Genomic DNA, 72,089 nt, shown 5'->3' on the forward strand with positions numbered 1-72,089 from the left:
TCTAGGGCGGAGCGCCTACGTATCCCGAGTGGTCGGGAATCAAAGTCTGTCGTAGTTCTTGCAATGCGGCACCTGTAATCCTAGCATGACTCGTAAATCACGTGAGAAATAATAATGCAAGATAGACACAGGTGACCATAAGAGGTCGTTGCAACACGCAGATCTTCAGTTTCGGGTCATCTAAGCGACCCGTGAAGAATTTTGCTTTAACAGTGCAGATGGATCCCGTTCTCGGAGGCCTAAATGTGAGGCCTCCAGGGACTCCCGTTAGATATGCATGGGCATATCGAGACTTCCCCGACAATGCCCTAGCAGTTCTATCGTTTGTTCGACACACCTATCGGCTTCGGACCCTTCTCAATAGGGTACCGTAGGGTGGCTGCATTTGTAACCCGCTTGAGGGATTTCTGTCCAGATTTGGTCAGACTCGGTCTGACCATTTCTAAAGCGATATGACTAAACCCCCGAAGAAGAATGTCTGGGATTTTGGCTCTGTGGTAGCCTGTTAAAGGGTGGTTGTGACCCATTTGGAGTTATGCAAAAACAAAGAGGAAAGAGAAAGCTTGGAAAGCACGTTGCCCCAGGCTAAAAGGATACACGGGTTCACGCCTGCAGCGAGATGTACCCCCATTTTCCTTCATCCTTCTGTTGTGTTGGCTGTACCGAACTGCTTGAACGGTGTATTCAGTTGCCCACTGTGCTTGAGAAAGGTTCCCTCTTGGACGGTTGAATGGTATTGAAGAGCCGATCGGGAATCATGCTGGAATAGATAAACTGGCCACTTCCCTTAGGGTTCCCTTGTCTGCACGATGTGTGAGAGACTAGGGGGCAATTTTATCCATCTCTTCTTTTGCTCTCCTTTTGCTACGGTCACCCACCTCGAGGCCGCACCTCACAACCTAAAGGGGAAGGGCTCTCCTTTTGCCACGGCCGCCCCAAAGAGTTTCCGGTTGTGCCTCTCTTTTACCCTAGCTTTTGTCTAGGTCGCCCAAAAAGGGGTTTTCGACCTAGCGGGCTCGATTCTTTTATCTCTCGAGTTTGCAATGGCGAAGGGTTCGAAGGATTCAACCTCCGAATGCATTATTTTCTGTCTCCGTCGAGGAGTTGTGTTTGCTGCTCCCCTTTTGTCGGGGTTTTGTTGATTTCTCAGGATTGGCGGCGCAGGAGTTTTAAATCTCGGCGGTGCCTTGTTTTGTTCATTGGCGGGTTTTTCCCATGTCTTTTCTCTCTCTCTCTCTTCATTGGCGGGTTTTTCCCGCTTCTTTTCGCTCTATTTTTTTCTTGCAGCTGGGGTTTCTGTTGTGTCTCGTGTCTTCGTTTGAAACTCCTCGACTTTGCATGGCCGAGGCCGCTTTGGTGTGCTTCGCCTCATGGAGACTTGTTGCATGTTGCTAGCCTATTTTGTAAAGGTCGGCTTTCTTGGAAGTTTGACTCTTGTGCACTTGGAAGTCGAACTTCGTGTCATTTGCCCTTGCAAGCTTTACAAGTAAACTTCCCCTAACGTCCAGGAAAAGAAACTGTCAAATTGCCCTCATGTGGAATAGGGAACCGAGGTTGCCTAGTGTGAATGTTGAACAAGGATGCCCCGGTCTTCATTTGTTGAAGTGGCCCGTGGTAGGCGCCTGGTGCGATGTCTCCGATCATCTCTCGTTGTTCTTTGCAATACGTGCCTCTCGGAGGGTGCACGCTGCTGAAGCCACTGGATGTTTAGGAAGACGGTTGCATCGATGCTCACTCAATTGTCCTTGTCTTTGGCTTCATAGGGGGTACCTCATCGTCGAATACCTCCCTCGTCAAAGTATAAGGAAAAGGTCCAAGACAAGTTCTCAAGGAAGCGTGAACTCGCGCATCGCTCTTCGCCTGTGGTCAATGTGCCCCTGTGAAGGATGACAAAGAAGACAATGCATTAAGCGATTATGCGAGGGAATATGTAGTAAGAAATATGGGGTGGTCTCATGGGAAAATCACTTTTTGTCACGCCCGCAACCCATGGGGTGTCGCGTGCAGACGACATTTGTTTTCAAGAATCTGGTCATCACCACTCTAGAGTGGTTAGACTGTGACTAGGGGTCACATAAGCATGTTTTCCCTCATTGCGAGTAGGCATGTGCAGTCGCCCCAGGGAAGGCTAGAGGAGTCGGGTCCCACGGGTACGAGTGAGTCGAATAGGTCCGACAGAACTAATAGGGTGTTTTCGAGACTGTCCTAATGCTCCATTGAAGGATTTGTTCATGTCGGGAGCCCATTTGTGGGAATGCATTTAAATTAAAGCAAAAGAGAGTTTAAAGAAGATTAAGCGTGTTGCCCCAGTGTTTAGTCGGCGGCGACGACGAAGGACGGGTGGGACCCATTCTTTGGTTGGAAGCGCGATGGTGCTAGTGCCTACTGTTGCAGGTGGGAGGGTTATGCTCTGTTTGTGGAGCTGTCACTTTCGGCCTTTGCAATGAAAGGATTAGACTTGCTCCTCGGAATATCGCTTGGATGAATTTAAATCCAAGTCGATTTTGAATTTCAGATGAGCCTGAAAGCAGTAAATGCTGGGCCAGGACCCAAAAGTAGTAAATGCAGGGGCGAACCCCGATGTAGGGCCTAAGCCCAATGCAGTAAATGCAGGGTCGGAGCTTAATGCAGTAAATGCAGGGCCTGAAGCCCGACAGGAAAGTGCAAGAAATAAAAAAGCAAAGGTCAATGCTGAGGAATAGCGCAGGGCGCTGCGAAGCGATGACTTTGATTTGCTGGCGATCTTGCTCTGAGGAGGGAGGGTGGGAACTCAGTGTTGAAATCCTAAGGAGCTGGATGAGAGACGTTTGTTGTTTCAATTGTGGTCGTTCAGTGTTCAGGCAACCTTCTTGTTGGATATTTCCTGCAATGGAAAAAGAAACAATGAAGGAGCATGAACTGTTCGCAATTTCAATATAAGGATGTAGGGAAGCGAACTAGTCTGGTAGACGTCGTGCAAGCACACCAAGAGACATGCATTGATACGTTGAGCATGCGTGCATGAGTTGGTGTGAACATGCTTGGACATGTGTGAGGCGCGCTTACTCGCTAGTAGATGCACAGGGTCTTGCGGAGAGATGTGCATTTGATCACGCGATGACGCTCTATGTTAGCAAGAAGTTAGAGTCGGTTAGTCTCGCCTGGGAAAGTGGGTCGGCCCTCGGTCCACAGCTCGCCTTGCCATGGAGGAAAGGTGAAGGCCGCAAGTGGCCTGCCCACGAAGGTTAGTATGACTCGCCGGTCATGCAAGGTGGGTGGCCGAGCTGGACGGCCTCTGGTCATAGCACGTCTCGCCATGGAGAGGTGAAGACTACGGGTGGTCTACCCGCGAAGGTTAGCACAACTCGCCTATCGTACGAGACATAGTAGTTGCTGTGCAAACATCGGATGCAGGCAATGTATGAGTTTTCAAAAGCTAATGCTGTTGCATTGATTTGATTCAAGTTCTCAGATTTACGAAGATAGTTCATTTGAAAAAGGGAACTTAAGCAATAAACCAATGCAATGCAGGTGCAGAAAGAATAAATTATAATTGTATCTATTACAATGTATATCGCTCTTTGTAAAACACAGTAAAAGGCCCGCCTAAAAAGAAAACTACGGGCCGACTCAAAGACTGAACTTTGGGTCGGTTGACGGCATGAAGGCTTATTTTGGTCCAGCATGACGGTCCCTGTTTATGCATGGTTTGAGTACTACAGGGATAACATCTAGCTAGAGATGGGGGCTCCCGACTCATGGGCGTCAATTCCTTGAAATCGAGTGAGGATCTTTTGGGGCCGGTTCGGTGGCAACGCCTACTCGATTCGTTCCCTTAGTCAGAACCTCTGACTAACCTAGCTTCCTAGATTGCAGCTCGTGGGATTTCAAGCGTGGTACCTAAATCCACCAGAATGATGCAATGCAAGTGCGGAAAAGTAAATGTGCGTAAAATAGATAAGCGGGAAAGTTGCAGAAAGCGGTAAATGAACTGTTGGGAATTGGTGTATGCCCTAGAGGCAATCTGTCATCAATTCTGTAATATGACATATATTTCATTATAATACGAGGCATTTGTGTTATTGTGTAAGTTGCGCTGAATATTAATTTTACACAATAACGTCCTTGGAATAGTAGGTTCAACAGGCATCAAGTGTAACTTGATTGTGAGATCCTATAATGACCGAACACTATTCCTAAATGTCCCTAGTCAAAGTATTATCGTTAATTAAGACAACGATAATGCGGTTAGACTAGTGTGGGTGTAGATTGATGACTAAGTCTCACAAGTCATGGATGTAGAGACATCGAGTCACACCGCAGGTATACATTAGGAGTAATGTGTACTGGATTGACCCGTCATGAGACTGCTACATGGGTCGTTACGTGACTATCATTAGCATATCTCATAGTGACTATGGTGCAGTGATCCTTTGACTTCAGGTCATCATAGTTTCCTACATGTAATGTCGTATACTTTAATACTGTCAAACGCCGCCGTAACAGGCTGATTATAAAGACAGTTATTGGGTATACCACAGAGCATGGAGAGGAATGTGAGTGACCAAGATAGGATTTGTCCCTCCTACGTAATGGGAGTGATATCTCACGGCCGCTTGGTGGGCAGAGTCTATAAGTGTATGCATACCCAAATGAGTCGATATAGGGATATCGATCTCATTTGTTCTGATAGACTTACCCGGTAAACCAAGAAAAAGAGATTGAGCCATACAAGGATGACAACGACCATGCCTTGGGCTCAATAGAGATATAGATGACAAAAGGATTATACTGCACGGTAACATAGGTTACAAGGTTCGTCGAGAAATTGACTTTCCGATTACTTGAGTAGCAGTGATGCATTGCTAGATGCCGCTCACTGTTTGTAATATTGAAATAGAGATTTCGATATTACTGTCAACGTAATTAGGAACCTACAGGGTCACACACTACGACCAAATCGACGAGATACTTTCGAAACACTATAATCGTCTAATAGAGATTAGATGATTTAAGGTATAATCGATTAATCGGATATTTAATGAGATTAATTTACCGATTAACTAGACCCGATTTACTAGATTAATTGGCTCGATTTATACACGAAATAGAGACGCACGGCGGCACGAAATAAAGCCATTTGGCTTTTGCATGGACGGCCATATAATGGCATGCATGCATGGCCACATGGAAGGCCATTTGATGGCCACGGTGCATGATCATGCAAATGGTCAACTCCATTGCATGTATATATATACTTACATGATGGAGAATGGCCGTGATTTGTTTTTGGTCAAAAATGCATATGATGCATTTGTAAGTCTCTTATGTAAGTGTGTATGCATATATGTGTATGAACGTTCAATCGAATTGTTCGATTCGAAGAAGTCAATTAATCTAATAAAGATCGGAGTCGCACCGGTGTTTCCTTCGAGCGTTGGCCGCTAGCACCGCCGATCTCGAAGTCCCGTCGAGGAAGTCGGTCTGGATACCAGTAGAGGCGTCACACGTGGGACGCTTGGTCGACGGTTTAAAGATTCCAGGTACACTTTATCTATTCCCATTCTACTAGTAGGTCTTGGGATCTAGTTTCACGGGTAGGAAATTTTGAATTTCTATTCCTTTTACGCTTCCGTAGGCCCCGTGAAACTAGCATGAACATGCAAGCAAGCAAACGGGATCGAGCCCGAACCCACTAAGTATGTCCCCAGTTGAGTCGCCAAGCTATACGGACTCAAATGTGGACTCTTGTCGGGGCCCGCCTGCGCACTTTTGGATTGCGCGGCTTGGGAGTTGCCACCTTTCCGTGGGATGCGTGACGGACACGCGTGAGAAGGAGTCGCCACTTATCATTTTACAACCCGAAAGTCGAGAGCGGATAGGGTATGGAACACCTAGTTGTTGTTAAGGCATTGATCTGTGAAGAACCAGAAAGTCCAAGTTCGAGGGTTCATGTTACGTGCGGGCCTATATCCCGCACACCCTTTCGGTACTCTAGTTTGCTAGGCTTGCATGTTTTATTATTTACCACATGAATTAAGTTGGGCTCGGCTCACACGTGTTGACACCGAAAATTCGATGAACTAAACGATGTCGATAGAGAAGCCGAGAGAGAAGTAAACCCGTGTGTCTGGGAATCGGTTCACAATCTTGCGTTACAATTCAACAAACCATGGACGTTGAATTCCTACGTGAACCAGGACCGTGAGATCTTGGATTTACTTTCCTTTGGGTGAGCAATAGACCGATTCGATTAATTCGACTCTCAGACCAATCGCTCACCGACTGGAATTTTTACAAAATGAATGTAAAAAATAAAATCCTTACAATACCCTCGAAAACAATAAATACAAATTACAAAGGGTCAAATTTCAGTCGACTCGCGTTCGGTTATTATTCCGCTCTAACTTACCGCGAGTTTAGGCAAAAATCGAAGAACTGAAACTCGATGCACACTCTCACTATATAGGGCGTTGGACCTTGTGAGTGATGATTAGGGCGTTGGACCCCGTGATTGGTGATTAGGGCGTTGAACCCTAATATTATTCGGCCTAGGGATTAGGTTTGACCCACATGACAAACAAGTGCTGAAAGATATCACGCAACATGTCAATAACAGACAAAGTATTTGTTATTGTCAAGTGTACGTGTTTTAACAAGTTGTTAGTCCGGAGTATTTTGGCATGCGAATTCTACCCTAGACAAACAAACGCGTGCTAATGTTTTAACATTCGGCTTTGGTTTGAGAACTTGGCATATCGGATGTCCGTAGTCAAGTCTCATGTGTGTGGATTACTTTTACAGTGATTCGGTGTTGTGACACTGAAGTTACACTGAATTCATCCAAACTCGTGTTTTGACTCTATATTTGGAACCTATAGTTCCACCTAACCATTTTCTAGTGTTTGGTTAGGTTGTGTGAAATAATTAGTCAGGTAATTGTATTTTGATACAAAATACCCGACTAGCACCCTAACTATGCTAGGATGGCGCCAAATCATAAAGTGATGTTCTTGCCCTTGATTTGAAGATTTGTTTTCAGAAAAGGGAAGCAACACAATATGGATGTGAAAGTATGAGGGTTTTGCAAAGGGCACTAACACCATTTTGTAATTTGTCGACGCGAGTTACAAATTGATGTCCAGTTCGTGCAAAGTTGCTTAAAGTGAATGAAATAACCTTGTAAGCGTTCCGATTAACCCATTCGTGAAATTAATGATTAAGGTTATTGCCAAATGCATTAATTATGAAAACGATTCGCGCATCAGTGACCAAGACGGGTCAAGAAAGATCGAGGATGATTCGGCCAACGATGGCTGAAACACCCTTGGGTCCTAATAGGCCCGATCGGGTCTCCGAATTGCGAATCCATGCATAGTGCTTAAAGGAGACGTTTTCAATGTGATATTTGCGATGTTATTGAAATTGCAAATAGCACGAAATCCGAGAATGGATTCAAAACGGGGAAAGGAAGCCTCGTACAACCCGTACGAGTCTATGAAGCTCTCGGCCACTTCTCCTTGGAGAAAGCTGAGAGGTCCCATGGCCCAAATAGGGTTCCGCGAGGTTTTCCCGTCTTGTTTCGAATCATTTCTTGCATGCTCAAGTAACAAACACGATAAATGATAAGATAAAACGAAAATCGGTATTGCCATGATTTGAATAACGCATTCGAACATGCAAACATGCACAAACAAGTTATTTAGGGAATCGATAAAACAATACCAACTTCATGCATGCGGGAAAACACGAGGAAACTCGGGAATCGAACTTAGATCGGGCCAAGAAGGTCGTTCTTAACCCGAAGAAAGCAAACCAAGTCTCGATTACCTCTTCTTGAGGTAAACCCGAGAGCTCTTTTGCTTGTTTCGAGTCAGGATGGTCTTCCAAGTGACGATCCAAACATTTCTCGACATTTTTGTACGATGTATGATAATAGGCATGCATAATATAACATGAAAACATATAAAAATTAAATCTTGTATATGAAATATATCATATACTCCATGTCACTCCATAGCCATGCAAAAATATAAAAATTCCTAACTCCTCTAAGATGAGAATGTTCTACCTAGCCTCGGGATGCAAGGAAAGAGTCGGGGAAGGGTTTGAGAGTGGGGTGACTCTGTGGAATCCTCGAAAGGACGTTCGGGTGGGAGGGCATGCACGTTCACACGAGTTGGGCACGCGGCTAGGTGTGCACGGGTGTGCGGACTCGTAGGCAGGCGTGCGGGCAGAGGCGTGGGACGCAGGCGAACGCGCGTGACCGCGCGAGGCGCAGTTGAGCGCGCAGGGCAAGCGCGCGAGCAGACGGGGCGCGACAGTGCGCGCAGGCGCTTGATGACGGGTGTCATTATTCACCTGAGAGCACAATCTTCACCCGAAATCACCTAATAGACCTGAAACAATAACTTAAAGACTTCAATTGGAAAAACCAAGTTCACCAATGAACTCCATGGGTCCAAAATGAGTGGGATTTGGAGTTTGAGAAATTTCGAACTTAAGTCGGGATGATGAACATCGGCTTTGGACTTAAGAACTAAAGGCTCTCTTTGGATTTTTCAGTTTTTCCTCTTGGCTTTGAAGTGTTGAAGTTTGCTGGTTCTGGCTATGGAGTTGAGAGCTTTTCTTGGAGTGAGAAAGCTAGTGAGAAGTGTGCAAGAGGAGAAGTGATTAGCTTAATGACAAATATGCAATATATAGATGAAGCTAATGACAAAATTAACAAAAGCAAGTGCCCTTAACCCATTGGATTAAGCTTGGGCGGTTTGATTAAGAAAATATCAAGCCTCATCTTCTTCCATGGCATTAATGAAGAAGAGATAATAGCATTGATGAAGAGTTAAATGTTGTCTTCAACTTCTTCTTGATATTTTGGGCTAAGAGTGAGCAAGAGAGGAAGAGGATGAGGCCGAAAATGTTGGGGCAAAGGGCGGCTCATCATGGGCAGCCCGTGGGTCCCACAGTCTAAGAGGAAAAATCGGGAGAAAGCTCGAGTCTCGATTGATTGCGTATTTGATGTTCGTGATTCGAATTGAACGTCGAATTATCGATGTACGCGAGAAAACGTATTTAATGAGCCAAAGATTGACATTTTTCGTGGAAAAATGCCTCGGATCCGTACGAGGTTCGAAAGCTAGTTTTGCTCATTTTAAGCATTCAGAGCGAAGTTAACCGCTTCTGACAGCATATCTTGTATCTGCATCCCACGTTGGTCATTTTGACATAAATTGTCAAATAACATGGACAACTGACCCTTAAGCCGATAATGCAAATGTGAAGCCGGAGATGTCCTAGGAGGCTGAAACTGGATTTCTCAAATTGCTTACTGAGTTGCTTGGGTGATCTGGAGATCATTGTGATCTCTGTTTGTCGAGATTGGACCTCTAAGGACTTGAAAAGTGTATCTGAGACCTTTAAAGCAAAGCTCGGGAGGTCTAAATGAGTTGTGTGATTCATTCTGACGATTCCACATTAAGCCTTGGGAAGGCTAGCACTGTGTAAGGTAAGCATCCGGCGTCAAGTTTCTCCAAAGAGGACCTCCGGATATGAATTTCCACTGAAAATGGCCTTTTACACTCCTCGGAGGTTACTCGGGAAATTAAAAAGGGTTTTGATGTCTATTTTGCCCAATTGCATCTATTCGCTGGAGTTTTTAGGGCAATACAGGGTCAACTTTGTTTGCCGTTACTCCATCAGACCAGTCTCCGGTTATGCTTTTCCGAAAATGGGTATACCCATTTTGTTACTCGGAAGTCATTTGCAGTGTCTGTATGGCTTCCAAAAGACAATCTGAAGCGTTGCTCGTGCTTTGTATGCTTGTATGGCTTGGTCGCATCTGATATTTGGAATTAACTTTCCTCTGAGAAACCGGTATTTTTGGACTTCCACTGAAAAGTTGTCTGTATACATAAAGTTGTTCTGTATAGAGCAGATGATTTGCAAAATGCGTTTGAAGACACTTTTCATCCGTTTGACACTGATGTGGATTTTTGGAGTTCAATATTGGCTATCTTCCGATAATTGAGCGAAGTATCGGAAAATAGGATTGTTCATGTGATATACTAAAAATGTCGGTTTTGGACGTTGTTGAGCTTTCTAGGCACCCTATTGCCTTATGGTGACCCATGAAGTCCTCCGGTCGTATGGACATGTCATCTGCTTGATTCTGGTGACTTGAGGATGACTAGTGATTTCTTGCTCTGTCGAGCCGTTTTCTGTATTCTTGCTTGAGTCATGGCTTGGATCATTGCTGATATGTATTGTTTGACTTGGTGAGCCAAAATGGGGTGCTGACAGATAGACAGAAAAGAGTGGGTCCCATTGAATGGAACGAGAGATCGAGCTATTCGGGTCTCGATTGATCATGTATTTGAATTATGTGACTTGAATGGATGTCACATTGTTGATGTTGGAGAGGAGAGGATTCCAACAAACCCAATATCGACATGTTCTGCTTAAACCGGCGATTTGATGGTCTGTAGGCTCAAGAGTCAGTTTTGCTCATTTCAGGCGATCAGAGCAAAGTTAACCGTTTCTGACGGCGCATCACGTGTCTGCATCCTGCATTGGGCGTATTGATATGCTCTGTCATTTATACAGAACAATCGATTCAGCTGCCTGTACTGCAAATGTGGAATCGAAGACGTCCTAGGAGTCTGCAATTGGATTTCTCTGACTGTTTCCTGAGTTGCGTGAGGTAGCTGGAGATCCTTACAATCTCCGTTTGTCGAAAACAGAGTTTGAAGGCTTGCCAAGGGGCACTTGAGACCTTTCTAGAACTGTTCTAGAGGGCTAGATGATTTGTACAGTCCGATCTGGGATTTCCTCCTTGACCATTGGGATTGTTAGAACTATATTAGCCAGTCCTCTGGTGTCAAGATTTCGCCAAACGGATCTTTGGTTATGGATTTCCATTGAAAAAGACATTTTCTCTTACTCGGGCATCACTCGAGAAATCTGAATGACCCATGCCGTCTGATCTGCCATGACCACTTTGACTAGTGGGGTTTCTAGGATGGTGTTGGCCTATTTTCGGTTATAAGCGTTTCGCCAAACAAGTCTCCAATTAATGATTTCTATTAAAGGGTCCTTTTTTGTTACATGGGGAGTGCTCTGTCTCGAGCAGATGATTTGCGAAATGTGCTCGGAGATGTTCTTCATTAGTTCCGCATCGTGAGGAATTTTTAGAGCCTAATATTGCATACCTTCTGATGCCCCATTGAACTGGCGATGAATAGTATTGTCGACGTCAATTTCTGTTAATTAGAAATTAGGAACTGTTTGGGTTATCTGTTTGCTCTGTTGGATCTTTGGATGACCTTAGAGGCTTCTCTGTTATCATGCCTCAGGGTCATATAACTGCCCCACTGACCCGGCTGTGAATAGTGACCTGATGGTTTGCCGAGCATCTTCTGTTAAAGCCCTAAGTCTTACAGTGGTGAGCACTGTCGATATCTTATGCCAGAGTTGGTGGACCAAAACGGGGTGCTGACATGAACCAATCAATTAAATCGTGAATCGAGATGAATGTTGCAGAAGTAAACTGAATGATCTATGGGCGAAAGCTAGTGGCCGTCGCCACTGCTAGCCTTGCCGGCGATCCTTGAAAATGATTAAACCTATGAATCATTCTACTAAATCATAAATCGGTTCTATCAAACCGAATGTTGCAAAAGTAAATCAACACGTATAAATCGATTTTTTCATCTAAACCGGTCCACTATAATACCGCCACATCATCTACACGTCATTTGCATGTCCATATCATCAACATTTCTTTTAACCCCAAAGCAGCCGTCCAAATTTATTTTACTATATACATGGGCGAAACTGTTACCATAGAAAATAAACAGATTGAAAAAAATAGCTTTCCATGATAAAATTTGCCTTTCTTTTATTAGATATTACCTTTCTAGAGGAAGGCACTTCCACAAAGAGTCAAAGTCACAGAGGCTGTAAGGGGCAAAAATGAAATTTACCCTCAACCTTCTTGTTTTAAATTGGACTCAGTCTCTTACAATCGGCTGAGGCATCAAGAAAACAATTTCTCAGACAACAAAATCAGCCAACTCTCGTTCAACCAGAAACGAAATGATACTGAATGAATATGTCAAATAATATAATTAAAATTTCCCCTTGGAACATACAACTGATTTCTTATTTGTGGACTGACTATATCTTTACATTTGTCATGCAAAACATTAATGAATCAATTGATAACATGCAAAATGTAGCAAAATCTTCTCGCCTAAGCTTTATTACATCCAAACATAAGGTTGTAAAATGTTCATAAAATTCCTAGCTTGTGAAGGTGCAACAAGTGTAAAATGAAGGCACTGGTTGCATCTTGAATTCATAACTGGTCATTTGAATGCACATGGTTCCCAAATAGTATTTCCTCATGTTTGACACACGGTAATAGAATCAAATGAAAAGGAATGGTTTTCTGCATACTTGTGAATGCATAAAATTCACGCTAGAAGAGTTTTATCCCTTAGTGGACCGATCTGGCTCGATTGAATTAGCCGGGATCCAATTGAGCTTCTGAATACCACGGTTTACACCGAAAAATAAAAAGAAATGGATTTAATAAAACAGAATATTATGATATTGTAAGAAAAATAGTGATTTTTGACTTGAACGTTAAAATTTGGAATATAATTAAAAAATATAACATTTTCACAAAAATATTATTCTATATATACGTGTAAATCAAAGAAATATAAACGAAATAAAAGAAAGATAAGCTATAGTTATGTTATAATTAAATAATTAAAACGGATTGATCGTTCCAAATTGAGGAAACAAAATTTTCTTGATATTAGAATACTATTTGTTCCACTCACAAAAATGACACCAGATAAAAAAAAAAAATAAAAGATAGAGTGGAATGTTGAGATATTCATTTCATTAACATATTGAATGTGCCAAAATGTGATATAGGAATTTGGAACAAAAATCGAGAACATTAAATAAAACAAATGGCATAAAGTCCAAGCATAGTGTAGAAGGCCGGCCATGGAACAGCTCACTGCTCACCCAATGCAGGACCTCGTCAATCCCTCCTCCTCAAGGAGCCTTTTGTCTCTTTTAGCTGCCCTTTTACGTATTATTCCTCAGCATTCCCTCTTCTCCACACGCTGCATTGCCCTTAACACCCTCTTTCTATCGTAGAAGAGATCGGAGCCGGTGAATATGGCGTGCAGTAGACTGAACGATTGGGCATTTCTCATGGCTTGCCTGACCATATGCTTTCCCGTGGTGTGGTCGAATCTGGATGAATCCCAAGTGCTCATCAAGTTCAAGAACTCTCTCTCCGATGCTGAGTCGGCTTTAAGTGGTTGGACCGAGTCGACTGACCCATGCAGTTGGGTGGGAGTTCGTTGCATGAAAGGGAATGTATCAGTGCTTCAACTTGAGAGCATGGGCCTCACAGGCACAATAGACATGGATTCACTCTCGGACTTATGTTCCTTGCGAAGTTTGAGCGTTGTGAATAATAGCTTTGATGGTCTGTTGCCTGATATCAAGAAGCTTGTGAATTTGAAAAATCTGTACCTGGCGCGGAACCAGTTCTCCGGTAAGATTTCAGACGATGCATTCGAAGGCATGCTGACATTGAAGGTAGTATACTTGGGGCAGAACCAGTTTACAGATGAGATCCCAAAGTCCCTTGTAAAATTGCCGAGATTGGTGAACTTGAGCCTCGAGGATAACCAATTCAAAGGCAGGATTCCGGAATTTCATCAGATGGAGCTGCAAATGGTGAATGTAGCCAACAACCAATTCGTGGGTCCAATTCCTAAGAGCCTCAGCAAGATGAGCCCAAGTTTCTTCGCTGGTACGGAGCATGAATATTCATGATTTCTGTCTGATCATCTATATATATATATATATATATATACATTTTTTTTTAATGGAAGTCTGATCATCTACATTGTCTTGCATGGCTTATGTCTGTGGATTCATGTAAAGCCTGTTTTCTCAGTTTACTGACAAAGTTAAACACGAATTGCCATTAAGCCAATGAAATTTGGTGGAGCAGGGAACAAAGGTTTATGTGGGAAGCCTCTCAACGCCTGCAAATCAAACAAGAAGCTAGTCATAATGATAGCTATCGCGGTCATCTTGGTAGTGGCATTAGGTGCTCTAATCGGTGTCTATTATTTGAAAAGATCAAAGGCGAACCAAGCACCTTCAAAGAGCACGTTCAGAAGTTCTTGCAATGATCGCACTCTAGCAGGTGTGGTAGAGGGTGAGGGGGAAGAAAGAGTGGTTGCTGCAAAAAGAGATAACCACGGGAAGCTGTGCTTCGTAAGGACGGACAGGGCGGGCAGGTTTGAGCTGCAGAAGCTGCTGAGGGCCTCTGCTGAACTCCTCAGAAGTGGTAGTTTCGGGTCATCGTACAAGGCAGTGCTCCAGGGTGGCCCGGCCATGGTGGTGAGGAGGTTTAGACACATGAACAATGTTGGCAAGGAGGAGTTTTACCAGCACATGAGAAGGCTTGGTGCTCTGTCTCACCCTAACTTGCTTCCTCTTGTGGCATTCTACTACCGGAAGGATGAGAAGCTCTTGCTCTCCGATTTCATCCCAAATGGCAGCTTAGCTAGCCATCTACATGGTACGTTACAAATCCGTACAGATCGTCCTCGTTATACCAGCATGACTGGACCGGCTCTAGGAAAGAGTAGCCTAGTCCTAAACGTCGAGAAGATGCTCATCATTGCACAAGAAGAGAAAGAAATCGAGAAATTCTATATTATGAAATTAACCAATCTGGTTTAGTGCGATTAATTAATACGTTTATTATGGTGTTCCAGCGAATCGTAGCCCGACGCAACCAGGACTCGACTGGCCCACTAGGGTGAAGATCATCAAAGGAGTTTGTAAGGGATTGTCTTACCTCTATAAAGAGCTCTCCAACCTCACCCTTCCCCACGGCCACCTCAAGTCATCAAACGTTCTGCTCGACCACCAGTTTAACCCCATACTGTCGGACTATGCACTCGTGCCGGTGGTTAACAAGGACCACGCTCATCAGTGCTTAGTGGCCTACAAGTCACCTGAGTTCGAGCAGAGGGACCGCACCACGAGGAAGACAGATGTGTGGAGCTTGGGGATACTGATACTCGAGCTCCTAACAGGGAAATTCCCAGCCAACTACCTGAGGCAGGAGAAGGTCAGGGGCAATGCTGACCTGGCCACATGGGTGAGCTCCGTGGTCAGGGAGGAGTGGACAGGCGAGGTATTCGACAAGGACATGCGCGGGACGAGGAACAGGGAGGGAGAGATGCTGAAACTCCTCAAGATCGCAATGTGCTGCTGCGAGTGGAACCCTGAAAGGAGGTGGGACCTGAGGGAGGCTGCCGAGAAAATCGCCGCGCTGAAGGAGAGGGACCCGGACGAAGACTTCTCATCGTATGCCAGCGATGACTTTCACTCTTCCAGGGCCATGACTGATGATGACTTCTCTTTCTCGGTTAACCATGGCTGATGCGTTCGACGTTTGCACAAATGAGATATATCATGAGCTAGAGTGTATAAATGATCATGACTGAAAATGTCGAGATGATCTCTTTTACTGAATTTTTGTTAATTACGAATTTTAATAATGTAGTAACCTGTTCATAGCAATACTAATGCTTATGGGGGTTCTCCATAGTAATTACTGTTAAAATATCGGGATTTTTAACCCATACATCCAATGATTTCACATTTCTTTCAAATCTATTATATACTTTTAAAATGATCTAAAATATCCCATAATTTATATTTTTTTCCAAACCTATCCAAGCATTATATTTTCTATTAATAAAACGTAAATAAGCTCTAAATCTATCTCACGGTTTTAATTTTTTCTCAAATATATCTTATGGTTTTAATTTTTTTCTCAAATTTATCACATGTTTATAATTTTTTTCTCAAATTTATCACGAGTAAAAGGGCCACAGTGACAATACTGTTAAATGTTAACGAAGATATAACAGCGGGATAGATTTAGAAAAAAAAAAGTAAATCATGGGATATTTTATATCATTTTAAAAGTATATGATGGATTCGAAAAAAATGTGAAATCATGGGATATATAAAGTAATTTACCGTGAAATATTCAACTTTTTACACCTATTTCCGCATTTTGCGGAATATTGGTGAGGAGCACGACAGGCAAAAACGAGATATCTGGGGCTCTAATTGAAGCCCGATCCTAGGAGAAGAGCCCGATCTGATCCAGTCTAGGCCCAATTAACTTGAGGCCCGGTTGCAGTGTAGGGAGCCTAGCGGCCCAACAAAGCGGAATGGCCCATTACATGGCTCTAGACAGGAAACTGAGGTAGATTCCGGTCTAGCCGACCTGAGTCCAAGAATATCTGACCCGACAACTTCCGCAACACCCAGATTTGGTCAGCCAAAGACGAGGTTAATAGCTTGCACACGAGAAAGGCAGCATTTGATTTTAATTGAGGTTAATTTTGACGCAGCGTGAATCACTGTTTCTCGCATTTAAATTTGAATTTAGATCTAAAGGGAATAGATCATATCTAAACGCAAAAAAATGACACCAAAAAAGGACCTTGCTAAAAGAGAAAAACTCTCAAAGAAACATTATTGTTCTTGACTATCCCTCCTCGTAGCCATAAGCCTACAGAGACTCATATGGAAATCGTAATACGACTAAGCAAACTAGAATCCTAGAGATAATAATAAAATCAAATTAAAAATCAATTGTAAATATCCTAAATATTCTTGAAATAATTCCCAAATTTCGAATGTTCTTGATTTGCATATTAAAGACGTCTCATCTTTTTTTCTTTTTCCCCCCTTTATATCATGAGAATTTGTCCTCGACTTTTACCAAGATAGCTAGGACTTCTTCAATTTTATATTTCGGAGAAATCCTCCACATCATTCTCCCCATTTGAGAAAAGTCGACCTCGAGCTTTTGATATGCTTTGAATGTTGTAGACAACATGATGTTGAATTGCTGGATCTTCAATTGCCATAACTGGAATTTCCATAAATGCAAAGTTTGCTATATCTTTAGAATATTTTCTTCTATAAAGAATTCCTTCACGATCAAAACAAGCAACTACTTTTTTTTTTCTGGGTAACATAGAGAGGCTTATGGCGTAGTACAATGGAATAAAAATTCTAACATAATTAATAAAGGGGCACTAGTAATTCCACTAAGTATCGAACCCAAAACTTTTAGATTACTAGTCGAGGGCATGTGCCACCACCATACACCTTCTTTGATCAAAACAAACTCCTTTAATTCTGGAGCTATCTTTATCTCGGTTGACATTAACTCATCCATGTTGTGCGAACGTTGGATCCGCATATAGAATGGAACTTGGGTCATTCTCTGACTGGATTAATCGAGTGAAGGGAGCCGCCACTACCTATTTGGTATTGTTGAGACCCCGGGCTGGTGAGTTGCCCAAAGACAAAGGATTGCATCTTACTATACCATCTATGTCTTCATTTATCGGTCTTGAACCAAAGAGTAGGTTCGGGTATTATATTACACATGATCTCCAAATCGCGTGCCCTTTCGGGACTATACTTGTCTAAGGTTTGTCACGTTTTAATTATTTGTTGAGTGATTATTGGTCTTGCACAACTTCCGCGTAATTCGAGAAAATCAAATACGACTTCTAAGATGATGTAAAGGAGGCCCAAACAATTCTCTAGCCTCTCTGGACATTCATGACCAGAGTGTAAAAAGTCTTCAAATCGATCCTAAGGAAACCTCCAAAGACATTAAACACGGGAGAGAGAGGTGCTAAGACGTCAAGACATAAGAATGATCCATCTCATAACACGAAGGTGACTCAAATAAGCTTTTTTAAGGCATCCTATCCAAGCTGATCAACACGCCTAGAACCTTCAAGTCCATCATAAAGAGACCAAAATGACATGAAGCGCAAGAAAGGGAACTCCTAAGATAACTAGACTTGGGAGTGATCTATCTTAGAGCATAAGAGTGACCAAAATAATCTTGTAAGGGCATTAATCAATGATGACCAGCACGTATGAACACATTAGATCGATATCTATGAACCCGAAATAACAAGGAACATGAGCTATCAACAATTCAGCCACATTTTGAGCATAGCATCAAAGTATTAATCATTAATCCGATCGACCCCAATTGAGCAAATAAATACAATATAACTTAACCCATACCATAAACGCAACATCAAATCATCAAAATCATGCCGAATTATCCCAAAATCATCAAGGAATCATCATGTATCTCAGCCATTCTCAATCAAAGTTTCAAGTCATGAAAATCAATCTAAATTCTCCTATATCTTGCTAATAAGCATTCCGTAGCTCAATCCAATGCTCAAGTACAATTTCATTCATTAGAATCGAGTAAAACGAGCATGAATCCATCAGATAATCATCCTATATGTGACCACAGCTCCTGGTCATCTAAATCTAGCAAAGACTCCTCAAATCTTTCAGGAAACAATTCCATAGCTCAGTCAAACACTCAGACACGATTTAGACCATTAAAGTCGAGATTTAGGAGGCCCACTTAACGTCTCTTTCCCTTGTGGCTGACGGCCGGCACATAGAGAGGCTTGGGATTGAGTCGATGTTGTGGGTCGATAAGGAGCTCGAACTGAGCTCGCGGAGGCGTCACTGCTGATTGGAGCTTAGGAGGGGGTTGACGAAGGAGCTGATGCTGCGAGCTGAGCTTGACGAGAGGAGAGCTCGAGACAGAGCTACTATTGGTGAGGAGGACCCGAGCTGAGCTGCACAGGGAAGAAACAACAAAGAGAGAGGTTATCGGAGTGGCTCGTGGTGGTGGATGTACATGGCAGGTCGCCGCTTGGGGTTTGGGCTTCGCTGGAGGTGGCATCGTCCAGACATTGAACCCCCTTCTTCCTGCTTCCCTCTTTTCTTTTTAGGGTAAATAGCCTAAAAAAACATGTACTTTTCAAAAGTTCCCAAATCTAGCACGAACTTTAAAATTTTTCTGTAAAAGCACAACTTTTCAAAACTGATCAAAATCTAGCACGTCGTTAACATCCGTCCATGGAATGCCGTGAAATGCTTATGTTGTTAATTGTTGTCCAGCTGGCCCTTATCTTCCATGTGTATGCACCCCATTGGCGGGCCTATTTTCCTTTTCCCTTCAACTCATCCCCTATTCTTTCACTTCCACTCTCGTGTTCTTTCTCATCCCCCATTGCCACTGCCAACACCACCGCCACCACCACTCCGGCATCCTCTGCCAAATCACGGCCGTCGTAGGCTCGAGCAATTTCAAGAGAGCAACTACAATGAACTTGAGTTCATGGAGAAGACTCGAGCAACAGCTGCACTAGTTTAGGGGAAGCTCGCAAGGGGTTGGACAACAGCAAGCAGAGAGGCTTGAAGTACCACCAGAAACAACAATAGAGAGTAGGGATAGGCTTGGAGCACCAGCACCAGCAGCAGCACGGAAACAACAACAACACATGAGCAGTAAGGAGTAGAAGAGAAGCAAACAATAATGACTATGACTCTAGGAGCTCGGGGAAGGGCAGCAAAGCAGCAACAACTCTGAAGGACGAGCATTAGCTGTTGGGGAAGGAGGAAGGACAACACATTAGCAGGAACAGGGAAGGAATGAGAGAAGTTGATTTGATGGTAGTTCAAGGAACCATAGAAGTGGAAGAATGAGAAGGATGGAAGGAGATGATGGATGGAGGTGGCGGTGATGGAAGGAAACATAAGTAGGAGAGGCTTAGGAGGTAAGGAAAGAAGCCGCTTGGAACAAGGGAAGAGCAAGGAAGGAAAACGAAAATGGTAATTGACGCAGCGGAACTAATTGCGATCTGTTGATTCGCGCACGAATATCAGACAACAACCTTCTATCACTTGTTGATTCTACGAATACCAGAAAATAGGCATCAAACTCGAACAAATCCGAGATTGGGAGAAAGAGCACGGTAGCTCCACAACTTTATTGATAAAATCCGAAAATTAACTGTCTTCAACCCTAGGGTTGTACATAGTTTAAATAAGTCTTAAAAAAGCTTAAATTGCACGAAAAATATAAACTTTCCTAAAATTGTATAAATGTCCTAAATAACATAAATTGCCTGTTTGAGGCCCTAAACGATGGAATTTGCCTTAAAAATCGAAAAATCGCGGCAAAGCGGTGAGTTTTGCTCCGGAGGCCGTTTCCTTTGACATAGGATAGTCAAAACCTATTTTTCTACAGGCATCGACTTGCCGCCTCTTCTACCACATCAGTAATGGTGGTTATGAGAGGACGAGAGGGAGATAAAGTGGTGTTTATGGTCTCGAGAAAAAGAAGTAGAGGATGAATGAAGATGAAGAATCGTTCGAGGCAATCTCGACCATCTTGGCGGAGTCCGAGATAGTTGAACCGAAATACGAGGTCCCCGGTTAACATTTCTTGTTGGGGTCATTGAGTTCACGAAAAATCGGATAAGAATAAGCCGTGTAAAGAACAAGGGATGGAATTGGATGATTCTGGGGCAGATGGGAGCTGCAGGAGGTGGCATCTCGAAGAAGGGGAAGCATAAGGGAGAAGTCTCTTCGATGTCCTAGGGGATGGGGGAGTGGTTCTGGCAGTGGTATTGGCGACGACGATGGGCGACGAGAAAGATCAGTATAGAGGAAAAGGAAGAACAGGGGATGGTTTGAAGGGAAAAGGAAAATAGGCCTGCCAATGGGGTGCATACACGTGGAAGATAACTGCTAGCTGGATAGCAATTAACGACCACGTAAGCATTTCACGGCATTCCATGGACGGATGTTAACGGTGTGCTAGATTTTGATCAGTTTTGAAATGTTGTGCTTTTACAGAAAATTTTTAAAGTTCGTGCTAGATTTGGGAACTTTTGAAAAGTATGTGTTTTTTTAGGATATTAACCCTTGTTTTTATTTACTTTTTGGCAAAATTACTGCGGAAGTCCTAAAATTATGGGAAAAGTTAAGATTCAGTCCTAAATGTTTCACTTTGACTCGAGCAGTCCTAAAAGTATATTCAGTCACACATTCAAAGTCCAAAAACTAATGGAGCCTAACTGAGTGACGTAGCGTACATGCGAAGAACCTGTCACAGATCCGTTGATTCCGCAAAATACAAGAACTACACCTTCAATTCCCTATTGATTCTTCGAATTCCTATTAAATCGGCATCGAACTCGAATCAAATCCGAGAAGGGGCGAAAGAGCACGGTAGCTCTAAAACTTTATCAGATGATAAAAAAATTGTTTTTAGTCCTAGGGCTTATAACATTTAAATAAGGTTAAACGAAATTATAACGAAAGAAATAAACTCCCTAAAATTTGTAAAAAAACGCCCAAATAACATAAAATTGCACGTTTGAGGCCCTAAATGAAGGAATTCGGCCTAAATCACTTCTAGTCATGGCCGAGGGCTGTGAGTTGTGCTTCGGATGCCGTTTCCCTTGATATAGGGTTATCAGAACCTATTTTTCTCGAGATACCGATTTGCCACGTCATCCGCCGCATCATAGAGTCATAATGGGTTGACGAATTATGCCGACAAGGACAGGTTTTCTCAAACGTGGCCATATAAATGCTGATGTGGCTTAAAATCCTTCAAATGCATTGGAAAAAAAAAAGACTTCCAAATGTGTTTAAAAGAGGAATGTGGTGATAAAAAATCATGAGGCTTCAAAAAGGCAAAACGAAAAGCAGGAAGCTATTCTCACATGGGAGAAAATAGTGTGGGGGCAATAGAGATAAAAGATAGAGGAAATCGAATCTCTACAATCGAATCTCTAAAACATGGAACCGCATCTCCCAGTATATTCACGCGAGCAATTCTTAGAGAAAGCCACGGGTGCTCAGAAATCATTCAGTGTTGACTCAACACTGTTGAGAAAGGTTAGGGTTTTCGCAAATTATCGTATATTTTGTTGGTGCAAAGTATTCTTCACAATTTCTTGTCTTCATAGCATAAATGCACTCTGGAACATATTAATTGCTGGCCCATTACAGTAATTTCATTAATGTGAGTCACAAATAGCAAGTTGCATATTGGTATTGACGTCGCTTTTGGGTAAGGTGTAATGGGGTGTTTATCGTTCTCCTTTTTTGTAGAATGAAAGGACCTTGGACTATTGAAGTAAAGCATGGCGGGACTTTTAGGGAGCAAGGGGGACCTTATTTGCATTGAGGGACTGAAGACGACTTGGGATGTGGACCCTAATATGTTATCTGATATCGAAATTGTGAATAGGCTGAAAAAGCTTGGGTATAATATTAATTTACATGTGGTGTTTTATAGGGTTTCGGGAAAGAGATTAAGAGATGGCTTATACAAACTTTTTGATAATTCAGTCATTGAACTCATAAGGCACCTAGCTCAAAAAAACCATTGTGATTTATATGTCAAATACAAATTAGACGACGCCCAGACTGTTGAAGGGGTTAAGGGTATTAGGTAGCTTATAACACCATCTCTCTTTTCTAAAGCTGCTCCATACACCAAAGTTGAGGGGGTCGAGGCTATTATTGTTGAAGGAGAGATAAGTGTAAGGTAATTAATTGAAGAGAGAGACCACGGATCTGTTGGGGATCAAGTTGAAGGAGTTAAGGCTGAGGGATGAGTAAATGTTGTAAGCGAGGAAGTAGGTATAATTGACACTTTTGGTGTTAGCTATGAGGTGCAATAATAAAACAATTCACAAGTGCCTCCAAAAGATGGTGATGACAGTGGTAGTGGGAGTGGTTATGATATACTGGAGGATGTACCTGGAATTGGGAGCGAGAATGACGATCTTGAGGTGGTGGCTATTAGGGACCAAGTGCAAATTGCCAAGAAGAACAGAAGAGAAAAGTTGAAGTCTATTAGACTTCAAAAAATTTTGGAATCTATTATTGCAGAGGCAAAGCAGGATAAGGAGAAAAGTAGATGGAAAAATAAAGGCCGCCAAGTTGCTTTAGGGACTGCAGGTGAAAGGACATCGAAGGTAGTTGAAGAGGGCTACCTGAATGATTAGCCCTCTTCCGATGATGTTTGTAGTATTGCATTAGAATCTACACCAGAGTATGAATCCGATGAAGATAGAGATACAATGAGAGCTAAAGAACCCAAAGCATGCTTCAAAAGATCAGGTCCATTCCCTAATTATGTGCCAACCTCTGAGATTCCTACCTTTTCTATTGGCCAACAGTTTGATGATGGAAGGTAGTTTAAAGATGCAGTAGTTAAATATGCTGTGAAAATCCAAAGAAATTTATATTTGAAAAAGAATTGCAGAGAGTATTTGAGAGCTGGGTGTAAAGGAGAGAATTGTCCCTGGAAGATTATTGCTGCATTCATGAAGGATCTGGGTGCTTACCAGGTTAGGAAATTATTAGACAAGCATACATGCAGTGTCACTTTCAAGAATAGCCGAGTGAATAGCACATGGTTGTCTAGACATTACTTGACCATACTCAGGACCATGCCCTCCATCAAGGTTACAGAACTGAAAATGTTGGTCAAAGAGCAGTTAGGGGTGGAAGTATCTAGAGCACAGTGTAGGAAGGCAAAGGAGAAGTGTATGACCTGCTAGTTGGTGATTCCAAAGCCAAATATGCCATGATGTAGGATTATGGTGATAAGCTCCGGAGATCAAATAGAGGCTCTTCTGTGTATATGATGGTTCAAAGGCAAATCCCAAATGAGCCAAGTGTATTTGATAGATTCTATGTGTGTTTTGAGGCTATAAGGACATGATTTATAAATGGTTGTAGGCCAATTATTGGGGTGGATGGATGCTCCTTAAAGGCCATTTGCAAAGGGCAACTTCTAACTACCATTGGGAGGGATGGGAACAACCAAATGTTCCCTCTTGCATGTGCTATTGTTCAATCCGAGAATTTTGATACGTGGAAGCCTCATTCTTTTGGAGGAAGACTTGAACATCATTGATGGCCTTGGTTGGGCAATCATTTCTTATCAACATAAGGTAATGTATGTGTTATTTGTTAATTTATCAATTATTTTTCTTATGTAAATGATAAACGTTTAACAAGTTCTTTTTGGTAAGGATTGATACCTGCAATAGCAGAGGTGCTCCCCAATGTAGAGCATAGAATGTGTGCAAGGCATATATATGCTAATTAGGATGGAAGTCACAAGGGCCTGAAGATCCAAAAGCAGTTTTGGGTAATTGCAAAGTCAACAATTGAAGCTGACTTCAGAGAGAACATGAAGGAGCGGCGCAAAATGTCTCCACAAACTTATGAGGACTTTCTCAAGAGACATAATCCTGAGTATTGGTGTAAGGCCTTTTTCAATCCCATGATTAAATGTGACATTGTGGATAAAAATTTGTGTGAAGCATTTGATGGGAGAATACTAGAAGCTAGGTGTAAAACATTTACACCATGTTAGAGGATATTAGGAAGATGGTGATGGAAAGGATACACATATAAAGAGCTAGTTGCTAGAGGTGGAAGAAAGCATTTGGTGAGGATGGGTATGAGATAATGGCTTAGGGCACCAAATATGTGTTGGATATCAGAAACAAGTCATGTGACTGTAGGGCACGGCAACTGACCGGAATCCCTTGTTGTCATGCCATATGTGCTTCACTAGATAAGTACCTAAAACTAGATGACTATGATGACATCTACCAAAGCAAAGACAAGTTCTTAGAAACCTATGGGAAAGCAATGCAACCAGTTCGAGACCTTAAGTTTTGGAAGAAAAATACTATTTATGAGCCACCTGATGCACCTAAGTTCAAGAAGAAAAAAGGTAGGCCAAAGACACAAAGAAGAAGGACCTTATTGGAGATTAATATTGGCAAAGTGGGGGTTCAGCAAATCTCTCGAAACGGGACTAGAATGACCTGTGGCAAATGCAGGCAGCCTGGCCATAACAAGAAAACATGTCCACTTATAGGCAAAGACACTGCTCCACCTATAATGTGTGAATAATTTGTGATTAACTATATTAATTCTATCTTTGGCATAAGCTAAAATTTCTTGTTTTAGGAGACAATTTGTGATTCTACAATATCTGCTCTTAATTCTTACCACAACACCAAAACAACCAACCAGGCCTTTCCAACATCTAAAGGAACTCTTACAGTGAACAATGCTATATAGACTACCAAGGTTTATATTATTTTATTTTTTATTCTTAATTTTAATCTTATCAGTTTGTTATACTCCATAATTTTTAATTTAAACATGCTTAACCATAAAGGAAAAAAAAGGAATGTCAACATTGGAGATGTTATTGGTAGGAAAAAATGAAGGCCACAGAGGGAAAGGGAAGACCCTGCCTCAGTTAGGAAAACAATCGAGAAGGCAAAGTCAATGAATGAACTCAATGCTGCAACACACTCACACCATGGCCCATCAAATGAGGCATTAACCCTCAATAACAGTGAGAGGACAAGAAATTTAAATGCTAATAGAGGACACATCATCTTAAATGTCAGTTCATTCCTATAAAAAAAATAACCGTTTTTCTTTTCAATTTCATATGCAATATCATATTGACTTATTGTAAATAACAGCTTGGAAATGAAGGTGCATTGATTATGAGCAGAGAAGTTCACGTCCCTAGAGAGACAAATAATCTCAAGCAACTTCAAGTGCAAGCACAAAGGAGATTGGCCAAGAGGAAGGCAACTTCAAGCAAAATCAGGGAACCTTTGTCAACTAAAGGAAGTTCAGAAGGGATATAGAAGTGATGCATAGATGTTGCCGATTTTGATGAAATTGTTCTTTGTGAATTTGATTGCAAACAACTGAGAATATTTGGTTATTTTGGCATCATGATGACCTTTGTTATTTTAGGTACCTTTCTGTATTAAGTATTTATGGATATGTATACGGTGACATTAGGTTGCTCTTATAGATTGAGGACCACTTGCTGCATATTTTTTCTTTTTCTTTTTTCTTTGTCTTTTAGCTTTGTAAGAGCCAATATGATGTTATTTAATATATAATGTTATTCATATTGCATCTATTGGACTTCTTGTTGTAGTAAAATGCACGTTGCTATAGCAACATGAATATTGTTGTAGCAAAGAAGCATATTGCCGCCACAAAGGAGTATCTTGCTGCATAAAAGAAGCAAATTGTTTCGAGATTGCTCGATTTTTCTCTTGAATTACTCTGTTCATAGAAAATAAACATTCATATGTTTCAAAGTTCCCAGCTACCAACTTCTCTATGGATTCGACTGTGTTGTAAGACTCTTCCACATTCACTTGGTAATAGGGCAAGAGAGATATATTATTTTTGCTTCATTCTTCTTCTTCACAGCAGAAATAGCAAGTGTCGATCCCAACACTCTAATTAGTGGCAAATCCATTAGAATGGTCAACTTGTTGGTGACAGCTAATTGCTTATGCTTGGGAATGCCAGGGTGATATTAGAATGGTTTGTGCCAAGCCACTGCTTTCTATTTCTTTCTCAAGGCATTCCATGTATTGATGAACAATTTCCTCTTCTATTTCCAAGCAAAATTGCTTAATCATCCTCTTATGACTTCCCTTCTTGTATGATCCCTAGTTTGTCTCCAAAGCCAGCTTGAGTCTCTCTGACCGCAAGTTACTGTGGCATACGAAGGAGCTCCCACAAAGGAAATTTTTGAAAACAGTTTTCAATTTCTTGACTGGTGGATCGAAATCGAAGAGACCCGCAAAGGAAATAGAGAAGGGAAATAAATTATGGATCGGAAATTTCCAAGATTAGAAGGGGATTTGGCATTTTTTATTTTGGGGAATTTTAGGGTTTCAATTGATCGTTGAACAAAGGAGGACAAGTGATGGAGTTAGGAAGAAAGGAATATGGAGGAGATGTTTAAAAGAAAAAAAAAGATTTTAAGCCACATCAGCATTCATATGGTCACCTTTGAAAAAAACTGTCCACATCGACATAATCTGTGAACCCATTACGATTTCATTAAGCTCCGTTATGGTCTGACAAGTTTTGGACTTTGAATGTGTGACGGAGTATACTTTTAGGACTGTTTGAACCAAAGTTTCTTCCCCTTTTTTTCTTGTGCAGAGGCGGCAGATTCAAGAGGGGGATTGGGGGCAGTGGCTCTTGTCTAGGGCTTTGCAAAAGAGTGGTAGTATATATCGAGGTAATGGATGGCCACGATTCGATTTCGAGTCTCTAGATCCAAGGGTCTCAATCATTCCCGGAGTTTGCATTATTAGTTGAGAAATTCAAAATTTTTGTTATTCCTATAATTATCCTTTTGTCCATTTCGATATTTTTCCTTGGTAATATCAAGGGTGTGGCACGTGTCCACAAAGTTTCGTGATCATTCAATGTCGGGACCATCTCAAACCATTTTTCTTTTTTTTCGGTGTGTACCCTAATATTCAGAACCCAATGGGATCTAACTAATCTAGTCAGGAGATCGAGCATTAAAGGTTATTCTCCCTTCTAACAAATACGCTTCCTGAAGTTCGAACTTGTGTTCTCCTCCTTATGGGGGTAAGCTGCTTATTACTCAACTAACATTTTTATTTGTAGGATCATTTTTCTTTAAAAACTACATATCTCCATGCTAATCTGGGAAAGATCTGCGGTTCTGTATTTATCGGGCTTACTACACCCTTTTGATAATCTCGAACCTTTGTAAGTCGTGGACGCATGGCCGCTGGAAGCTCGTGAAAACAAGACCGAATGAATTTTTTATGATTTATTCCGCCCAGCATGTCAACTTTGTCACGACTTTACTGTTTCCCGCATTGTTGGAATAATGGCTTATACCTCAATCCTAGAGAGAAGTCATGGGGTGAGTTATATGTCACTTCGAAGCTAACTCGATCACCTACTGAATGCTTCCAAGAATTGCTCAATTTGATCCTAAATCGATCGAGATACATCCATTCGAATTGGGACTCACGCAACACTGTTTGGGTATCCCGATTTTGAAAAATCACATCTCTTAGCTCCAATGGGTTGGGTTGAACTTTGTGCTCCAGCGTCACCGGCTTACTCAATTTCGATAGAAAAATATTGACATCGAGAATCGGATCTGGGACGGGGGACGAATTTGTCGAAATGTGAAGTATAAAGAAGTTGTTTTCTCTGTTCAATGCCACCAATGTTTGAACTTCGAGTACTCGTATCTCGGGATTCGGAATGAGTTACGGGCGTCGTAAAATCCTAGAATGTATGTCTCTTTGGTCTCTGTCTTCCTGTGAAATTATTAGACAGCGTGGGATCCTCGATGCGTCAATTTGTTGATTCGCCACTCCATGCAATTGGCTCTTGTGAAAGTTTGACTTATTTGACTGTTTTGACTAATTTTGACTTCGTTGTGACCCGCAGGTCTCGATTCTGAGCTTTCCCTTCATGATGCCCCGGATTGATTTTCCAATTTACTTTGACCATTTTGCCCTTGGTCTTCTTTTGCCTCAGATGTCCTTGTCTTCGTCCCTTGGGCAAAAATGGGATGTCTAATCCTGTAGTCAATTGGCTTCAGTCTCTTGTCCTTGATGCCTTCTTAAAGTTCCATTTTTCCTTGCAAATTTTGCCTCTTCATGCACTTGAATTGAATAACACCGCTCTATCGGCTTAAGCTTCCAACTCTCTCTTTGGAATTTAAACAATTGACCGAAAACAATAAGGTTTTAGGCTTACTTGGTAAAATCTCTCGATCAGGGCCTCTTGGGTTGGGGCTGAATTATCACGTCCTGCAAGTTAAATAGATACTAGCAATGGGACTTGCTACTAGATCGAGCAAAGACTGCTAATTTCACGACACAAAAACCCTCTCTCGTACTCTCTCACTTTTCAGGAGCAATAACTCTCTCTCTCAATCGATTCATCGTATGTTCATTGGAATTATCTACTTATATTGAGTGGTTATAGATTCGATGTCAAATCCCACAAATATCTCTAGATATCTAGAGAATATCTCACGTGGTTAATCAAGTCGAGTCAGATCCCACAAAGGCGGATTTTCGGCTCAACTCGAAAAATCGTACATCTCCCACTCGCACTTGAGGACCGACCTAATCATATTGATGCTCAAACCATCAGAGAAAGAACGTTTATATGGATTAATGGGCCGTGTGACCTCTGAGCACACAAAAAATAGCAGGGAGCCCTACACTAGAAACTGTTAGAGCCAGCATAGTGGCATCAACCCTAAACAAAGAATACGTGTCTCATATATCCCAGACTAATTTGAATCTACATCAAGTTAAGTATCTCTAATCCCTTAGAGATCTTACTTAACTTCTATTTCAAGCTTTTGTATTCACAATCATGTCCAAGCTACGCAGAAAATGACATAATTCGAACGTCCTCGAACACAAAACTTAAGATGTGATAAAAAAGTCTTCCCTTCACCTTCATATCACTTGACTCAAGATCGACTGCTTTCCTAACAGTGCTCCATCCAGTCGAATCTATCATGATTTCAGACAACATGCCAAAGTAGCGATCATCGATCCCTAATCTTATGATATAGACAAAGGTCAAAAAAGGGCACAATAAAAGGTCACTAGACCTATGACAATTAGGGTTCACACAATGATGAAGCAGGGATCTATTCATCCATTTCCTAGTTTTGGTAGCTCAGCACATGTAGTATGAAATACATGTTACAGTGAAGTTATTCTCCCAAGGAAAGAATAGGGGAGGAGAAAGAGTTATCGGAGGGAATGGGCCAACGAATGGGCTTGTTACAAGTGGAAGATGATGGCCAGTTGGACTAAATTAACGACCACATAAGCATTTGACGGAGGAGAACGAACGGAAGCTGTCACCATACTAGCACCTAACCCAAATCCTCATTATGTGCACCATTTTAGGTGCCAAATCAAGGTTTTACATCTGGCTTTTAATAAAAATAAAAAAAAGGCATGTTGGAATGTGGGATTTCCATCTCGGTCACTCAAATAAGGACCTCATCTCGATCTCTTATCAAGGCAACACAACCATCTATTGTGTCTCATCCTTGCTCGCACTCAATTGCGCCAAGGGCGATTACTTGTGCAAATAAAGTAATCTCAGCTTGATGACATACTAACATTTGCGATGTGCTAATTTGTCACCAAAATAATAATGCATAAGTATCAACAAATGAATGGATAAATCATGCATTAATTGAGAATATAAAAAATAAAATGGAATGTCATTAATAAAAGAAATGATCGTCTCACAATAAAAAGATACATTCACCATCTACGAAGTCCTAATGCCCTCACGTGAGCCTCAAAACAATCTCTGGAGATAGGCTTAGTAAGGGGATCTACAATCATCTGACTCGTAGGAATGTGCGTCAAGACCACTTCCTTCCGCTCAACTATATCTCTGATGAAGTTGTATCTGACCTCAATGTTCTTGGTCCTCCCATGATACTTAGGGTATCAGGACAGGCTCAGAATCCTGTGTAGCAACCTTAAGGTCCTATATGAAACGCCTAAGCCAAATGGCTTCTTGCGCAGCAGTGGAGCATGCAATGTACTTTGTCTCCATCGTGGACAACGCAATGCAGGTTTGCTTCTTGCTAGCCCAGGTCACAGCGCCTACATTTAGCATTGCATTCATCCACGTCTCCAGCACAATCAACGTCATTGTACCTATCTAGCATATCTCAATATCCCGATAACAGAGCACATAATCCATAGTGCCTCTTAGGTAACGCAGTACTCTCTTTACTGCCTTCCAATGAGCAGGACCTATGTTAGATTGGAATTGAATAACCAAGCCTACAACATAACATATGTCCGGCCAAGTACACATCATTGCACACATCAACCTACCAACCACGCTAGCATAGGGGACATGAGACTTGTGTTGCTCTTCCTCTAAGGTCTTTGGGCACATATTAAGGCTCGGGTGAAAGAGTGTCGCAAGGTTTGTAATTGTGCATCTAGAATCGCTCAAGGATATTCTTAATGTAATTCTCTTGGGACATTTTCAGGAGTCTCCTCGAACGATCCCTTAGGATCTTAATTCCGAGCACATAATCTGCCTCACCCATATCTTTCATCTCAAAGTTCGCAGAAAACCACTCCTTAGCCTTGACAAGCATCTGCTTGTTATTTCCCGCCATTAAAATGCCGTCGACATACAAAGAAAGGATCAAGAAATTTCCTTTGCACCTCTTGACATACACGCAATGGTCCTCATCATTCATCGTAAACTCATTGGACGTAATGGCTCGATGGAATCTAAAATACCGCTGCCTGGATGATTGCTTCAGGCCATATAAGGATTTTCGAGCTTACAAACCTTGTGCTCCTCTTGTGTGACCATAAAACCCTCTAGTTGATCCATATAGATCTCTTCATCCAGTTCTCCATTGAGAAATGTTGTTTTTACATCCATTTGGTGCAATTCTATATCCAGATGCGCGACAATAGCTAGAATGATACGGATCGAAGCACCCTAACTACAGGGGAAAAAGTTTCTTCGTAGTCTATACCTTCCTGTTGGGTGAAACCCTTTACAACTAAGCCACCCTTGTATCTCTTGATGGAACCATTCGCCTAGCGCTTGACCTTCAGGATCCACTTGTTCCCAATGGTCTTACGCCTTGGTGGAAGGTCAACCAAGTCCCAAACCCGGTTGGTCCTCATGAACTCCATCTCCTCGTTCATTGCATTAGTCCTCTCTTTTCTCGCAGGGAATGAGAAGGCCTCCTGAATAGATCTTGGCTCTCCATCATCTTGTGGAGAAACCATGAAAGCATCCCCTTCAACCTAAAATCGGAGACGAGAAATGTTTCCACCTTTACTCCTACGTAACTCAGGCTCGAGGTGGGTCCATCCAATGAACTAGGTTCATCAAATATAATGTCTCTCCCACTCGCCCCAACAGGTGGAGAAATTTCTTGCCCATCCTCTTCTAGGACATTACGAGCACCATTAGCGGGGTCCTCCTGCTCATAGATCACTATGTCACTCGAAGCCTGCCATCTACTAGGGAATTCATCTTCCAAGAAATTCACATCTCGAGATTAAATCTCAAAAATAGTCCTATCATACTATTACCCTAAGAACACATATCCCTTAGAGTGTTCAGAGTACCTTATAAAGATACACTTTTTACCCCTAGGGCTTAACTTTCCATGTTTATGGGAAGAGTTGTGCACATAGGCTGCACAATTTCAAGGCCACAAATTGCCTAAATTAGGCTTTTTGCTAGTCCATAACTCTCATGTGGTTGCAGGAACAAATTTGGAGTGCACACGATTAAGTATATAGGCAACAGTGAGAATTGCATCTCTGTTAGCACCTCATTTTGGCCCATCGACTCCCAAATAGAAGGTCAACAGCAAGTCTAGCCACAACCTGATAGACATGATAGAACAAAGTTCAGCAATGCAGGGCTACTATTCATAAGCATGGTCAAAAGGGGGCAATCATACGGAAGAAGCCTCAGGTCATACATAAAGGTCATGGAATGTAGCCTAAAGATACCAAAAAGACAATTGATCCCAAACGACAGAAGATCGGCTCACTACAATGCTATGCCTTGACGATTGGCTCAAGCATAAGAAGGAATGCAACAAGAATACCACATGGTGTCAAATCGGAAATCTGTCCCGAGCATATTAGGGAAAATGTGCAAATCTCCCGAGAAAATCCAATTTGGGCTCAAGCGCATGCACATAGTAAGCGGTCGAAACCCGTTTTCTGACAAAACAGAGCACATCAGGGCCATAGAGCGCATCTAGATCCTCCTTGGACACAAACTGAAGATTCGCTCGGGCACATTCAAGACATGATTCGCATCTCCCAAGTAGATGCAGGATGGACTCAAGCGCACACGCCCGATAAATAGGCGGGACTCGTTTTCGACAAAACAGAGCATACAGTGACTAGCGAGCACGTCAAAATGCTTGGTGCCAAATCAAGGATTTGTCCCGAGCACATTCAAGGAATCAACCATATCGCCCGAGCAAAGTCTAAAAGAGTCCAAGTGCACGCGCCCGATAGACAGTACAAGGCCTATTTTTGTAGAATAGGGGGTACTGATGTTTCCAGCATGCCCAAATACCCCCAAGAGACCATGCAAGCACCAACCACAAACCCAGGGGCAAAATGGTCACTTGGCCTAGGGGCAAAATGGTCATTTAGCTTATTTAGTAGGGGGCAAGAAAGTCGTTTTGCTTACCTGAATACAGAGCAATCCAAAATGGGTGGTACAATGCTCAGATACGTGAACAAGCGACAGAAAAGGGCAAATTGGCTTCGGGCACCCGAATCGAGCAAAACCAATCCTCTTCTCCTAGGCAAGGGCAAACTGGTCATTTGGCCCGCCTGAATACAGAACATGCCAAAACAAGCAGTACAACATGCAGATACACAAATAGACGACACAAATGACCAATTTGGCTCTGTTCGCCCGAATTGAACAAGATTGACTCTTGACCCCATGGTAGGAGCAAAATGGTCATTTGACCATATGTTAGGGGCAAAGTGACCATTTCACCCCTTGCTTGCAGAAGGGTCCCCGGGTCCACCATTCTGTAAAAATGACAAAATATATCAAAACGACCGGTACAGAATGTAGATACGGGATATGGAGGCAGAAAATGGTCAATTCGACTTCGTTTGCCTGAAGCAAGCAAAATCGGCCTTCGAGTTTCAAAATCAATCGAACATTCTTGTAAGCAAAATGTGGCATCCTTAGGCTCATTCGAGTCGTTTTTCGCACACATTCAGTGATCACATGAACCACGAGGCTCAAATGCATGAACAACTGAGACTTGAGCTTTCCCAACTCCCTTCCCCGAGCCACATGGGACCCGCGGCCACTCAAATACTTCCAAGTGCACAAACATCGCAAATGTGGGTTCATTTGAATCGTTTTTTTTTTGCAAGCATCACCTATTTGGCATCCATTGGAACTACAACACTCGAACGCGCGACTGACTAGGACCCGAACTTCCCTAACTCAACTCCAAACCATGTGGGACCCACCACCCCACCCTTGGCCGACCTCCATGCCGTGTGGGGGCCCATGGCTAGCTACAGCCAAGCCACCATCCTCTTCCTTGGCCGACTTCTTCAAGATCAAGCAAACCAATTTCCATTTTGCTTCTTCTTCTTCCAATCCAACTTGCCAACTTGCTCCAAAATATCAAGCCACCATTTGCCTACAATTTTTTACTCTTGAGCACCGGTTTTGTCCAATCATGCCCCTAATTGCACTTAATTTGTGCTAATTGCACCATTAAGCACCCATATATGAGCACCATGCACCATTAATTTAATCACTTCCACTCTTGCCATTCTCTCTCAAGCATTCTCTCTCAAAATCCTCTCAAAAGCTCCACTAAAAAGCTCTGGTCATCCAGCCCCCTCCTTTGCCCGAAACAAGGCAAACTTGCCTGAAAATAAACTGTTTTCCAGCGACCGCCCACCCGACTTAGCCCGAGCCTCAAACTAAACACATACCCCCTCATATTTTCGACCTCCCGAGTCCATTGGTGGTGTTAGTTTTGCCATTTGAATCTCATAAACCCCGGTTCCAGGTGTGACCCATGACTGGCCAGAATTGGGTTCTCGGGTGGCAGCCACCCTTTGGCCCAAGCCATCCCCCTAACCAGCCTAGCTCTTGGTGTTTTGGCTCGAGCAAATCCTTAAGCACTTCCCAAGGGTCCTCTCGGAGCAAGGAGCCATCAAGCAACCCTTTAAAACTCACTCAAACTCACGTTTTCCCTTACCGATTCAAAAAAAAAAAAGTTTTGGCTCTAACCAGTTTTTACATGTTTTCGAGTTAGCACAAGTTCTCGCACGCCACGAGCCACCCACAACCACCTCAAGCACCCTCTTAGGAGTCGAACCATCCTGGGCTGACCTAGAGAAGCCATCCCGAAGCCATTGGACTAGCCGACTTTCACCTGGGTGCCTTTGTGTTGGGAATTTGTACATGCCCTAGAGGCAATTTGTCATCATTTCTATAATATGACATGTATTTCATTATAATACGAGACATTTCTATTATTGTGTGGGTTGCGCTAACTATTAATTTTATACAATAACTTCCATGGAATAGTAGGTTCAATAGACATCAAGTGTGACTTGATTGTGAGATCCTATAATTACTCAACACTATACTTGAATGTCCCTAGTCAAAGTATTATCGTTAATTAGGATGACGATAATGCGGTTAAACTAGTATGGGTGTTGATTGATGACCAAGTCTCATAGGTCATGGATGTGGAGACATCGAGTCACACCTTAGGTATACATTAGGAGTAATGTGTACTGAACTGACCCATCATGAGACTGCTATATGGGTTGTTACGTGACTGTCATTAGCAGGTCTCATAGTGACTATGGTGCAGTGGTCCTTTGACTTGAAGTCACCATAGTTTTCTACATGTAATGTCGTATACTTTGATGCTGTCAAATGTCACCGTAACAGGCTGGTTATAAAGACAGTTATTAGATATGCCACAAAGCATGGAGAGGAATGTGAGTGACCAAAATGGGATTTGTCCCTCCGACGTAACGGGAGCGATATCTCATGGCCGTTTGGTGAGTAGAGTCTAAAAGTGTATGCATACCCAAATGAGTCGATATAGGGATATCGAGCTCATTTGTTTTTATAGACTTACTCGGTAAACCAAGAAAGAGAGATTGATCCATACAAGAATGACAGCGACCATGTCATGGGCTCAATTGAGATATAGAGGACAAAGGGATTATACTGCACGGTAACATAGGTCACAAGGTTCGTCGAGAAATTAACTTTCTAATTACTGGAGTAACAGTGATGTATTGCTAGATGCAACTTACTGTTTGTAATATTGAAATAGATTTCGATATTACTGTTAATGTAATCGGGAACCTACAGGGTCACACACTACGACTAAATCGACGAGATAGTTTTGAAATACTAAATCTGTCTAATGGAGATTAGATGAGTTAAGGTGCAACCGATTAATCAGATATTTAATGAGATTAAACTTTCCGATTAATTAGACTCGATTTACTATATTAATTGGACCCGATTTGTACATGTAACAGAGACACACTAGGCCTAAAATTGGGAGCCACGTGTGGTGTTCATGAAAGGAATGATGCATGGCTTCCATGCATACTTAGACATTGCATGCCACATGGCATGTGGGGAGCCAATTTAAGGCAATCCCACATCGGCCATGGACAACCCAAGCCGTTCCCAAGTGCTTATAAAAGCACTAAATGGTTGACTTGTGGTGTGTGTGAGTAATAGGCATACATATATATATATATATATATATATATATATATGCAAATAAGTGTGCATGCATATATGTGTACTGTACGGACCCGCATGCGGACTCTCGTCGGGGCCCGCATGCACGCTTTTGGATCGTGCGGCTTGAGAGTGTCCACCTTCCCGTGAGGACGCGTGACGGACATGCGTGAGAAGGAGTCGTCACTTATCATTTTACGACCCGAAAGTCGAGGGCGGACAAGTTACCCGGGTCTAGGGGTATGGAACACCTAGTTGTTAAGGCATTGATCTGTGCAGAACCGGAAAGTCCGAATTTGGGGGTTCATGTTACGTGCGGGCCTATATCCCACACGCCCTTTCGGTACTCTGATTTGCTAGGCTTGCATGTTTTATTATTTACCGCATGAATTAAGTTACGCTCAGCTCGCACGTTTTGACACCGAATATTCGATGAATTAGACAATGTCGGTCGAGAAGCTGAGAGAGAAGTAAACTCGTGTGTCAGGGAATTGGTTCACAATCTTGCGATACAGTTCATCAAACAACGTAGGTTGAATTCCTGCGTGAACCAAAACCGCGAGATCTTGGATTTACTTTTGTCTGGGCAAGCATGGGACCGATTCGTATGATTCGACTCTCGAACCGTCCACTCACCGACTGGAATTCTTACAGAATGAATGTACAAAATAAAAGTCCTTACAATGCTCTCGAAAACAATAAATATAAATTACAAATGGCTGAATTCCAGTCAGCTCGCGTTCGGTTATTATTCCGCTCTAACTCACCGTGAGTTTAGGGAAACACCGAAGAACTGAAATTCAATGCACGTTCTCGCTGAATAGGGCGTTGGACCCTGTGAGTGATGGTTAGGGTGTTGGACCCTGTGATCGATGATTAGGGCTTTGAACCCTAATATTATTCGGCCTAGGGATCATGCTCAACCCGCATGGCAAACAAGTGCAAAAGATAACAATCAACAAGTAAATAACAGACAATGTGTTTATATTTGCCGAATATACGTGGATTAGCAAGTTTATTGACCCAGGGGTGTTTTTGCAAGCAAATGCCATATGCTAAGCGAAGGAATCATGCAAAATATTTTACATTCGGCTTTGTTTTGAGAACTTGACAAAGAGAGTCAACTCTCGTGTGTGTGGATTGCTTTTACAGTGATTTGGTGTTATGGCACTGAATTACTACTAAATTGATCCAAACTTGTATTTTGACTCTAAATTTGGAATCTAGAGTTCCACCTAACCATTTTCTAGCATTTGGTTAAGTCGAGTGAAATGATTAATCAGGTAATTGTATTTTGATACAGAATACCTGACTAGCACCCTGAATATGCTAAGATGACGCCGAATCACAAAATGATGTTCTTGCCCTTGATTTGAAAATTTGTTTTTAGAAAAGGGAAACAATACAATACCGATTTGAAAGTATGAGGGTTTTAAAAAGGGCATTAACACCGTTTTGTAATTCGTCAACGCGAGTTACAAATTAATGTACAATTCGTGCAAAGTTGGTTAAATTGAATGAATTAACCATGTGAACGTCCCGATTAACCTGTTCGTGGAATTAATGCTTAAGGTTGTTGTCGAATGCATTAATTATGAAAACGATTCGTGATTCGACGACCAAAATGATTCCATAATGATCAAGGATAATTCGGTTAAATAACCGACAATACCCTTATAACCGAATGGATCCGAATGAGTCCTCAATATACAAACCCATGCATGTTTGTTTTTTTAAAAAAGGGTTTTAAACGATGTTTTAACATGGGTGAAGATATCGAATTTACAACTTCACATAATCCGAGAAAACAAAATAAAATCGAGATAAGGAAATCATTCTTGATTCGAGAAAAGCCAAGAAGCTCTTGGCCTCATCTCTCAAGGATGGCCGAAAGCTCCTATGGCTCGATTCGAGTCACAAGTGATTTCCTTGCCTCGGTTTTAATTTTTTTTCGCATACTCAAGCATCAAACACGATGAATAACACGTTTCTGACAAAAGCCGGTATTACCATGATTTGATTAACTCATTTAAACATGCAAACATTCACAAACATGTTATTTAAGGAATCGATAAAATAACATCGGCTTCATGCATGCGAGAACAACAAAGTAAACTCAGAAACTAACTTGGATCGGCTGAGGAGACTAATCTTAACCCGAAAAGAGCAAGTTAGGTATCGGCCATTTCATTTGGAGACTTGGCCGAGAGGTTGCTTGCCTTTTCCGGGTCGGGATAGTCTTCCAAACGACTATCCAAACCTTTTTCCGACATGCTAGCAAGTTATAATGTAATAAACATGCATAACATAACATGAATGTGCATAAAAATTAAATCTTGCAAGTTAAACATGTATGAAACGCAATAATACTCCATAGCCATACAAAAATATGAAAAGCCCTAACTCCTCTAAGTCGAGAATATTTTACCTAGCCTCGGGATACGAGGAAAGAGTCGGGGAAGTGTTAGAGGGTCGGGTGACTCGGTGGAGTCCTTGGATGGACGATAGTGGACATGGGAGGGCTTGCAATGCACGGCTAGGCACGCGGGGAGGCGTCAGGCGCACGGGCAGGTGCTCTATCGCGCGGTGACGAGCGCGTGGATGAGCGGGCAGACGTTTGGCACGTCACGAGCTCATGCGTGCATGCATGCACGCGGAAGAACGTGCGGGCGCTCGGTGGGCGCACGGGCACTTGCGGTGACGGAAGCAAGAACTTTCGCGTGGTGACTGGCGCTGCATGAACGCACGCACGGGCACGCGCACGGTGACGGACGCTCGTCTGAGCGCGTGAGCAGGTGACGGGTGCACTGTTCACCCGAGAGTGACGATTTCGCCCGAAATGCACTAATTGACCTGAAACAATAATATAAAGACTTCAAATGGAAAAACCAACTTCACCAATGAACTTCATGGGTCCAAAATGAGTGGGATATGGAGTTTGAGAATTTTTGAAGTTAAGTCGGGATGATGAATAACGGCTTCCGACTTAAGAACTTCGGGTTTTGTTCGATGTTTTCTTTTCTGTTTTTCCAAAGCTGAAGCTTGCTAGTTCTTGGCTGCTATTAGCTATGGAGTTTGAGAGGTTTTCTAGAGGGAGAATGCTTGGAGAGAGTGTGCAAGAGGAGAAGTGATTAGCTTAATCACTTTGAGGCTATTTATAGGCCAAGCTAATGACACAATTAGCAAAAGCAAGCACACTTAAGCCTTCCATTAGCAAATTTCGGTTTGCCTAATGAGGATAAGGATGAATGTGAGCCAAGTATTCTTGATGAAGAAGAGTTAAAAACATTAATGGCATGGAGGTGAAGCTTGAGTGTTGAAGTGAATGACTAAGGATATTTTGAAGGCAAGAGTGCAAGAGATCATGAAGAGGACGGCAAGGACAAGTCATGGCTGCCCTTGGGCAACCCGTGGGTCCCATGGCCAAAGAGGAGAAACTGGGAGAAAACTCGGGTCTCGATTGGTCACGCATTCGAAGTTCGTGGTTCGAATTGAACGTCGAATTGTCGATATACGCGAGAAAACGGATTAAATGAGCCCAAGATTAGCATTTTTCGTGGAGAAATGCCCCGGGTCCATATGAGGCTCGGAAGCCGATTTTGCTCATTATAAGTGACCAGAGCGAAGTTGTCCACTTCTGATAGCATATCTTGTGTCAGCATCTCATGTTGGTTATTTTGACGTAAATTGTCAAACAACGTGAACAATTGTCCCTTAAGCCGGTAATGCAAACGTGGAGCCGGAGATGTCCTAGGAGGCCAAAACTGGATTTCTCAGATTACTTTCTGAGTTGCTTGAGCGCTCTGGAAATCACTGTGATCTCCGTTTGTCGAGATTGGATCTCTAAGGACTTGAAAAGTGTACCTGAGACCTCTAAAGCACTACTCAGGAGGTCTAGATGAGTTGTTTGATTTATTCCGACGACTCCACATTGAGCCTTGAGAAGTCTAGCGCTGTGTAGGGTAGGCACCCGACGTCAAGTTTCCGTAAAAAGGACCTCCGGATATGCATTTCCACTGAAAGTGGCCATTTTCGCTCCTCGAAGGTTACTCGGGAAACTGAAAAGGGTTTTGCTGTCTGTTTTGCCTAATTGCAAATGTCCGCTAGAGTTTTTAGGGCAACGCAGTATGAACTTCATTTGTCATAATTCCGTCATACCAGTCTCCGGTTATGCATTTCCAAATAGGGGCATGCCCGTTTTGTCACTCGGAAGTCATTTGAAGTGTCTGTGTGGCTTCCAAGGGATAATCCGAAGCACTACTCATGCTCTGTATGCTTGTGGGGCATGGCCGCATCTGATAATTGGAATTAACTTTTCTCCGAGAAACCGGCATTTTTGGACTTCCACTGAAAAGTTGTCTGTATACATAAAGTTATTCTGTATAGAGCAGATGATTTGCAAAATGCCTTTGGGGACACTTTTCATCTGTTTGGCATTGGAGTGGATTTTTGGAGTCCAATATTGACTATCTTCCGATGATCGAGCGAACTATCAGAAAATAGTAACTTCCGTGTGATATATTGAAAATGCCGGTTTTGGACATTGTTGAGCTCTATAGTCACTCTATTGCTCCTTGATGACCCCTGGAGTCCTTCTGTCATATGCATGTGTCATTTGCCCGATTTCGCCGACTTGAGGATGAATAGTGATTTCTTGCTCTGCCGAGCCGTTTCTGTATTCTGCTTAAGTCGTGGCTTGGATCATTGCTAATAATGTAATTTGAATCGGTGAGCCAAAATGGGGTGCTGACATGTACGATCGTTCAATGAAATTGTTCGATTTGAAGAGGTCAATCAGTCTAATAAAGATCGGAGTCGCGCCGGTGTTTCCTTCGAACGTTGGCCGTTAGCACAACCGATCTTGAAGACTTGTCGACGAAGTCGGTGTGGATATCAGTAGAGGCGTCACGCGTGGAGCGCTCGGTCGACGAATCGATATTAACCAGGTACACTTTATCTACTCCCATTCTACTAGTAGATCTTGGGATCTAGTTTCACGGGTAGGAAATTTTGAATTTCTCCTCCTTCTATCTTTCTATAGGCCCCGTGAAACTAGCACTTTAGTTCCTCTTAGGTGAACAGTACCACCCGGGGACCTGAATTCCAGCAAGCTTTCTCCAGCCATTTTTTCGAGTTTTCTCGACATCCTGAGGCTAGGTATAACCCTCTAAACCTTTAGAGAAGTTAAGGCTCTTAGTTTCCTAAGTTTGTGGGGGTGATAAGGCGGTCCCCGACCGGTTTATTGCATGTTTCGTTCAATTCATTTTATTTCGGCTATTTCAACTTGAAATGATGAATATATATGAGTGGATACTTGTAATATGTTTTGCATGACGAGAAAAAGGTTAAACTTGAGGTCGAAAGAGACCATCCCGACTCAAGGAGGCCAAGAGGTCTTGCCGGCATACCTCTTAAGGAAGCCGGGTTCTTTCTTGGTTCTCTTGAGTCAAGGATGGCCTCCTCCTCTTTGAACTTAACTCGTTCCCATGTTTTTACGCTTTGTCGATGCATGAGTCGATGCCATTTTATCGACCTCAGGTCAAAGGACCATTGCACCATAATCATTATGAGACATGCTAATGACAGTCACGTAACGACCCATGTAGTAGTCTCATGACAGGTCAGTCCAGTACACATTACTCTTAATGCATATCTGTGGTATGACTCAATGTCTCCACATCCATAACCTATGAGACTTGATCATCAATCAACACTCACGCGAGTCTAACCGCATTATCGTCGTCCTAATTAACGATAATACTTTGACTAGGGACATTCAGGAATAGTGTTCAATAATTATAGGATCTCACAATCAAGTCACACCTAATACCTATTGAACCTACTATTCCAATGACATTATTATGTAAAATTAATATTTAGCGCAACCCACACAATAACAAAAATGTCTCGTATTATAATGAAATATATGTCATATTACAAAATTCATGACATATTGCCTCTACGGCATACACCAATTTCCAACACTTCTAAAACCCATAATTTCAAAAGCACCGAGACAAGTAATGCGCTTAGCATGGGCATCTAGGAAATGCTCGTGCACTTTGACTTGAGTTTGGGCCCGCTTTGAGATGGCCCAAGTCGGGGTGTACGAACTGTCCTTAGACCACTCCCGAGCGAAACAACAATTTTGTCGGTTCTTTCGAGGTCGGCACGGCCCCTGATGGGCCTAAGGGATCGGGCTAATAATTTGCTAATTCGCGTAAACTCGACAATAATAAACACCTTGTTTGCCATCTACATGCTGCCTGTTATTTTTCTGCCCTTGCTTGTTCATGCGTGTCAGCACCCCATTTTGGTCCACCGACTCCAGCAGAGGACTTCCGACCAAAGCTCGGGTCACTATTCACAATCGGGAAACCAGAGGCGAACATGCGGGCACATAGTCATAAATTACAGAAGAGAAGCAAGGTCCACTAGAAAAGCACAGGAGGGCAATCAGAAGAACAGACGAACAACGAACCCCAAAAACAGCAGAGGCCGGCACTGCGGCACTATTCATCGCCGGATCGCCGGAGCATCAGAAGGTATCCAATATGGGACTCTAAAAATCCCTCTTGACACCAAAATGACCCATGGCGCCTCCAAGCATATTTTAGAAGCCTCCTGCTTAAGCCGAGGCACCCCCGAACTCTCACAGACGCCTTTCCTAACGGGGCTCCCGGGAGGCCTGATCCACGGACAAGTAAATGACACCCGGAAATGGGCCTGCACACACCCAAGGACCACTAGGACCATGGAGCAAGTTTCATACTGCCTTTCGAGGCTCATCTTTGTCTCCCGAGTGAGTTTCGACCCGGGAAAGGGGACCCCTCTCAGACGGGTTCTAGTGCTCAGAGCTCATTCGGTGGAAAGTTGACGTCCGAGTTTCGCACCCCTCACTCCTTACAACTCCTAGGACTAGGGAAATCATTTCGCCTTAGGCCAAGCAAGTCAATTAGATCCCCTGAGTGACATTTCAGCAGTCACGAACGCCTCTCGGCAAGTCTTTTGGGCATGTTTCTGACAAACAGAGGCCACAACGGTCTCCAAACACCTCAGGGCATTCGGGAAACACTGATAAAACCCCGATCACGGGTCCCTAGGTCACCTCCGGCTAATGGTCTTCGGTCGAGGACGGTGATCCAATGATCCCACACGGAATAAAAAGCTCACCGAGACGAACACTACAATGCACGAAGGAGCAATTGGAGAACGGGGACGGTCAACTCCACTCTGAATGTCCAAACATGGCAAAACCGACTCTCGAGGTGCCGAGTCACCCGAATATTCGTTCACATGAAATATGACGATATTAGGCTCATTCAAATTCTCTTCGTGCAAACATTCCAAATCTATCAATTAATCGGACCTCAGAGATCGGACGCGCGTTCAATCAAGTCTCGAGCTTCCCTAGGCTTTCCTCCTAGTCAAATGGGACCCACGGTTCAACCAAGCCAAGCCCCCAAGCCACGGCTCAAACCCAGAGCCACGGCTCGATCCCATGACCTCGGCTTGACCGCCCAAGCCACGGCTCCACCCTTCTTGGCCGGCAGCTCCAACCCCAAGGCCTTCCCTCCTCCACACATTTCAAATATCTCTTACACACATCACCCATCCATCACCTCCCATCCATTTTTCCTTAACTTCCCCTACACTCAACATGACATCTTCCCCACCCTAATCCCTTGAAATTTCGGCAGCCACCCTAACCCCCTCCTAAGCACACTTAACTTTCTCTAATTGCCCCATTAAGCTTCCCTTTATAAGCCCTTGCACCATTAACCTTAATCTTTTCTTCAACTCCACTTTCTCTCAAGCCAACTTCTCTCTAGAATCCTCTCAACCCCCAGCCCACTACCTCATCCCCGCACAGCCCACTTCGTGGTCGAAACTGGCCAAAACCAACGGAAAACCGCTCGATATTCCGATCGCCGCCCGACCCGACTTAAGCCAAACACCATCAAACTTCCTAGGCTACATATTTTCCACCCCCTAAGTCCATTTTCGGGCTTCGATTTTCGGTTTGAAGCCTCCAACCCCACACTCCCACCGCGAACACCATCGGGTCCCAATGAAGTCCCTCCGGCACATTCGAGTTCCCGTACGTGCCATTTCTTCCCACGACTTTGGCGAGTCGTGCCATCACGTTCAAAGGGTCCCTCACAACCCTCACTCTCCCCCGTGAAGAGGTGATCACAGTCCGAGAGCCATACAACCGTGCACAACCACCGTTCCGCTTATTATCACTTATCGGGTTTATTTCTTCATTGCCGGCCCTTTTTCTCATCATTTTCGGTTTATCTAGGATCTTGCACGTTCGAAAGTGTCCACGAACATCTAGATTGGTCTCTTAGGAGTCTAAGGAGCCTAATCTCACTCGGTGCCGTGGTCGGACTCGACATGTCGACCTCATTTTCCCCGGCTGCCATGGACGCCACCTTACGGGTGCCTTTTGCCTTCGACATCTAGCCGAGTCTTCCGACTCCCCTTGCCACTTCCCCGACTCTTTTCCTCGTACACCGAGGCTAGGTAAAACTCCTCTATGACTTAAAGAAGCTAGGATCTTCGATACTTGTTTGTTACGGGGTGTTAGGGTGATTAACAAACCAAAATGCATGCAAGTTTGAGTTTTTATATATTCCCATGCAAAATGTACGTCGTTTATCATGTTGCACGTCCTTATAATGTATGTACCGTGATGGGAAATGCTAGGATCGGGGTAAGAGAGGCGTCTAAGCCACGGTCGAACCAAGGGAACCCACGGCCTAGTCCCAAGGAGGGGACCCGTGAGCTCTCTTGGCTCATCCGAGAGATGTGACCGAACTTAGTCGGTTCTCGTGTTTTTACCGTCGCTTATCGCATGTAATGTATTAGTATGACGGGAAAGGATTTAAATCGGGATTGGAGAGCCCTCCTTGACCCGTGTGAGCCATGGAGACTCATGGTCACACTTGAGGGGATGTGACCGAGAGTCCCTTTGGACCACACGGGTCCAAGGAGGCTTCTTTCGTTTCGAAATGGATCGGTTCCTGTGTTTTACACATTTTACCATTGCATGAATCGACGCCGTTTGTGTTGATTCCTTTATTTTATGTGTGATATGTGTTCGTTTGTGTGTTCGGTTGTGCTTCGAGATCTCGGCGACGCCAGTTTCTTTTCCTTTTCACCGAAACATGTGTTGTCCTTGTGTTTGATGTATTATGTATGCAAGATACGACCAGAATCGACGTAGGAGACCCTCCATAACCCAAGTTGGGTCAAGGAGGGCTCTCGGCCTAATCCTTGGAAGAGTGGCCGAGTGCACTTTGACCCTTCCCGGGTTTAGGGTGGTCTCCTTCGTTGCTTCGGAATCGTCCCTTGGAATTGATTGTATTCATGTTTCACGTTTTTATCGTTGATCACGTGCTAGCCACCCCCTAAGAGAGTTGGTCTTGGAAGATTATCCGTCAAGTCCATAATTCCCCGACATAAAATCATCTTCACCGAATAATTTCACAAATGGGGAAAGACGGGACGCGTCATTCGATTAATTAAATCACTTGGACCAAAGAATTGGATAAATTGATTATTAACTCGTAAACGCATCGATGGTTCACAGAACGACGGAAATGCCCTTTTCTTTAAAAGCTCACAATTTCAAAACACCGAGACGTGTAACACGAATAGAATCGTGTCTAGCGAGTACTCGCGTACTATGACTTGAGTTTGGGCCCAATTTGAGGCGGCTCAAGTCGAGACACGCGAGTCCTTTTTGGACCTCTTCGTGTCACACGATCTTTAATTTATATGTGAACTACACACGTTATACCACTCAAGGGCATAATCGTCATTCCGTGATTCACCGATATCCTAGGCATTAGGGAGTCAGAAACACCTCGATCTATGGACGAAAAGGGGTGGCCCGTTCGGGCGTAAGTTTCATTCGTACGGCCCATTCCGTCCACTTTCGGTGTTTCTATCTCCCTATTGTAGATTCGGTGGCGGGCATCTTCATTTCTATTGCAAAACACGGAAAACCGGATTAATCATGCATCTGACTTAATCAAACATTAGATAACGGATAGGCGGAATGCTAGATTCCAATCTAGAGTCGAAATACGAGTTTGGCAAATTCGGTGAAACCGCAGTGACACCTCACTGAATAGAGTTCTAGAACAAATTCACACATGTAATTGGCCTAGAACCATATCCCAGCCCACCTTTTTGTTTGCCTAGGTTAGATACATTATTTGCTAATCAACCCCGGTTAATAACTGATTAAATCACGTACATTTGGTCTAATATACAACTTGTCTGTATTTATCTACATTTATTAGTTTGTCTGTTTTTCATCAGTTTTATCAGTTTTTTTCAGTTTTCCATTTGCTTTTGCTAATCTGTTGCGACATAGGTCCGAACCCATAGGTTACGTAATACATGGGGTCCAACACCCCAAATCACCAAACACGAGGTCCAACGCCTCCTAACTCACTAAGCGCGTGCAACTCGAGTGCGGAATGGGATCTAACCTCGAGTCACCATCACACTCCAAGTATGGCTTATGAGGAAGGCAATTTGGATTGGATATGTGAAACGTGTTTAGATATCACTCGGGAGCTCGATTGGTCCAACGGTTACAATGGGAATCAACCAGTTCTCCTGCAGACCGTTGGTTCGATCGGACTCGACCTCCGGCTCCTTGAGCCCACGTTGCCTTAATTTATTTGTCGGTTATTCAAAACACACGGTGAGCCGGAGCGGAATATTAGCCCAATGCAAATCGATCGGGATCCATTCACTTATTCAGTTATATTTTGTAATTACTTGAGAGAACATTGTGAGGATTTGTTTGTACATTCATTCATTCATTTGTAAGGATCCCCGATCGACGAGCGAGAGGTTCGAGTGTCGAACCGATCAAGTTGGTCTATTGTTACCAAGAGAGGAGTAAGCTCGAATACTCGTGGTCTCGGTTCGCGCAGGAAATCGACCATCATGGTCCGACGAACTGTAACGCGAAGATAGTGAACCGATTTCTCGACGCACAAGTTTACTCATCTTTCGAATTCTTGGCCCAATTTGATCAGTTCATCGACTTTACAGTGTCAAAACGGGCGAGTCTAGTGCAACCCTAACTCACACGGTAAATAAACAAAACGGCAAGCCTAGGAAGCCAGAGTACCTAAAAGGGCATGCGGGATATAGGCCCGCACGTAATAGAACCCCCGAATTCGGAATTTTCGGTTTCGCACGACCATTGCCTTAGCATTTAGGTGTACCCCGTAACCCTAGACCCGGGCGACTCAACGGCCCTCGACCTACGGGTCGTAAACAGTAAGTGGCGACTCCTTCTCACGCGCGTCCGTCGCGCATCCTCACGAGAAGGTGGATACTCCCATGCCGCGTTGCATAGGTGCGCGCATGCGTGCCCCGACGAGATTAAATTCGGGTGCGCACAGCTTGGCGACTCCACTGGGGATGGCTAGATGGTTCGGGCTTGATTCCGTTTGCTTGCTTGCATGTTTATTTATCGCTTTCTGTACATTTATTTTAAGCACATTTATTTCGCGCACATTTATTTTACGCCCTTGCATCGCATCATTCTAGCGGGTTTCTAGGTACCTCGTCCGAAATCCCACGGGCGCCAAAATAGGAAGCTAGGTTTAGTCAGAGGTTCCGAGTAAGGGAACGGATCGAGTCGGCTATGCGACCGAACCGGCCCCCAAAGATCCTCGCTCGATTTCAAGAAATTCACACCCTTAGTTAGCGGTTCTCCCAATAGCACCGAAAACCATGCATACACAGGGACCGTCATGCCGGACTAATCTTTGCCTCCATATCGCTAATCGACCCCAAAGTCGAGTTGTTGAGTCGGCCCATAGTTTTTTTTAGGACGGGCTTTTTGTTGTTTTCTTCGAAAGAGAGTGATGTATACTGTAAAGAATACGATTATAGTGTATCTTTCCGCACTGCATGCATTATTTTCAAAACGACTTACGACATTGCATTGGTTTGATTCTTAAGACGTTGAGCCGACATCTCCTCCATTTAGGTAAGGATGGACTGCCCGGCTCCTGGCCTCAGGCTCGAGGCAATCACACCACCTAGGCAAGAAATCATGCGCATTTGGAGGACACTCCGCCGGTGGATCGCTCCTTTATTCAAGGCATTATTGGAGACGTGGTCATGCTCACTGAAACCCCGGTGGATTGGATCTTCTTGAGGACTGCCGCCGAATTCTGGGACCCCCAACATGCGATGTTCAACTTCCAGGGAACAGAGCTGGCACCCACAATTGAGGAGTATATGGCGCTCATCCAGAGACCTACGCCCACCACCCAAGGCATCTTTGTACCCAACCCGTTCGCAGTGATTTGAAGCCAACTCTCCACCCTCCTTGGCATACCCGTCCAGGAGGTCCACCAAGAGCTTCATCAAGGATGGGATCACGGCGTTAGGATCACATGGCTCTTAGACTGGACGTTCCTCCGCGCATTGACACCTTCGACAGGGTCCTACCAGCTCGACGTGTGTCACGGGTTCCTGCTTTTTATCTTCGGCACCCTCTTGTTCCCATATGGGCCAAACCTCATTGACGGGGCTATAGCCCAAGTCGTCCTCCAAGCGGTGTGAGGCCATAGCTATGTGGAGGCTTTACTAGCCGAGACCGTTCGGTCTCTAGACTATGTTAGAGAGGTACGGCGCGGCAGGATGAGAGGGTCCCCACACCTTCTACAAGTTTGGCTCCTCGCACATATCCGTCCGTTTTGCTCATCACACCCCTTGTCCTACATTGTGGATGAGCGTTCGCTGATTGCGCGCCTGGTTTTGGTCTTTCCACCTCCTGAGCGCAGTTTTTCGGAATGGAGACACTTCTTGCATGAGTTAATCCCCGTGCAGTTTCTATGGTTCACTCGTTGGAATCCTGGCGGCCCCATGATCACAGGATCTCCCGAAATTGTGGGAGTCCCCCTTCTCAGCCACTTAGGAAGCACGCTCATATTCCCCGGCCGGGTGATCAGACAACTCGACGGCCTACAAGACATCCCTGTCAAGGCAGACCGTCTACCCTACCGCATCCAATGGGCCAACTCCACATCCACAACGTCTGCAAGATTCCTACAGATTCGAGAGATTCACTGTCTGCGTGACGCTAGCACCATACAACGCCTCTACTTCCCCGAGCAACCCACCAATGAAGAACGAGCACTTTCTGCCACGTCCGCATATGTGGCTCAGTTTTATTCACAGGGACCGACGTCGCCGCAGCGGCCTCAGACCGTTGTGATCCCGCGAGCCGTATCGGCAGATGCCCCGGAGGCTGAAAGCTCCACCCAAGTAGCCATGCGCGCAGAGCTACACTCCATCAGGGAGGAGCGAGATAGACTTCGTTACGAGTATGTTGACTCTCGTGCGGAAGTCGCGGACTACAGGGAGCTTCAGACAGAGCTAGCTCGAGCACCCGCTAGGATCGCGGCCCTAGACCGGGAGATAGCCCGCCTGAACGCTACGTTGGACCGAGCATGGGCAAGGGCGCGCGGAGTCCCCCATTCCTAAGATTACCAAACGCATTCGTTTTTTGCCCTCGCTCGGACCTACGCTGCTCTCGGCCGGCTATCGAGTGCAAAGGGATGTCGGCTTACGTTTATGTTCCCTTTTCTTTCGTGCGCTGTCTTTTTTATAAAAACTATGGAACTCAAATCAAACCAATGTAATGACATTAGTATTTTGAAACTCATGCATCTCATACATCCTGTTCTTTTATTTATTGTTCCACACTTATCCTTTCGGAAGTGTCGATATCGCGCTTACATACTCTTGGAATCCAGGTAATCGCAACTGGCGTCGCACCGTTACCCGACTCGTCAACGTGTCAGGATGACAGAAGAAAACCGAATTGATATCTCCGAGGAAGTCAATCCACCAGTCCCGGCTCATTCTCAACTGCCCCTGACACATGCTCCGCCGCCTCCAACTCCCACGGGAGTACCACCGGCGTATTCGGGCGCCCCTTCGATACATCTCCCACCCCCAACGTCTTCAAGGGCACCCCTTCCACGAGACTCACCGACATCATCCACCTCCGACGACCACGCTCGCATCGCGGCACTTGAGGGCACAGTTAACCAACTAGCTGCCAACATGACCACCAACATGGCCGAACTGTTTGCCCTACTCAGAGGACCGAACCGTGCATCCTCGAGCTCCACACCTCCTTCGGGACAAAGGCCAACAGTCGACCCAACATCTTGGATTCCGCCAACCCAAGTTCCGGAAAGCACTGATGCTCTTGCCCCACCAACAACGCACACGTCCACGGTCCACCCATTTACCATCCCCTTTCCGCCGCGACTGACCCCTACAGCCGTCCCTCTTTCACTGGTGGCATTCTTAACTTCGGATCAAGCCCTGTCTGCGCCACCACCTGTCTCCATGCCGGCCCCAGCCGCAGTCTATACCATCCCTCCGCCGATGGTTTTTCCGACGTCAAGCGTAGCTGCTCCAGCTCACCTTCAAGCCGCAGAACCTCCTCCCTACCCGTCTCTACAACCCCACACTAGCCTCCCCTACTAAGCACCGCCTCCCATAAACACCACTTTTCTCGAACCAGGCACACCGACTCACGCGGCCCAGTTCGCTTCACCAATGCACTTTTTCCCCGAGGCTGACGCCGAGCAGGAAGTAGACTGAAGAGAATGGAAGAGACAATACGAGCCCGGCAAGCAAATGAGACTTGCCTCAATGCTAGCTATGGCGATTGTAGCTTATTCCCGGGTATGCGGCTACCCTCGAAGGTTAAGATCCCGGAGTTCAGAACTTATGAAGGCACGACGGACCCGCGACATCATCTCCGCCATTACCAGGGTAAGATGCTACAATACTGAGATTACGAGGAATTCGTCATCCACTCGTTTCAAGACAGTCTGACGGGATCAGCTCTCGATTGGTTCATGTCGCTAAAGGCCGAAGACATTCCAACATGGGCAGACTTTTCCCGGACATTCATCGACCAGTACCAGTACTGTGCGGAAACGCCTCCGACCATCTTGGAATTGAGCATGAAAGAGATGGCGCAAGGCCAAAGGTTTGAGGAGTATGCTACCAAGTGGCGTGCCCAAGCGGCAAAGCACATCCCCCCAATCAGCGAAGTACAACAGATCCAGTTTTTCCATTCCACCCTAAGAGGAGTGTACTATTCACATTTGTTGGCTCACACCTCTTCATTCTCCGATCTCATCGAGGCCGGGAAAAAGCTTGACTTGGGAATCAAGTTTGGCAGGATGGAAGGCCCCACCAGTAAAGGAGAAGAATCCTCGAAGAAGGCCTCTGCAATGACGACATCTTCCAGCTGAAGAAGGGGAAAGGAGGTTACAGTTAATGCTGTTAATCCAGCACATCTGATGCCCCAACAATATTCGGTAAATTTCACGTTTGCACCCCCCGTGGTCCTCACCTACGCTCTGCATGCGCCGCAATATCGACCTCAACCCCCTACCCAATCGATCTACTACTCTGCACCGCCGCCTCCACTCCCACCTATGGTGCCATCGCCCGTTGTCCACCACTACACCCCTGCTCCACTTCTTGCATTGAAATTTCGAACAGTTCTTGCTTCTTCATTGTTTCCTTTTCCCATTACAGGAAATACCCAACAAGAAGGCAGACTGAATACCGAACGACCACAATTGGGACAACAAACGTCTCTCATCCAGCTCCTTAGGATTTCAACACTCAATTCCCACCCTCCCTCCACAAAGATCGCAAGCAACTGTTTCAAAAAACAGAGTATGGCCCAGCCCGCACACCGCGAGGGTCACTTGCACGGTCGCACCTCCGACCAAAGAATGGGTCCTACCCACCCCTAACCGTCGCCGCCAACTATATACTGGGGCTACACACGCACTCTTCCTTAAACTCCCTTTTGCTCCCATTTAAATGCATCCCCAAAATAAGCTCTTGGCAGGAACAAACCCTTTAAGGGGCACCAGGACAGTCCCAAAGACGCCCTGTTGGATCTGTCGGACTTGTTCGACTTGCTTGTCCTCATGGGACCCAGCTCCTCGAGCAATCCCTAGGAAGACTGTGTCCGCCTACCCGGCACCAGGGGAAAGCATACTCATGCGGCCCCTAGGCATGGTCTAACCACTCTAAGGTGGTAATGACCAGATTCTCGGAAACAAATGTCATCCGCACGCGGCACCCCATGGGTCGCGCGTTGGACATAAAAGGGATTTTCCCATGGGATCACCCCATATTTCTTACTGCATATTTCACCGTTTAATCGCCTAATGCACCATCTTCTTTGTCATCATTTACAAGGACACGCCGGTTACAGGAGAAGAGTGATACAGGGTTTCACGCCTCTCCGAGAACTCCTTTCGAGCCTCCTCCCTTATACTTTAACAGGGAAGAGATTCGACACGGAGGTACCCCCTATGAAGCCGAAGATGAAAGCGACAGAGCAAACCAGAAGCCATTAACGCAATCATCTCAGTCAACATTGAGCATTACCCCCAAGGCACACATGTACGTCAGACTCTAAGAGTGCGCCTTTCTAGAAGACACCTACTACTAGAGCCACAAGAGATGGTCAGGGACGATGATCACACAAGGCGCCCACCACGGGTCATATCAACAATAGAGACCGGGGCATTCCCGTTGGACATTTGCACCGAGGCCAAGCTATCAGCACCCTATTTTGGTCCACAAGTCAAACAATGTCCATCAACAACAAACAATGCCACGACTTGAATGTTATCACAGAAGAAGGTTCGACAGAGCAAGAAATCACTATTCATCCTCAAGTCAGCAAAAACAAGCAGATGACATGTGCATATGACATAACAACTTCATTGGTCATCAAAAGCCAACAGAGTGACTAGAGAGTTCAACAACATCCAAAACCGGTGTTTTCAAAGTACACTGCGGACAGTGCTATTTTCCGATAGTTCACTTGACCATCGGAAGATAGTCAATATTGGACTCCAAAAATTCCTTACAGTGCCAAATAGATGAAAAGTTTTTTCAAACGCATTTTGCAGATCATCTGCTCTATACAGAGCAATTTTTTGAATACAAACAACTTTTTAGTGGACGTCCAGAAACGCCGGTTCTCTAGAGGAAAGTTAATGCCAAATGTCAGACACAGCCATGTCCCACAAACATATAGAGCATGAGTATCACAACAGATCTGTTCCCGGAAGCCACGTAGACACCCCGAATGACTTCCGAGCGACAGAACAAGCATACCTTTCTTCGGAAAGGTATAACCGGAGATTGGTCTGACAGAATAACGACAAACGAAGTTGACCCTGCATTGCCCTGAAAACTCCAGCGGAGAGACGCAATTGGGCAAAACAGACAGCAAAACCCTTTTTATTTTCCCGAGTAACCTCTGAGAAGCAGAAAATGTCGTTTTTAACGGAAATCCATATTCGGAGGTCCTTTTTGCGAAAACTTGAGGCCGGATGCCTACCCTATACAGTGCTAGACATCCCAAGGCTCAATGTGAAATCGTCAGACTGAATTGCACAACCCATCTAGGCCTCCCGAGCAATGTTTTAATGGTCTTAGATACACTTTTCTAGTCCTTAGAAGTCCGTTTTCGACAAACGAAGATCACAGTGATCTCCGGATCGGCCAAGCAACTCAGAAAACAATCTAAGAAATCTATGTTCGGCCTCCTAGGACGTCTCCGGCTCCACATTTGCATTACCGGCTTGAGGGTCAACTATTCACGTTGTCTGACAGTTTATGTCAAAATGACCAACGTGCGATACAGATGCAAGATATGCTGTTAGAAGTTGTTAGCTTCGCTCTACTCACCTGAAACGAGCAAAATAGGCTTTCGAGCCTCGTATGAACCCGAGGCATTTTCTAAAAAAAAAATGGCAATTTTGGGCTCATTAAATCCGTTTTCTCGCATATATCGACAATTCGACGTTCAATTTGAACCACCCGCTTCGAATGCGCGACCAATCGAGACCCGAATTTTCTCCTAATTTTTCCTCTTGAGTCGTGGGGTCCACGGGCTGCCCAAGGGTAGCTGCCCCTTGCCCAATCGCCCTCATCTTCTTCTCTTCTTCTCTTGCTCACTCTAAGCTCAAAATATCCATAGGAAGTTGAAGACAACACTCAAGTTTCCTATCCATGGCATTAATGATTCTTGGATCTTCGTCATCAGAACACTTGGCTCACATTCATCCTCATCTTCATTAGCCCAAATCGACTTTTGCTAATCAAGAGGATAAGTGTGCTTTGCTTTGCTTAATTGTCCATTGGCTTTACCTATATATTGCTCTATTGTCATTAAGTTAATCACTTTTGCTCTTGCACACTCTCACTAGCTTTCTCCCTCTAGAAAAAGCTCTCAATTCCAAAGCATTCAGCAGCAAGCTTCAGCTCCTAGAAACCGAAAAAAACCAAAACAAAATCCTTAGTTCTTAAGCCGTAAACCAATGTTCGATAGCCCGACTTAAGTCCAAAATTTTCCAAACTTCATATCCCATATATTTTGGACCCTTGGAGTTCATTTATGAACTCAATTTTTTTATTTGAACCCTTTAAGTTATCGTTTCAGGTGATTTTCGTGCTCAGTCGCTTGCTAGGACGCTCAACCACACGTCCCAGTCGCTTGTCCGTACGCCCAGGCATTAAGCCGCGCGCCAGCTGACGTTGCCTCAGCCCCGCTCATTTGCCCACGCACGCACGCCCGCAGGGGCTTGCTGCTCCCGCATGCGCCCGCACGTTCCCGTGCCTTCCCAAGCACTCTCGACGTCCCATGCATGTATCCATGCAAGCCATGCACGTCCACGCCCATAACAACGCCTAGAGGCATCTAGCACACTACTTGAAGCTCGCAATGCCGAGCACGCCCATCTGCGTGCCGGATGCACTCCAGCGCCCCAGCTACCTGCTTCAGCTGCCCGATCATCCTTGCAAGTGCACCTAAGTCCTCTCCTTTGTGCACTGCCGAGTCACCCGACTCTCAAGCCCTTCCCCGACTCTTTCCTCGTATCCCGAGGCAAGGTATAATGTTCTCGACTTAGAGAAGTTAGGGCTTTTAAAACTATTTGCATGTTTATGAAGAAATATGGTGTATTAAAACTATTTGCATGTTTATGAAGAAATATGGTGTATTAAGCATATTTCACTTGCAAGATTTAATTTTTATGCACTTTCATGTTATGTTATGCATGCTTATCATCATATAACGTGCTAACATGTTGGGAAATGTTTGGATCGTCGTCTAGAAGACCATCTCGACCCGGAAAAAGCAAAGAAAGCTCTCAGATTAATCTCCAAGTGAGGTGACCGAGGGTTACTTTGCTCTTTTCAGGCTAGGATATGTCTTCTTGATCCAATCCAAGTTAGTTCCCGAGTTTATATTATTCATCCTGAGAGTATGAAGTCGGTCTTTTTTTATCGATCCAAAAAATAACATGTTTGTGCATGTTAGCATGTTTGAATTTGTTATAAAATCATGGCAATACCGAGAAAAGATTTAAAACGGGACGAGGAAACTCCTTAGAACCCGATTCGGGTCAAGAGACCTCTCGGCCATCCTTTAGGAGAAGAGGTCGAGATCCTCTTGAAGCAATTCGGGTCATAGGAGGCTTCCTCCTCCCGATTTAAGTCCGTTTCTCAGATTGTGTGCAATTGCGATTTCAATATCTTCGTAAATCACGCATTAAAACACCTTTTAAATGTTTTTCTTTAAAGCAAAACGCATGGATTCGTGTATTGGTAACTCATTTGGGTTCATTCGGCTTCGAGGGTATTTTGGTCATTTTGACCAATTTATCCTCGGCTTTTCTGAACCCATCTTGGTTGCCAATTTGCGAATTGTTTTCATTAAATTAAGCTTTTCGGGTATTTAGACTCTATTCAGTGGGTCAATCCATGATCCATCTAGTTGTCCATAATCCGCATATTAATTGCATTCGGCATTCCATTTCAAGCTATAATTTCACCGACGGGTTAATTGGGACGCTCACGCGATTTTAATAATTTTACATGAATTGGACATTAATCGGTAACTCGCATCGACAAATTACAAAACGATCCTAATACCCTTTTCAAAATTCACATACTTTCAAACCCGAGACACGTGATACAATGCAACATGGATGTCTAGGAAAGACTTGCTTTCAGGTAATTCAGGTCGGAATATATAAGTTCTTTCTAGATCACTTTCGGATAGATCGACTGAATCTTTGGCTTTTACGGGGTTCTCGCATAACCGTAAAAAAATTCAAGGAATTGATCGGCGCCGATTACAGGCCGAGGTGGCCCGCATCGAGCTGTTTCCCTTTTCTGAAAATAATTTTTCAAGTCAAGGGTAGAAGCGTCATTTTGTAATTTGGCGACGTCCTAGGGTTAGTTTGACATAAACACGACGATATCAGAATAGGAACGGGCTACCTGTTCAGGTGCAGGTTCATCTGCATAGCCCATTTTTATCCCACTGATGAAATTCTGTCAGCCTAGCATAGTTTCGGGTATTCCGGATCAAAGCATAATTACCTAACTAATCATTCACTTGATCTAACCAAACACTAGAAAATGGTTAGGTAGAGCTCTAGGCTCCAAATCTAGAGTCAAAACACAAATTGGGTGAATTCAGTGTAATTTCAATGTCACAACGCCAAACAACTGTAAAAGCAATCCACACACACGAGACTTAACAACGAACACCCTGTCTGTCAAGTTCTCAAAGCAAAGCCGAATGTAAAAATGTTTGCACGCGTTTGTTTGTCTAGGGTAGGATTTGTATGCCAAAATACCCCTGGCTAACTGTCAGCACCCCATTTTGGCTCACCAACTCAAATTACATTATTAGCAATGATCCAAGTCGCAACTTGAGCAGAATACAGAAAAACGACTTAACAGAGTAGAAAATCACTATTCATCCTCAAGTCGGCGAAATCGGTCAAATGACACATAGATATGACAGAAGGACCCCAGGGGTCATCAAAAAGCAACAGAGTGACTAGAGAGCTCAACAATGTCCAAAACCGGCATTTCCAGTGTATCACACGGACGGTACTATTTTCCGATAGTTAGCTCGACCGTTGGAAGATAGCCAACATTGGACTTCAAAAATCCACATCGATGCCAAACAAATGAAAAGTGTCTTCAAACGCATTTCGCAAATCATCTGCTCTATATAGAACAACTTTCTGTATACAGACAACTTTTCAGTGGAAGTCCAAAAATGCCGGTTTCTCGGAGAAAAGTTAATTCCAAATATCAGATGCGACCATGTCCCACAATCTTACAGAGCACGAGCAGTGCTTCAGATTGTCTTTTGGAAGTCATACAGGCACCCCGAATGACCTCCGAGCGACAAAACGGGCATACCCCTCTTCGGAAGAGCATAACCGGAGACCGATCTGATGGAATTACGGCAAACGAAGTTCACACTACATTGCCCTGAAAACTCCAGCGGACATTCGCAATTGGGCAAAACAGACAGCAAAACCCTTCTCGGTTTCCCGAGTAACCTCCGAGGAGCACAAAAGACCATTTTCAGTGGAAATCCATATCCGGAGGTTCTCTTTGGGGAAACTTGACGCCGGATGCTTACCTTACACAATGCTAGCCTTCTCAAGGCTCAATGTGGAATCGTCGGAATGAATCACACAATTCATCTAGACCCCTCGAGCAGTGCTTTAAGGGTCTCAGATGCACTTTTCATATCCTTAGAGGCCCAATCTCAGCAAACGGAGATCACATTGATTTCCGGAGCGCCCAAGCAATTCAGAAAGCAATCTGAGAAATCCAACTTCGGACTCTTAGGACGTCTCCGGCTTCACATTTGCATTACCGGCTTAAGGGTCAATTGTTCACGTCGTCTGACAATTCATGTCAAAATGACCAACGTGGGATGCAGATACAAGATATACTGTTAGAAGCGGTTCACTTCGCTCCGGTCACCTGGAATGGGCAAAAACGGCTTCCGAGCCTTGTACGCACCTGAAGCATTCCTCCACGAAAATTGACAATCTTGGGCTTATCGGGATCGTTTTCTCGCACACATTGTCGATACAACGTTCTTTCAAGTCACGGAACTCGAACACTTAATCGATCGACATCCGAGCATTCCCGATTCACCTCCAATCTCATGTGGGACCCACGGGACCTTCTTCCCCTTGCCAAAGACAAGAAGAACCACCCCTCTCTTGTCATCTTCTTCTTCAAGCCAAGAAGACAACTTGCCTTTGTCTTCCTTTTGCAAAATATCTAAGTGTTTCAATTCAACACTCCAACTTCCCATCCAAGCCATCAATGCTCTTATCTCTTCTCCATTAATGCAATGGATGAGGATTGAGCTTGATATTTCCTTAAGAAATTCGGATTCCACTAATCCATGGCCCTAATTGCACTTTTCTTCATTAATCTTGCATTTAAGCTTTCCTATATATTGTCCAAATGTCATTAACTTAAGGATAGACCTTCAAGCACTCTCTCTCTAGCATTTCTCACACAAACAAAAGCTCTCAAACTCTCAAGGAGTTCAGCAAAATCGTAGCTCAGCAAGAACAAGCAAAACCAAGCAAAACCGGGCAAAGTCTTAAGTCGGAATCCATCCCGGCTTAAATCCAAACGTTACCAAACTTCATATCCCACATGTTTTTGACCCCCTCTATCCATTTCTGAGCTTAGATTTTAAGTTTGAAACCTCTAAACCATAGAACCAGCCTTGAACAAAATCCGGACAGATTTGGTCCTTCTCGGGTCAAAAATGTCAAACCGGGTTTCAAACCTTTCCAAGTCGGTTTGAGCTACCAAAACCCATCAAAAACCTCCCAAAAAAACCCTAGGGTGTCAAGGAGTCACGAAATCCAAGAAAAACCCGTTGGTTTAACCCTAGGAAGAAGAAACAGCCCGACTGCCCAGTCGGGTCGAAATTTCTGACTGTTAGTACGGTTTTCTTGCAGATCGGGTCGATCCAGGACTCTTTTCGGAAAACGACCACCACAGCCACCTCCGGAGGTGAGTTAGCAGTCGGGAGCCGTTGGCCTTGCTCAAAAATTCCATCGGGGGCCTCCGTGGCGACGTCCAACCCGACTTGTGCCAGTCGGGTCCGAAATTCCAGACGTGCTCTGTTTTGGATGATTTTTGCAGGACTTTACGGGTTGACCCGGCAACTCTGGGAACAAATGACCACCACGGTCATCTAGAGGGGTCCCTTGGCTACCCAAGGCCGCCGACCTTGCCTCAAAATTCCATCGGGAGCCTCCGTGGCGACGTCCGACCCGACTTGTGCCAGTCGGGTCTGTCCAGTATTCCAGCCGGTTCTGTTTGGTGCCATTCGGGTCTGTTCAACGAAAAACAGCCCAAACCCGACCCATCAATGGTCCAACCCGACTCTTGAAGGTCCCATCCCACATCTCGGGACTAGGTATGACCATTCCCGACTTAGAGGAGCTAGGACTTTTACATTCTCGTTGCGTTTATGGAGTTATAAGGGGTTTTATGTATGTTTTATTTTCAAGTTTTAATCTTTATGCATTTTCCATGTTATATCATGCATATTTATCCTTGATTTATATGCTAGCATGTCGGGAAACACTTGGATCGTAGTCGAGAAGAACATCCCGACCCGGGAAAGGCAAAGAGCTCACAGGTTTCCCTCCAAGGGAGGTGACCGAATGCTCTCTGGCTCCTTTCGGGCAAGGAACGATCTTCTTGACCCGATCCAAGTTCGATTCCCGAGTTTCATCGTATTTTCTCACGTGCATGAAGTCGGTATTGTTTTATCGATTCCTTAAATAACTTGTTTGTGCATGTTTCCATGTTCGAATGCGTTATTCAAATCATGGCAATACCGACTTTCGTTTAATCTGTCATTTATAATGTTTGTCGTTTAAGCATGCGAGAAATGATTCGAAACGAGATGGGGAAACCTCGTGGAACCCCATTCGGGCCATGGGACTTCTCGGCTATCTCCAAGGAGAAGTAATCGAGAGCCTCTTAGACTCGTACGGGTTGCATGAGGCTTCCTCTTCCCGTTTTGAGTCCGTTCTCGACTTTCGTGTAATTTGCAATTTACATTATCGTCGCAATATCGCATGAAAATGTCTTTTCAAAACAAAGCATGCATGGATTCGGGTATCGATGACTCATTCGGGTCCATTCGGTTACGAGGATAGTTTCGGTCATTGGACCAAATTATCCTCGATCCTTATGGAATCGTCTTGGTCTTCGAGTCGCGAATCGTTTTCACAATTAATGCATTCGGCCCAACCCTTAAGCATTAATTCCACAAACGGGTTAATCGGGACGCTCACATGATTAAACCCCTTTCACACTGATAAAGTTTACACGAATTGGCCATTAACTGATAACTCGCGTCGATGAGTTGTCAAATGACGTTGGTGCCCTTTTCAAACTTATCAATTTGAAAACCCGAAACGCGCGGTCCGATGTAGCATGGACGTCTGGAAAGGGCTTCTGTGTCTCAACTTGAGTTTTTACCTGATTCCAGGTAACTCAAGTTAGGATACAGAAGATCTTTCTAGATCACTTCCGGGCAGATCGACCGGTTCTTTGGCTTTTTCGGGGTTCTTGCACAATCCTAGACGATCCAGGGAATTGGTCGACACCGGCTACAGGCCGAGGTGGCCCGCACTGCGATGTTTCCCCTTTTCTGAAAACAATTTTCAAATAAAGGGAAAAATCATCTTTTCGCAATTCAGCGACACCCTTAGGGTTAGCATGACAGAAACACTACAGTACGGGATAAGAACGGGCTACCTGTTTAGGTGCAGGTTCATCTGCATAGCCTTTTCTTATCTAACTGATGAGTTTCTGTCATCCTAACATAGACTCGGGTAACTAGAACGGTTATCTCTGTCAGAAAACATGCAAAATACTGATTAACCTTTCACTTGACCTAACCAAATCCTAGAAAATGGTTAGGTGGAACTCTAGGTTCCCAATCTAGAGTCAAAATACAAGTTTGGATCAATTCAGTGGTAATTCAGTGTCACAACACAACACCAAATCACTGTAAAAGCGATCCACACACACGAAACTTGACTACGGACACCCGACATGTCAGGTTCTCAAACCAAAGCCGAATGCTAAGACATTGGCACACGTTTGTTTGTCTAGGGTAGGATTTGCATGCCAAAATACCCCGAATTAATAAACTTGCTAATTCACGTAAACATGACAATAACAAATACTTTGTCTGTTATTAACATGTTGCGTGTTATCTTTCCGCACCTGTTTGCCATGCGGGTCGAGCCTGATCCCTAGGCCGAATAATATTAGGGTTCAACGCCCTAATCATCGATCACAGGGTCCAACGCCCTATTCAGTGAGAGCGTGCATTGAATTTCAGTTCTTCGGTCTTTTCCCTAAACTCACGGTGAGTTAGAGCGGAATAATAACCGAACGCGAGTCGACTGGAATTCGGCCATTTGTAATTTGTATTTATTGTTTTCGAGAGCATTGTAAGGACTTTTATTTTGTACATTTGTTCTGTAAGAATTCCAGTCGGTGAGCGAACGGTCCGAGAGTCGAATTAATCGAATCTGTCTAATGCTTGCCCAGACACAAGTAAATCCAAGATCTCGCGGTTTTGGTTCACGCAGGGATTCAACCTCCATGGTTCGATGAACTGTAACGCAAGATTGTGAACCAACTCCCCGACATACGGGTTTACTTCTCTCTCGGCTTCTCAACCGACATCGTTTAGTTCACCGAATCTCTGGTGTCAAAACGTGCGAGCCGAGCGCAACTTAATCCATGCGGTAAATAATAAAACATGCAAGCCTAGGAAACCAGAGTACCGAAAGGGCGTGCGAGATATAGGCCCGCACGTAACATGAACCCCCGAACACGGACTTTCCGGTTCCACACAGATCAATGCCTTAATGACAAACTAGGTGTTCCATACCCCTAGACCCGGGTAACTTATCCGCTCTCGACCATCGGGTCGTAAAATGATGAGTGGCGACTCCTTCTCTCACGCGTGTCTGTCACGCGTCCCCACGGGAAGGTGAACACTCCCAAGCCGCGCGATCCAAAAGCGTGCAATGCGGGCCTTGACGAGAGTCCACATTCGGGTCCGTACAGCTTGGCGACTCCGCTGGGGATTTCTTAGTGGGTTCAGGCTCGATCCGTTTGCTTTGCTTGCATGTTTATTTATCGCTTTCCGCACATTTATTTTGCGCACATTTACTTTCTTGCACTTGCATTGCATCATTCTAGCGGATTTAGGTACCAAATGCCTGAAATCCCACGGGCACCAATCTAGGAAGCTAGATTAGTCAGAGGTTCCGAGTAAGGGAACGGATCGAGTAGGCTCTGCCACCGAACCGGCCCCCAACGATCCTCGTTCGATTTCAAGGAATTGATCCCCTTGAATCGGGAGCCCCAATCCCTAGTGAGTGGTTTTCCTAGTAGAACACTGAAACCATGCATAAACAGGGACCGTCATGCTGGACCAAAATTGCCTTCATGCCATCAACCGACCCAAAGTTGAGTCTTTGAGTCAGCCCGTAGTTTTCTTTTAGGCGGGCCTTTTATTGTTTTTCTACAATGAGCGATGTACATTGTAACAGATACAGTTATACTTTACTTTTCTGCACTGCATGCATGTTTTCAAACAAACTATGACATTGCATTGGTTTATTGCTTAAGTTCCCTTTTTCAAATGAACAATCTTCGTAAATCTGGGAACTTGAATCAAATCAATGCAACAACATTAGCTTTTGAAAATTCATACATTGCCTGCATCCGATGTTTGCACAGCAACTACCATATCCTCGCACGACAGGCGAGTTGTGCTAACCTTCGCAGGTAGACCACCTGCGGTCTTCACTTCTCCATAGAGAGATGTGCTATGACCAGAAGTCATCCATCCCGGCCACCCACCCCGCACGACAGGCGAATCTTGCCCACTTTCGCGGGCAGGCCACTCGCGGCCTTCACCCTTCCTCCACTGCAAGACGAGCTGTGGCCCGAGGGTTGATCAACCTTCCCAGGCGAAGTTAACCAACACTAACTTCTTCCTAACATAAAGTGTCACCGTGTGATCGGACGCACATCCCTCCACGTGACCCCACACATCTACCAATGATCAAGCGTGCCTCACACATGTCCAAGCATGTTCACACCAACTCATACATGCCTGCTCAACGTATCAATGCATGTCTCTCGGTGTGCTCACACGATGCCTACCAGGCCAGTTCGCTTCCCTACCCTCTTGCATTGAAATCCTGAACAGTTCATGCTCCTTCATTGTTTTCTTTTCCCATTGCAGGAAATTCTCAACAAGAAGACAGCCTGAATACTGAGCGAACACAATTGAGACGACGAACATCTCTCATCCAGCTCCTTGGGATTTCAACACTAAGTCCCCATCCTTGCTCCACAGAGCAAGACTGCAAGCAAATCAGCGTCACCGCTTTGCAACGCCCTGCGCTATTCCTCAGCATTGACCTTTGCTTTCACATTTCTTGCACTTTCCTATCAAGCCCGCATTTACTGCATTGGGCTCCGGCCCTGCATCGGGCTCCGGCCCTGCATCGGGCTCCGGCCCAGCATTTACTGCTTTTGGGCTCCGGCCCGGCATTTACTGCTTTTAGGTTTTGACACCTCGCATTTACTACTTTCAGGCTCATCTGAAATCCAAAATCGACTTGGATTCAAATTCATCCAAGCAATACTTCGAGGAGCAAGTCTAATCCTTCCACTGCAAAGACCGAAAGTAACAGCTCCACAAACAGAGCATGACCCAACTCTCGATCGCAGACCAGCACGGTCATGCCTCCGATCAAAGAATGGATCTCATCCACCTCTGTTGTGGTCGCCGACTAAACACTGGGGCAACACGCGCAGTTTCCTTTAAACTCTCTGTTGCTTTCATTCAAATGCATTCTCACAAATGAGCTCCCGACATGAACAAATCCTTCAATGGAGCATTAGGACAGTCTCGAAGACGCCCTATTAGTTCTGTTGGACCTGTTCGACTCACCTGTCCTCATGGGACCCGGCTCCTCGAGCCTTCCCTAGGACGGCTGCGCATGCCTACTCGCAATTAGGGAAAACATGCTTATGTGACCTCAGTCATGGTCTAACCACTCCAGAGTGGTGATGACTAGATTCCAGGAAACAAATGTCATCCACACACGACACACCATGGGTCGCGGGTGGGACAAAAGGGATTTTCCCATGGGTCCACCCCATATTTCTTACCACATATTCCCCGTATAATCGCCTAATGCATTGTTTTCTTTGTCATCCTTCACAGGGGCACATTGACCACAGGCAAAGAGCGATGCACGAGTTCACGCTTCCCCTAGAACTTGTCTCGGACCCTTTCCTTATACTTTAACGAGAGAGGTGTCCAACGATGAGGTATCCCCCATGAAGTCGAAGACGAGGACAATTGAACGAATCACTTAGCATTTATACAACCGTCTTCCTTGAATATCTAGTGACTTCAGCAGCGTGCACCCTCCAAGAGGCACGTACTGCAAAGAATAGCAAGAGATAATCGGAGACATCGCACAAGGCGCCTGCCACAGGCCACTTCCACAAATGAAGATCGGGGCATCCCCGATCAACATTCACACAGGGGCAACCTTGGTTCCCTATTCACGGGGCAATTCTACATTTTCTTTCTAGTCAACAGGGGAAATTCACATATTGTAAGGGCAAATGACACGAAGTTCGACTTCCAAGTGCACGAGAGTCAAACTTCCAAGAAAGTCGGCAAAATAGGGTTAGCAACATGCAATGAGTCTCCATGAGGCGAAGTACACCAAAGCTGCCTCGGCGATGCAAAGTCGAGGAGTTTCAAACAAAGACACGGGGCACAAAACAAACCCCAGCTGCAAGAAAAAAATAAATAGAGCGAAAAGAAGTGGGAAAAACCCGCCAATGAAGAGAGAGAGAAAAGACGCGAGAAAAACCCGCCAATGAACAAAACAAGGCAACGCCGACGTTCACCAAAAGCACCGGCGCCGCCAATCCTGAGCAATCAACAAACCCCGACAAAAGGGGAGCAGCAGACACAACTCCTCGACGGAGACAGAAAACAATGCATTTGGAGGTTGAATCCTTTGAACCCTTCGCCCATGCAAACAAGAGAGATAAAAGAATCGAGCTCGCTAGGTCGAAAACCCCTTTTGGGGTGGCCTAGTCAAAAGCTAGGGTAAAAGAGAGGCATGACCAGAAACCCTTTGGGGCGGTCGTGGCAAAATGAGAGCTCTTCCCCTTTAGGTTGAGAGTGCGGCCCCGAGGTGGGTGACCGTAGCAAAAGGAGAGCAAAAGGAGAGATAGATAAAATTGCCCCTAGTCTCTCGCACATTGTGCGGACAAGGGATCCCCAAGGGAAGTGGCCAGTTTATCAATTTCAACACGATCCCCGATCAGCTCTCCAATACCATTCAACTGCCCAAGAGGGAACCTTCCTCAAGCACAGTAGGTAACTGAATACGCCGTCCAAGCAGTTCAGTACAACCTACACAACACAAGGACGAAGGAAAAAGGGGGTACATCTCGCTGCAGACGTGAATCCGTATATCCTTTTAGCCTGGGGCAACGTTTTCCCAAGCTTTCTCTTTTCTCTTTGTCTTTGCATAACTTCAGAATGGGTCACAATCACCCTTCAACAGGCTACCACAAAGCCAAATCCCAGACATTCCTTTCCGAGGTCTAGTCATAGCATTCTGGAAATGGTCAAACCGAGTCTGATCAAATCTAGGTAAAAATCCCCATGCGGGTTACAAATGCAACCGCCCTACGGTACCCTATTGAGAAGGGTTCAAAACTGACGGGCGCGTCGAACAAACAATAGAACTGCTAGGGCATCGTTGGGAAGTCTTGATATGCCCAAGCATGGCTAACGGGAGCCCCTTGAGGCCTCGCATCTAGGCCTCCGAGAACGGGACCCACTTGCACTGTCAAAAAGAATGCTTCACAGGTCGCTCAGGCGACCCGAAACTGAAGATCTGCGCGTCACAATGACGCTCTTTTTACTGCTTACCTGTGCCTATCTCATGTTAGTATTTCTCACATGATTTACTAGTAATGCTAGGATTACAGGTACCACAAGCACGCAAGAACTACGGCGGACTCTGATTCCCAATTCCATGGGATACGTAGGCGCTCATTTCCAGAGCTCGAGTCGCACGTCATGAAGCCGATCCTCGATAGATCAGCATTCTCTGGTCAACCTCTTCCCCATGGACATTCAACATGCTCCAATATCACGGCTAACGGAGAGTTGTGCCTACCTTTGCGGGTGAACCACCCGCGGTTCTCACTCTCCCATGCGACAAGACGAGTTGCAGTTCCGAGAGTCAGTCCAATCCTCAACACTGCTGCCTTACATCCACATTCAGAAACAACTAAGGTCATCCTGCGCTTCCTACGCACACGGGGATCATCCCCACTTTACATTTATGCTAATACACATCTGGCATATCCGAGATCATCTCGGTATTGCTTGTCTACAGCCGGGATCATCCCGTCTTTTGACCTTTCGCATTTGGCATATCCGAGATCATCTCGGTATTGCTTGTCTACAGCCGGGATCATCCCGTCTGTTGACCTTTCGCATTTGGCATATCCGAGATCATCTCGGTATTGCTTGTCTACAGCCGGGATCATCCCGTCTGTTGACCTTTCGCATTTGGCATATCCGAGATCATCTCGGTATTGCTTGTCTACAACCGGGATCATCCCGTCTGTTAACCTTTCGCATTTGGCATATCCGAGATCATCTCGGTATTGCTTGTCTACAGCCGGGATCATCCCGTCTGTTAACCTTTCGCATTTGGCATATCCGAGATCATCTCGGTATTGCTTATCTACAGCCGGGATCATCCCGTCTGTTGACCTTTCGCATTTGGCATATCCGAGATCATCTCGGTATTGCTTGTTGACGGCCGGGATCATCCCGGCTGTCGTCCTTTCACATCCGGCATGTTCAAGATTATCTTGGCATTGCTTGTTTATCAGCCTACTACTTTGACAGCTGGGATCATCCCGGCTGTCGTCCTTTCACATCTGGCATGTTCGAGATCATCTTGGCATTGCCTGTCTATCAGACTACTACTTGGACAGCCGAGATCATCCCGACTGTCATCCTTTCACTTACGCCTTGCATGACTCCAAGCTTCAACTTCATTCTTCCCAACATAATCCAAATACAAGGAGAGGAAATGGCCATTAGAGGTGCCATGATAATTGCCGGTGACCAAAATAGGGTTCTTCAAATCTTTGGTCGAATCCTCTATCCGAGCATCCAGCCAAAGAGGGGCAAGCTGTCAGCACCCCATTTTGGCTCACCAACTCAAATTACATTATCAGCAATGATCCAAGCCGCAACTTGAGCAGAATACAAAAAAACGACTTAACAGAGTAGAAAATCACTATTCATCCTCAAGTCGGCGAAATCGGGCAAATGACACATGGATATGACAGAAGGACCCCAGGGGTCATCAAAAAGCAACAGAGTGACTAGAGAGCTCAACAATGTCCAAAACCGGCATTTCCAGTGTATCACACAGACGGTACTATTTTTCGATAGTTAGCTCGACCGTTGGAAGATAGCCAACATTGGACTTCAAAATTCCACATCGATGCCAAACAAATGAAAAGTGTCTTCAAACGCATTTCGCAAATCATCTACTCTATATAGAACAACTTTCTGTATACAGACAACTTTTCAGTGGAAGTCCGAAAATGCCGGTTTCTCGGAGAAAAGTTAATTCCAAATGTCAGATGCGACCATGTCCCACAATCTTACAGAGCACTAGCAGTGCTTCAGATTGTCTTTTGGAAGTCATACAGGCACCCCGAATGACCTCCGAGCGACAAAACGGGCATACCCCTCTTCGGAAGAGCATAACCGGAGACCGATCTGATGGAATTACGGCAAACGAAGTTCACACTACATTGCCCTGAAAACTCCAGCGGACATTCGCAATTGGGCAAAACAGACAGCAAACCCTTCTCGGTTTCCCGAGTAACCTCCGAGGAGCACAAAAGACCATTTTCAGTGGAAATCCATATCCGGAGGTTCTCTTTGGGGAAACTTGACGCCGGATGCTTACCTTACACAATGCTAGCCTTCTCAAGGCTCAATGTGGAATCGTCGGAATGAATCACACAATTCATCTAGACCCCTCGAACAGTGCTTTAAGGGTCTCAGATGCACTTTTCATATCCTTAGAGGCCCAATCTCAGCAAACGGAGATCACATTGATTTCTGAAGCGCCCAAGCAATTCAGTCAGCAATCTGAGAAATCCAACTTCGGACTCTTAGGACGTCTCCGGCTTCACACTTGCATTACCGGCTTAAGGGTCAATTGTTCACGTCGTCTGACAATTCATGTCAAAATGACCAACGTGGGATGCAGATACAAGATATGCTGTTAGAAGCGGTTCACTTCGCTCCGGTCACCTAGAACGGGCAAAAACGGCTTCCGAGCCTTGTACGCACCCGAAGCATTCCTCCACGAAAATTGACAATCTTGGGCTTATCGGGATCGTTTTCTCGCGCACATTGTCGATACAACGTTCTTTCAAGTCACGGAACTCGAACACTTAATCGATCGACATCCGAGCATTCCCGATTCACCTCCAATCTCATGTGGGACCCACGGGACCTTCTTCCCCTTGCCAAAGACAAGAAGAACCACCCCTCTCTTGTCATCTTCTTCTTCAAGCCAAGAAGACAACTTGCCTTTGTCTTCCTTTTGCAAAATATCTAAGTGTTTCAATTCAACACTCCAACTTCCCATCCAAGCCATCAATGCTCTTATCTCTTCTCCATTAATGCAATGGATGAGGATTGAGCTTGATATTTCCTTAAGAAATTCGGATTCCACTAATCCATGGCCCTAATTGCACTTTTCTTCATTAATCTTGCATTTAAGCTTTCCTATATATTGTCCAAATGTCATTAACTTAAGGATAGACCTTCAAACACTCTCTCTCTAGCATTTCTCACACAAACAAAAGCTCTCAAACTCTCAAGGAGTTCAGCAAAATCGAAGCTCAGCAAGAACAAGCAAAACCAAGCAAAACCGGGCAAAATCTTAAGTCGGAATCCATCCCGGCTTAAATCCAAACGTTACCAAACTTCATATCCCACATGTTTTTGACCCCCTCTATCCATTTCTGAGCTTAGATTTTAAGTTTGAAACCTCTAAACCATAGAACCAGCCTTGAACAAAATCTGGACAGATTTGGTCCTTCTCGGGTCAAAAATGTCAAACCGGGTTTCAAGCCTTTCCAAGTCGGTTTGAGCTACCAAAACCCATCAAACACCTCCCCAAAAAACCCTAGGGTGTCAAGGAGTCAAGAAATCCAAGAAAAACCCGTCGGTTTAACCCCAGGAAGAAGAAACAGCCCGACTGCCCAGTCGGGTCGAAATTTCTGACTGTTTGTACGGTTTTCTTGCAGATCGGGTCAATCCAGGACTCTTTTCGGAAAACGACCACCACAGCCACCTCCGGAGGTGAGTTAGCAGTCGGGAACCATTGGCCTTGCTCAAAAATTCCATCGGGAGCCTCCGTGGCGACGTCCGACCCGACTTGTGCCAGTCGGGTCCGAAATTCCAGACGTGCTCTGTTTTGGATGATTTTTGCAGGACTTTACGGGTTGACCCGGCAACTATGGGAACAAACGACCACCACGGTCATCTAGAGGGGTCCCTTGGCTACCCAAGGCCGCCGACCTTGCCTCAAAATTCCATCGGGAGCCTCCGTGGCGACGTCCGACCCGACTTGTGCCAGTCGGGTCTGTCCAGTATTCCAGCCGGTTCTGTTTGGTGCCATTCGGGTCTGTTCAACGAAAAACAGCCCAAACCCGACCCATCAACGGTCCAACCCGACTCTTGAAGGTCCCATCCCACATCTCGGGACTAGGTATGACCATTCCCGACTTAGAGGAGCTAGGACTTTTACATTCTCGTTGCGTTTATGGAGTTATAAGGGGTTTTATGTATGTTTTATTTTCAAGTTTTAATCTTTATGCATTTTCCATGTTATATCATGCATATTTATCCTTTATTTATATGCTAGCATGTCGGGAAACACTTGGATCGTAGTCGAGAAGAACATCCCGACCCGGGAAAGGCAAAGAGCTCACAGGTTTCCCTCCAAGGGAGGTGACCGAATGCTCTCTAGCTCCTTTCGGGCAAGGAACGATCTTCTTGACCCGATCCAAGTTCGATTCCCGAGTTTCATCGTATTTTCTCACGTGCATGAAGTCAGTATTGTTTTATCGATTCCTTAAATAACTTGTTTGTGCATGTTTCCATGTTCGAATGCATTATTCAAATCATGGCAATACCGACTTTCGTTTAATCGTGTGATTTATAATGTTTGTCGTTTAAGCATGCGAGAAATGATTCGAAACGAGATGGGGAAACCTCGTGGAACCCCATTCGGGCCATGGGACTTCTCGGCTATCTCCAAGGAGAAGTAATCGAGAGCCTCTTAGACTCGTACAGGTTGCATGAGGCTTCCTCTTCCCGTTTTGAGTCCGTTCTCGACTTTCGTGTAATTTGCAATTTACATTATCGTCGCAATATCGCATGAAAATGTCTTTTCAAAACAAAGCATGCATGGATTCGGGTATCGATGACTCATTCGGGTCCATTCGGTTACGAGGATAGTTTCGGTCATTGGACCAAATTATCCTCGATCCTTATGGAATCGTCTTGGTCTTCGAGTCGCGAATCGTTTTCATAATTAATGCATTCGGCCCAACCCTTAAGCATTAATTCCACAAATGGGTTAATCGGGACGCTCACATGATTAAACCCATTTCACACTGATAAAGTTTACACGAATTGGCCATTAACTGATAACTCGCGTCGATGAGTTGTCAAATGACGTTGGTGCCCTTTTCAAACTTATCAATTTGAAAACCCGAAACGCGCAGTCCGATGTAGCATGGACGTCTAAAAAGGGCTTTTGTGTCTCAACTTGAGTTTTTACCTGATTCCAGGTAACTCAGGTTAGGATACATAAGATCTTTCTAGATCACTTCCGGGCAGATCGACCGGTTCTTTAGCTTTTTCGGGGTTCTTGCACAATCCTAGACGATCCAGGGAATTGGTCGACAGCGGCTACAGGCCGAGGTGGCCCGCACTGCGATGTTTCCCCTTTTCTGAAAACAATTTTCAAATAAAGGGCAAAATCGTCTTTTCGCAATTCAGCGACACCCTTAGGGTTAGCATGACAGAAACACTACAGTACGGGATAAGAACAGGCTACCTGTTCAGGTGCAGGTTCATCTGCATAGCCTTTTCTTATCTAACTGATGAGTTTCTGTCATCCTAACATAAACTCGGGTAACTAGAACGGTTATCTCGGTCAGAAAACATGCAAAATGCTGATTAACCTTTCACTCAACCTAACCAAATCCTAGAAAATGGTTAGGCGGAACTCTAGGTTCCAAATCTAGAGTCAAAATACAAGTTTGGATCAATTCAGTGGTAATTCAGTGTCACAACACCAAATCACTGTAAAAGCGATCCACACACACGAAACTTGACTACGGACACCCGACATGTCAGGTTCTCAAACCAAAGCCGAATGCTAAGACATTGGCACACGTTTGTTTGTCTAGGGTAGGATTTGCATGCCAAAATACCCCGGATTAATAAACTTGCTAATTCACGTAAACACGACAATAACAAATACTTTGTCTGTTATTAACATGTTGCGTGTTATCTTTTCGCACCTGTTTGCCATGCGGGTCGAGACTGATCCCTAGGCCGAATTATATTAGGGTTCAACGCCCTAATCATCGATCACGGGGTCCAACGCCCTATTCAGTGAGAGCGTGCATTGAATTTCAGTTCTTCGGTCTTTTCCCTAAACTCACGGTGAGTTAGAGCGGAATAATAACCGAACGCGAGTCGACTGGAATTCGGCCTTTTGTAATTTGTATTTATTGTTTTCGAG

At 44.5% G+C, this 72,089-nt stretch overlaps 1 protein-coding gene across 1 annotated transcript; it reads left to right on the forward strand.

The window, feature by feature from the left end:
• Positions 1–12,916: 12,916 nt before the first annotated feature.
• Positions 12,917–15,616, forward strand: LOC116192427 (pollen receptor-like kinase 4). The gene is made up of 3 exons (XM_031520977.1): positions 12,917–13,822; positions 14,027–14,602; positions 14,802–15,616. Exons 1-3 carry the CDS (start codon positions 13,177–13,179, stop codon positions 15,473–15,475), a joined length of 1,896 nt encoding a protein of 631 aa, XP_031376837.1. The 5' UTR covers positions 12,917–13,176; the 3' UTR covers positions 15,476–15,616.
• Positions 15,617–72,089: the final 56,473 nt, after the last annotated feature.

This window comes from Punica granatum, chromosome 1 (genome assembly GCF_007655135.1).
Source record: "Punica granatum isolate Tunisia-2019 chromosome 1, ASM765513v2, whole genome shotgun sequence".
Classification (NCBI taxonomy): Eukaryota; Viridiplantae; Streptophyta; class Magnoliopsida; order Myrtales; family Lythraceae; genus Punica; species Punica granatum.

Coding starts and splice junctions, on each gene's coding strand:
- LOC116192427 (XM_031520977.1), top strand. CDS start 13,177: ATGGCGTGCAGTAGACTGAACGATTGGGCATTTCTCATGGCTTGCCTG. Junction 13,823..14,026: donor GAGCCCAAGTTTCTTCGCTG/GTACGGAGCATG, acceptor TTGGTGGAGCAG/GGAACAAAGGTTTATGTGGG. Junction 14,603..14,801: donor CTTAGCTAGCCATCTACATG/GTACGTTACAAA, acceptor ATGGTGTTCCAG/CGAATCGTAGCCCGACGCAA.